At 44.6% G+C, this 72,089-nt stretch overlaps 1 protein-coding gene across 2 annotated transcripts; it reads right to left on the reverse strand.

Moving 5' to 3' along the window:
- Nucleotides 1–16,249: 16,249 nt before the first annotated feature.
- LOC309546202 (nicotinamide N-methyltransferase-like) lies at nucleotides 16,250–48,641 on the reverse strand. Of its 2 annotated transcripts, none has more exons than XM_082245757.1 (3): nucleotides 48,462–48,641; nucleotides 29,430–29,637; nucleotides 16,250–16,720 (listed from the first exon to the last, which is right to left on the reverse strand). In XM_082245757.1, the coding sequence occupies exons 1-3, from the start codon at nucleotides 48,598–48,600 to the stop codon at nucleotides 16,273–16,275; spliced, it is 795 nt and encodes a 264-aa protein (XP_082101883.1). In that variant the 5' UTR covers nucleotides 48,601–48,641; the 3' UTR covers nucleotides 16,250–16,272. The 2 variants fall into 2 exon arrangements, with proteins under 2 accessions (XP_082101883.1, XP_082101882.1); XM_082245756.1 differs by having other exon boundaries at nucleotides 16,250–16,723.
- Nucleotides 48,642–72,089: the final 23,448 nt, after the last annotated feature.

The following is a 72,089-nucleotide window of genomic DNA, read 5'->3' on the forward strand; positions in this document are numbered from 1 at the left end:
AGGGGAGTCTGCATTTATGCTTCATCTCTAATGTACATGTCAACTTGTGTAAAGCAACTGTTTAATCGTCCTTTATCATCTATTGCCTGCTTTATTGTCTATAATGTTTATCAGTTATTGAGATATCATAATTATAATAAGGAAATACCCAGACACAATGCTCCTTATTTTGTGTAAGTAACCTTTAGAATCTTTGTGTGCCCTTAAAGAGACAGCTCATTCTAATTATAGAGTAAGTCAATAAATAAATTAAAACAATAACTAGCTACACTATCAGTATGCATATATACTGTTTAGATTCACACTGCCAGCTGTTTCCCTGTTATTTAGTGAGTGAATACTGTCACAAAAATCAGATTGCGAGCAATTCAATAAAGCTGCTGCGCCACATTTATGGCACTAATCTTTCTTGTTAATATATTGTGCTAAATCCATTAAGCATTTGTGACACTTTTGGTTCTGACAGTGACTCGTTCACCAAATTCAGGTAGTTTTAAAATGCACCACTTTTACATTGTGCCAAATTCAAAACAAAATACCAACACTTTGTATCTTACAAAAATGAAGTTAAATAAAGCATATGTAAACCCAACATTTCATATTCCTGATATGTGTGCTGTACCATGTACTTGTTTGACAAAGTATTCTGTTCTCTTTGTATTGCTTCCTTTATGTGAAATCCCTGTTGTTCCTGCCAGTCACTTCTGCTTTCCTATTAAAAACTGACCACACTAATCAGGTGAACACAGGGTGGTCAGTTCCCCAACTAGGCCTGATCTCCTCTAATGATCAGATTTGTACTGAGTGCCCCCCTCCCCCCTGAAAGCCAATCACTGGGAAGTTCAGTGTCCTGTTTTTCCTCCCCTAGCTCTTATGTTTTTCCTCCCCTTAGCTCTTATAAGGGAAAGAGAGAAAATGTGATCACTTATTAAAAAAGGGAAAAAGGTATTTTTAATGTTTTTTTTCTTTAACTAATACACAAATGTTTTGCCTTTCATTTCTGTTTTAAACTGAATGGGTTGTTTTACAAGGTGAGGGCTGTAAAACAGAACCCACCAGTCAGTACTCCCAACCATTGAGAGCACTGATCAGATGGTGATTAGCAGACCATTTTCAGTTATGCCCCTTCGACCGGCTGCTGTACACATGACGGCCGGTTTCTTTTGAATGGGCTGAAGCCGTCCGATATTTGGCTCATTTGTACGACCCTTAAAGCGGAATTCCACCCAAAAGTGGAACTTCCGCTCTTTGCTTCTTCCCCCCCTCCGATGCCACATTTGGCACCTTTCAGGGGGGAGGGGGGAATGAGTACCTGTTTTTGACAGGTACCCTTCCCCACTTCCGGGACATGGCGCAGCGGCCGTCCGTCCCGGAAGTTCGTCCCCCTTCTCCTTACCCACCGCCGACCCCATGCTTCACGCATGCGCAGTAGAGACCTGGCCGTGAAGCCGGCAATGGCGGCGGCAGCACCCGACAGCCGATGGAAACGTTGGCTGCTGTGCCGACATTGCTGGACTCCAGGACAGGTAAGTGTCCCAATATTAAAAGTCAGCAGCTACAGTATGTGTAGCTGCTGACTTTTAATTTTTGGAGCGGAAGGCGGAACTCCGCTTTAAGACCAACTCTCCTTTGGTGTACAGAATACGGAAAATTGTTATCAAATACTTACCGTCATTTTCCTTTCCTCTATCCCCACGTCAGCACACAATGGGTTAACGCCTCCTCTGGAGTCCACAAGACCACTTCTTCCTAGCTAAATAACAGAAAGCCCCTCCCCTACTGAAATGTTCGATAACCCAGCCTGCGACAGGCCACAAGGGAGGGAGTCCTGTGCTGACTTGATGATAGGCCAGCAAAGGAAAATTACGGTAAGTATTTGATAAACATTTTCCATATTCCTGGCCCTACCTCATGTTAGCACACAATGGGATATAACTAGCTGAATAAATGGTCGGGAGAGAACACACTAAAAGAAACACTGACAACCAAAGAAAAGCTGCCAAACAGGGGCGTAACTACAGGGGTTGCAGGGGTTGCGATTGCTACCGGGCCCCATGGTCAAGGGGGCCTGTGTGGCTCCCCTGCACACCTGGATAGGAGGGGCGGCGGGGGCAGCATGTAGAGTAATCACTGTCCTCCTTTTTCCTCATGTAGCTGCAGGAGAAAATGGAGGAGATTGATTCCTCTGTATGCTGCCCCCGCCACTCCTCCTATCCAGTTCACTTGTGTTCTGCTGTCTCTGGGCCCCTGTGTGCTCCCCTGGCCCCCCCCCCACTGTGCTCCCCCCAGGCTTGAAGGGAAGGGCCCCGGCCAGGGGTCCGGGGGGCCCTTCATGGTTTCTTGCACCGGGGCCCTGAAGCTTCTAGTTACGCCTCTGCTGCCAAAGACAAAAAATAATTTATATGTCTCGTCCCAAACTTTGCAGAACTTGCTGACTGCACGCCTAGCTTGTAAAGTCAAATGAAGGGCTAGCCATCTCTCATATCTTTCACTGAAATCCTGGCATAACTTCTGGTCGAAGGTCTGTTCCTAGGCACAAAGGCCTACTTCCTGCATGCCAATTTAACCACTTAAGGACCGCCCCACCGCAGTTATACTGCGGCAGGCAGCCCCTCCTGCGCAAACCGATGTAGATATAAGTCGGTCGCGCACCTACAGTTGGGGGTGTGCGTGCGCTGAGAGAGAAGGACGGTCAGCTATTGTAAACACAGCTGACCATTTTTCTATCTGGAATGATCACAGAGTGCCTGTTATCCTTCTATATAGGATTACAGGTCTCTGTGATCATTTCACAAGCCCCGCCCCCCCACAGTTAGAATCACTCCCCTAGGCTCACATTTAACCCCTTGATCACCCACAGTATTAACCCCTTCCCTGCCAGTGTAATTATTACAGTAACGGTGCATATTTTTAGCACTGCTTACTGTAGTAATGTCACTGGTCCCCCCCCCCCAAAAGTGTCAAAAATGTCAGTTAGGGGTTCGATCTGTCCGCCACAATGTCACGGTCCCGCTAAAAATCGCAGATCGCCACCATTACTAGTAAAAAAAAAACTAAAAATGACATATATCTTTCCCGTAGTTAGTAGACGCAATAACTTTTGCGCAAACTAATCAAAATACGCTTATTGCAATTTTTTTTACCAAAAATATGTAGCAGATTACAAAATGGCCTAAACGGTTAAAAAAATTTGATTTTTAAATTTTTTGTTTGGGAATGTTATATAGCAGAAAGTGAAACATATTGTGTTTTTTTTTTTTTTTTCAGAATTGTCGCTCTTTTTTTGTTTATAGCGCAAAAAATAAAAATAGCAGAGGTGATCAAATACCACCAAAAGAAAGCTCTATTTTTTTTTCCATAGAAAGCTCTATTTGTGAGAAAAAAGGACATCAATTTTATTTGGGTACAGCATCGTACGACCGCGAAATTGTCCGTTAAAGTAATGCAGTGCCGAATCGCAAAAAATGGCCTGGTCATTAAGGGGGCAAATCCGTCCGGTCCAGAAGTGGTTAATCACCCTGGTAAACCAATAGAAGAGCACTCAAGAACCTGATGGCGAAATTAAACGATTGTCCACTTTCCTCACGTCTTTGACCTTTCCATGTACATGGTTAGCAACTTGTGTAAGGACCTGAAGTCTTTCTGCCATACTACTCAGTGACAGGGGCGTACCGTGGGGTTGGTGAGAACGGCACCCGCCAGGGGCGCAGGCTGAGGGGGGCACAAAAACATTGGCAGTGTAGCAGTGAATTACCGCTCCTCCGTGCACCCTGCGCCCTCGGCGGCCGGCGCCCCCCTCCTTTTCTTTACCTCGCCTTCCGCCCATCATATTTTTAGCTGTGATCCGGCCCCGCCCCCTGCTCTGTGTTTCTACTCTAAGGTGGCTGTCCCCGCCCACCCGGCTGCTTGCGGATAAGTGCTGCCCTCGGCTGCTGTGCTGATGGGAGGTGAGGGGGAGCGCGCCCGGCGACAGGTTCACGGGGGGGAATGTGTGTCTGCGGGGAGCCGAGCCGGGATGTGGTGAGGTAGGATGGAGAATGTGCCGCTGCGGACCGGTATGTGTGTTCTCTGGGGAGGAGGTCCTCTGCCCATTGTGTCTGGGAGGACTCCATCCGGTGCACTGCACACAATGTCACCCCCCCTCACTCCCTGTCACCCCCTCTCACTCCCTGACACCCCCGTTACTCCCTGTCACCCCCCCTCACTCCCTGTCACCCTCTCACTCCCTGTCACCCCCCTCACTCCCTGTTACCCCCCTCGCTCCCTGTCACCCCCTCACTCCCTGTCACCCCCGCTCACTTCCTGTCACCCCCCCTCACTTCCTGTCATCCCCCTCACTCCCTGTCACCCCCCTCACTCCCTTTCACCCCCTCACTCCCTGTCACCCCCTCTCACTCCCTATAACCTCCTCCCTGTCACCCCATCCCTGTCACCCCTCCCTCACTCTCTGTCACCCCCTCTCACTCCCTGGCACCCCCTCTCACTCCCTGGCACCCCCCTCACTCCCTGTCACCCCTTCCCTGTCACCCCCCTCTCGCTCCCTTTCACCCCCTCCCTGTCATCCCCCTCTCACTTCCTGTCACCCCCCCCACTCCCTGTCACCCCCCCTCACTCCCTGTCACCCCCTCCCTGTCACCCCCCGTCACCATCTCTCACTCCCTGTCACCCCCTCACTCCCTATCACCCCCTCCCTGTCAACCCCTCTCACTCCCTGTTACCCCTCTCTCCCTGTCACCCCCCTTTCTCTCCCTGTCACCCCCCTCTCTATCTATCCCTGTCACCTCCCTAGCACTCTCCCTGTCACCCCCTCTCCCTCTCCTTGTCACCCCCCTCTCACTCTCCCTGTCACCCTCCTCTCACTCTCCTTGTCACCCTCCTCTCACTCCCTCCCTGTCACCTGCCCTCTCACTCCCTCCCTGTCACTTGCCCACTCTCTCTCTCTCTCTCCCTCTGTGTCACCCCCCTCTCACTCTCCCCCTCTCACTCTAACCTGCCACCCCCTCTCTCTCTCTCTCTCTCTCCCTGTCACTTGCCCTCTCTCACTCTCCCTGTCACCCCCTCTCACTCCCTGTCACTCCCCTCTCACTCCCTGCCACCCCCTCTCTCTCCCTGTCACCTGCCCTCTCTCCCTCTCTCTCCCTGTCACCTGCCCTCTCTCTCTCCCTCTCTGTCACCCCCTCTCTCTCTCCCTGTCACCCCCTCTCTCTCTCCCTGTCACCCCGCTCTCACTCAGTCACCCCCCTCACTGCCTGTCACCCCCTCCCTGTCACTCCCCTCTCACTCCCTGTCACTCCCCCCTCACTCCCTGTCACCCCCCTCTCACTCCCTGTCACCCCTTCTCTCTCCCTCTCACCCCCTCTCTCTCCCTTTCACCCCTCTCTCTCTCTCCCTGTCACCCCCCCTGTCACTCTCCCTGTCACCCCCTCTCACTCTCTCTCCCTGTCACCCCCCTCTCACTGCCTGTCACCCTCCTCTCACTCCTTCCCTGTCACCCCCCTCTCACTGCCTGTCACCCCCCCTCTCTCTCTCCCTGTCACCTGTCCTCTCTCTCTCTCCCTGTCGCCTGTCCTCTCTCTCTCTCTCTCCCTTTCTGTCACCCCCTCTTACTCTCCCCCCCTCACTCTCCCTGTCACCCCCTCTCACTCTCCCTGTCACCCCCTCTCACTCCCTGTCACCCCCTCTCTCTCTCTCCCCGTCACCTGCCCCCTCTCTCTCCCTGTCACCTGCCCTCTCTCGCTCTCTCTCTCTCCCTCTCTGTCACCCCCTCTCACTCTCACTCCCTGTCACCTGCCCTCTCTCTCCCTGTCACCTGCACTCTCTCTCTCTCCCCCTGTCACCCCCTCTCTCTCACCCTGTCACTCCCCTCTCTCTCTCCCCCCTCTCTCTCCCTGTCACCCCCTCTCACTCTCCCTGTCACCTCTCTCTCTCCCTGTCACCTGCCCTCTCTCTCTCTCCCTGTCACCTGCCCTCTCTCTCTCTCCCTCTCTGTCACCCCCTCTCTCTCTACCTGTCACCCCCTCTCTCTCTCCCTGTCACCCCCTCTCACTCTGTCACCCCCCTCACTCCCTGTCACCCCCTCCCTGTCACTCCCCTCTCACTCCCTGTCACCCCCCTCTCACTCCCTGTCACCCCCTCTCTCTCCCCCTCTCACCCCCTCTCTCTCTCTCCCTGTCACCCCCCGTCACTCTCCCTGTCACCCCCTCTCACTCTCTCTCACTGTCACCCCCCTCTAACTGCCTGACACCCTCTTCTCACTCCTTCCCTGTCACCCCCTCTCACTGCCTGTCATCCCCCTCTCTCTCTCTCCCTGTCACCTGTCCTCTCTCTCCCTGTCACCTGTCCTCTCTCTCTCCCTCTCTGTCACCCCCTCTTACTTTTCCCCCTCTCACTCTCCCTGTCACCCCCTCTCACTCTCCCTGTCACCCCCTCTCACTCCCTGTCACCCCCCCTCTCTCTCTCTCCCCATCACCTGCCCTCTCTCTCCCTGTCACCTGCCCTCTCTCGCTCTCTCTCTCTCTCCCTCTCTGTCACCCCCTCTCACTCTCACCCCCCTCTCACTCCCTGTCACCTGCCCTCTCTCTCTCTCCCTGTCACCCCCTCTCTCTCTCTCTCTCCCTGTCACTCCCCTCTCTCTCTCCCTGTCACCCCCTCTCTCTCTCTCCCCTCTCTCCCTGTCACCTCTCTCTCTCCCTGTCACCTGCCCTCTCTCTCCCTGTCACCTGTCCCCCTCTCTCTCTGCCTGTCACCCCCCTCTCTCTCCCTGTCACCCCCCATCTCTCTCTCTCTCTCTCTCTCCCTGTCACCTGCCCTCCTCTCTCTCCCTGTCACCTTTCCCCTCTCCCTCTCTGTCACCCCCTCTCTCCCTGTCACCTCCTCTCTGTCCCTGTCACCCCCCTCTCTTGCTCCCTTAACCCCCTCTCTCTCTCCCTGTCACCCCCCTCTCTCTCTCTCTGTCACCTCTCTCTATCTCACTCTCCCTGTCACCTGCCCTCTCTCTCTCTCTCTCTCTGTCACCTGCCCCCCTCTCTCTCTGTCACCTGCCCTCTCTCTCTCTCGCTCTCTCTCTCTCCCTGTCACCTGCCCCCCCTCTCTCTCTCCCTGTCACCTGCCCCCTCTCTCTCTCTGTTACCTGCCCTCTCTCTCTCCCTGTCACCTGCCCCCTCTCTCTCTGTCACCTGCCCTCTCTCTCTCTCCCTGTCACCTGCCCTCTCTCTCTCGCTCTCTCTCTCTGTCACCTGCCCTCTCTCTCTCTCTCTCTCCCTGTCACCTGCCCTCTCTCTCTCTGTCACCTGCCTCTCTCTCTCTGTCACCTGCCCCCCCTCTCTCTCTGTCACCCCTTCTCTCTGTAAACCCCCGTCCCTCTCTCTTTCAAACTCTGCTCAGTGACTCCATGTGAATGCTAGGATGGACTGCCCCCAGGTTTTCCTGGAAACTAGATACCACTTGGAGATGGATGTAGTATCACTATTTCTGGTAAAAAGACACAAAAGGGATCTCTGCAGGAAAGTGCTGCAATCTCCAACATCCTTCTGTCTGAATCAACTGCTGTTAGAGGAACTAGTTTTACCACTAGGAAATTAAGCTATTAAAGCAAAGGGTGCCTGTATTAGTGCTTTCAGAGCCAAGCCTAAGTCCCATGAAGGGAACAAGGACTTTCTTGGTGGTCATATATGGGGTACGGCCTGCATGAAGCATTTGTTCAATGGCTCTTCCACCCATCTGCAGCTCGAAAAAGGTAAAGGCAGAGACCTGTACTTTAATGGAATTGTATGCCAGACCAGCCTCAAGCACCGATTGTAAAAATTGCCAGGATTTCGGCTAGAGCTTGGGACACAGGAGGGAAAACTTTGCAGAGCAAACAGAACAAACTTACTTCATATCAGCTTATATGTAGCGTTCATGTTCTTGTGGTCTTCTCCAAGCTCTGAACCACCTCGGATGAGAACCCTCCCTGCACCTCTAGTCTGGCCGATTCAATAGCCAAGAGTCTAACTGGATTGGTATGCTGCCATTGACGATTGCATAAAAGATTTTGTTTGACCAGAAACAGGATTGGTGGTGTAGATGACACCTGGGGGAGCAATGAAAACTAAGGCCTCCTCAGCAGGTGGAAAGCACCTGTATGGCATAAACGTGTTCTGCCCAAATCTTCAGAACAATCTTCATAATCAAGGACACTGGAGGAAGACAAACACCAGTGGAAAAAAACCCATGGCACTGTAAATTCATCTTCTATCACTTCACATTTGTACCTTGTTACAAATACCGGAAGCTGTGTGTTCAGTGGACTCTCTATGAGAACTACCACTGGAATGCCCCATAGAGCCAATACTAGTTGAGGTACGTATTGTTGGAAAATAATTTGCCTAACTGATCCCTTAGTGGATCCTACTTTCCCAGTAAGTAGACTGCCGTAAACTGCCTCTAAGTGGCTCTCTGGAAAGGAAAAGGAATTGGCAGCACAATCGTGACAAGGTAGACACGTTTCACACACTGATGATTAAGCACACAGTCAGTGTGTGAAATGCGTCTACCTTGTCACGATTGTCATAACTTGGATGTCCAGTAAATAAATCTGGATTTTGACTCAACCTGGAGTGCTGCCAATTCCTTTTCCTTTATCAAGTTTCCACGGAGGCGAGCCGGGGCATGCACCGGTGTGAGTCATCAGGCAATTACACCACCTTGAGCAATGAGTCCTTGTCTGTTCAAGTGGCTCTCTGCCCAGCAAAAAGTTTATGTTACAAAAAAGAACAGGAAAATACAGACAAGGTGAAAGACAGACAGGAAAAAAGACAGACAGGAAAAGACAGACAAAAGACAGACAAAACTGAAAAAAACAGAAAAGACAGACAAAAGAAAAAAAAGACAGACAGGAAAAGACAGACAAAAGACCAAGGTGTTCCCTTGGTGGGCAATATAGGCTTCTGCTGTCTTGTTGTCAATCATCAACTTCACTCGGACCCCTTGGAGGAAGATCCTGAAAGGCTTGCAATGCTAGAAAAAACTGCTTTACATTTAAGACAGTCAGAGCATCTGCATTCCATTAGACTCTAATTTCCTTGCACTTGTCTCCTCAGACTGGCATCCGATGTCAGAATTATTCCATCTCCTGGGCTGAGAGGCATGCCACTAAAGAGGCACACTGGTGTCCAAAACTCCAGTTCTTGCTAATTTGTGCACACACAAAGAACTTCTAAACTATCCCATTGACTGAGGAAGGCAAATTGAAAAGCCCCCCATGTGCCACCTGGCCTAGGGCAGCTCTAGAATGGCAGCTGTGAAATGTCCCAGTGGGGACAATGCATTCCCCTGCTGACATAAATGCTGTCTCCATAACTCTTGGTACGTACGCAGATTTTGGAAAACCAATGTACTTATTTGGGCATGAAAAACTTACTCCAAGACCCTTCACAGATTAAGAAGGGGTTCACTGCTATTCCAGGTTGGTTAACTAGTCGACTGAACTTGGAAATTGATTTCTAGGACAAGGTTGTGATGCTTTGCCAGCTCCTAAATTATACCTGCAACAATCAAAACATTGTCCAAGTAGTGGTAGAGCCTTATCCCCAAAGACGAATTACTGCCACCAAAATGTTCAAAAAGTTTCTTGGTGCTGTACCAAATCTAAAAATGGCAAACACCTGAATTGAAAATCACAGCCGGTCACTGCAAACCTCAGATGTCTCTGGTGTTATGGTACATGGAAGTATACGTCAGCCAATAGACTCTAACCGGTCCTCACGCTGAACTATCACCATGACTTTTTGCACAGACTCCATCTTAAACCTTTTTTTGTGTATGTACCCATTCGATTGCTTCAAGTCCAGACAGTCGGGAGAGCTCCTGATGCCTTGGGTATTAGAAAGAATGGGGAGAAACCCCCAGATTTTTTCCTTTGGTGGCAGCAGCACAATGGACTTGTTGCAGTATAATTCTTATACGTAATATAATAAACATGCATCAGCCACCTTCATTGGATAAAGCTTGGAGACATTTACTGTAAATTGGTCTTCTAATCGGATTTCCCCCATTCTTCATCAATGAGCTTTTAACTCTCTGTCATTATGGGAAAAGAAAGCCCTTCCTTTTTCACATTTGGAAATATTTGCGTGCTTTTTATGATGGTTGGGCCTGCGTCTTGCCTATGGCATGGATATTTGCTGCATAGTTTCCGCTACAGCATCCGCTTCCTTATCCATTGTCATTTGAGGCAATCCATGCAAATTAATTTCCCGTCACTGCAGACTGCATGCAGGTGCAACAGGGCTGGGCAGGGCATTTTCTATTGCGCTGATTTAAACACATCTGAGCCATTGCCACCTGAGCTGCTTGAGGGAATCCGAGGAATGCAGATTGTCCTAGTCAGGAGATGACCAGTGGCGGGTCTTTTGTTTTCTGGAATGTTTGTGTTTAGGGCTTCTACTCCTAACATAATGCAAAACACCATACTTTGCATTCCTTGAGCACTCTTTTAAAAATATGTCCCAGGCTTCCCCCTCCTACCTTTTGCTAGTCCTCTGTGCCACTGACAGGTGTGGTAAGCTCATGCAAAAAAATATGGAAAAAAAATTATAAATCTTTCACCAATAAAAAACAGGTACCCTGTCCCTTTAAGACCCATCTGCTTTCATCTACTTACTTCAGAAGCAGCAGCAGGTAAGGTCAGGCAGCCCTTCCAGAGGAAGAAAGGAGACACAGAATCTGAGGCAAAAACCAGTCAGACTGTCTAACCCCTGGTAACACAGCACAGCAGGGGAGCAAACAGCAACAAATCTTTACTCCACAAGAGAAAACTGACAGGAATGCAGAGGGAGGGAGAGAAACCAGTTCCTCTGCTGACTCTAAGACTGTTTAAGCTGGTGCTTGCTGATTGGCGTCACTACCCGGCTCCGCCCCATCTCCCTGCCCTCTGTGACTTAATCCACCACCGCTCTCACATCGAAGAGAAAACCAGGAGAGCAGTGCAACATGCTGCCTATGCAAGACAGGTAAACCCTTAATGGTGACATTGCAGAGCTTAGTAACACCACACCGGCAGAATATTCCTGCTATCTAAGCATCATTTGCCCACTGCCCGGCACAAAGGGCACCCAGTTTTTAGGAGGGTTTACCAGCCAAGATTCAGGGTCTTCCAATTCCATGAGAGGCTGAACATGGAGGGGTAGGTTCAGCAAGGGGGGATAAACTTGCAGCAACCAATGTACTTACCAACTGCAATCCACAGGTGGCTGGGAGCATGACCAAAAAAGAACACTTCAGTGGGGGAGGGGCTTTCTTTTATTTAGCTAAGAAGAAGTGGTTCAATGGGCTCCAGAGGAGGCTTTAACCCATTGTGTGCTAACATGAGGTAGGGCCAGGAAAGAGAAACTGACGCAGACAGATTTTGAAAAAGCGTATCACAGGCATTATGAAAAGTGGCGCAGCATGAGCAAAATTCAAGTACAAGTTCTAAATGGGTACATGAATTTGGCGCATTCTGCACCACTTTTAGATTGAATGAGAGACACTTTCGCAAGATCAGTCTACGCCAGTCTTTATGATTTCCAGGGATTGTGCCATTTATGGTTATAAAGGCAGGCCAAATGTTCAATGCCAACCTAACCTATTTTACTCTTCAGCTGGCTCTTAGTCTAAACTGTTTAATACTTATGTTTAAAATGCTTCACAACCCCTAAAGTGACCAGTACCTAATAATTGTCATGAACAGTGACACTGAACTAGAACTCTTGCAGAACACTGATTCTCCCCTACTGGCAGAGGCCCTGTTATCTGGTGCCACATAAAAAGTATAATCAAGCAACAGCCTCCAAAGGAGGTCAGTCCTGGAAATCCTGTAATATATACCTAATTCCAGAAAAATAAATTGTGTTTTAAATTTGGATAGAGCTACAATTTCTGTCAGGTTTTTATTTTGGTACAAGATCCCATTGAGGAGATTTTCTCTCTTCTTCTGTAAATAGAAATCTATCCAGGAAGTGATGTGAAATCTCCCTATAGGGAGACGGGCAACAGAAAAAATTTTGAGGCTCCACACTTTCCCACTATATCAAAAACAAAATTAAAGTAAAGCAAATCAGTTACATCTTTTTGCAATTATACTGTATATGTGGGAATTGATTTACCAGATTTGGAATATGACTCAGATGAGACCAATTTGCTGAAGACAAAGTTTGCTAAATTGTAATACTTTGTTTTAAAAGATATAATGGTGAAATTGGATGGTCTCTCCCATAGTGCCTTGCATTTCCTCCAAACTTTTCATTTTCGTACTGCTCTCTTTACACACTAACTGCTATACAAAAGCAAAGCAAAAGTAGAGCAATCATCGTTCCCAGGGTGCCCTGGAGCTAGACAGATGTCAGAGGCTGGTCAGAGAGACAAACTGCTGCACAATTTATCATTATATTATTATCAAGCAACCAAACTTTCTAATTGCATTGGAGTTGACATTGTTTCAAATTACTAATTATTCCCATGTGTTAGTAATATGTACTTGCACAAGGTTTTCTGGGCTACAGAGAACAGAAAGCAACAGATAGGGACTATGTTAGAATTGACAAAAAACTACTGATGGATCTGTCCCTAACCCCAAGGCATCCTCACCCCCCCCCCCCCCCAAAGTCACAGTTGTCCCCCATTATTGCCCTTCAGTTTGGCCTCCGCATTGACCTTGTCCATGAGCATTGGGCCCCCCAGCAGTTGGTATCAGATTAGGGGACCGTTACCAGGATTAGGGGACCATTACCTCTTTTGATGTCATCATCATCTGACAGTGCAACAAGGGTGTGGTAGCTGATTTTGTGAGATATTAATAATAATAATAATAATAATAATAATAATAAGCTATTTGGTATTATTTTACTTCAGTGATTGACAAGCTTATCTTACTTGATTTGGAACAAATACATGACATGAATAGAAAAATAGATCTAGTTTACACAAGATATCCCAATTCCTAGAAGGTGAAAGGTCAATTATCTATGGCTTTTTCCACTGAGATACCTGAAAGCCTTATGTTCATAACCCAATTGAATGATGTCTGCTATTCAAAGGATAATTTTAAAAATATGGAGAATCCTGCCGAATGACCCAAAATTAAAACTGCAACTCCCAAAATATCCGAGGGTTGTTTTCAGAAAACAAAGAGTTTAAAAAGTCATATTGCCCTGACAATATCATAAAGCAGAGTGTCTCATTGTCTTATAACATTCCTTCCTTTTATCTATGACTGGCCTTTTACAATGCAAGAAACATAAATATTTAGCATGTAGTCATATCAAGTATGGTTTGAAATCCTTTTGGTCCTATAACAGTCTGAAAAATAACTGTAATGGACTATCGGTTGCTGAACACTTTTTGTTTCCTATTGTCTTGCTTGCCCGTGTTGGCTTTTTTATGTTGGTAGAACTATTTGTCTATTTCACTGAACATAGGAGAAGTGTTTTTTTTTTTTCTGCTGCCCCTTATTTAATGAATAAAATCCATCGACAGTGATTATTGCACATTTTATTCTTTTTTATCATCATTATCTCTTTATTAATCTCTCTCTACAGTCAACCAAAGTGGCCAAAAAATGTATGTAAACTAGGCTGAAAACTTGCATTTTTTGATGTTAAGCCAACAATCCCACAAGACTCTGCTGCCCTTCTACTAAATAAACCTAAAGTGGTTGTAAACGATCACCTTGTAAAACAATCCATTCATTTTGAAATAGAAATGAAAGGCAAAACATTTGTGTATAAATTTTTTTTTAAAAAAAGTATAAAATACCTTTTTTCCCTTTTTTAAGTGACCCCATACCCTATGTTCCCTCTGTTCTCAGCTGCATAAGAGCTGGGGGGAGGAGAAGCAACAGTACACTGAGCTTGCCAGTGAAAGGCTATGCAGGGGAGGCGGGTCAGGACAAGTCTGATCATTGGAGGAGAGCACACTGAGTTCCCAGCACAGCTAGAGAACTGACCACGGTTTGTTCTCCTGCTTAGTGTGGTCAGTTTTTAATAGGAAAGCAGAGGGACTAACGGGAACACCAGGGATTTCACATAAAGGAAGCAATACAAAGAGAACAGGATACTTTCTCATACAAGTATTTGGCACAGCAGGCACAAATCAGGAATATAAAGTGTTGGGGTAACAAACGCTTTAAGATGCATGTAAACAAATTACCTAAAATGTGTAAATATAATTATTTATGTCTTTTGAATGCACTGTAGTTGCACACATTTTTTTTTTTTTTTATACTGTATGGGTTGAGGTTTACTAGGATTGTAAAAGACAGAGGGACCATGGGACACAATAAAAAAAAGCAAAAAGCAATTCTGCATTGTTTACAGCAAGCGGTGGGCATGGCCAGATGGCACTTGGGAGTGGGTTAAAGTGGAATGATTAAAATCCATTACATATGTTTCTGCAGGCACAAATAACTTCTAATTTTCTGACTATAGAATATAAAAGAAATAAAATGTGTTTATTACAGGACCATACTAGAATAAAAACAAACAATATTCTGTGGATATATTAGCTTTATGAAAATTTGTTGATAATATTGAGATTTGTGACATCATGAGACTGGATTCTAGGAGACAAAGATAGATAGATAGATAGATAGATAGATAGATAGATAGATAGATAGATAGATAGATAGATAGATAGATAGATAGATAGATAGATAGATAGATAGATAGATAGATAGATAGATAGATAGATTTCATATTTTTGATTACAGGTAACATGGTGAATATTTTAGCATTTGTCATTTTTATTTAATAATGTAAAACAAATTATATATTATATCCTTAGTATATGGCCAGCATACAGGAATCAAATACAAGGACAGTGCTGAAAGTAATGCAAAACCGAGCATAAGAGTTTTGTTAGAGTATAACTAAAGGCAAAACTTTTTTTATAGTTTTGGATAGAGTGGAGAGGAATTAGAACACCTGCCAGTTTTTATTGCTGTCTGTGCCCCCATTAGGGAGATTCACCCTCTCCATTTCTTCCGGTATACCATTTTTATTGAAAGTAAAAGTAAAGGAAAATCCCAAATTTTGGGTTGTCCCCAGAAAAGTAATTCTTTTAAGAGGGGAAATATGCCAATGAGGACACTAGTTCTTGTGACCTGTGGGTCCCCAGGGAATTCCGTTAATTTGGAGGGATTTCCCTTTACTTACTGTTTGGCTTTGGGACAGGAAATGAAGGGAAATCTCCACAACAGGACACAGATGGCAAAAAAAAAACTGACAGGGGTTAGAAGAACCCTCCCTTGCTCTATCCAAAATTTAAAAAAAAAAGTTTTGCTTATAGTTCTACTTTAACTTACATAGGTCATTCAAATTTCACATGTTGAGTGAATCTTCCTCTATGCAAAGCTGCTCAACGTAGTCTCCATCACAAGCATTGCATTTGCGTTATCATTTAAAACCAACTCTTGAATTCTCTTTGAAAATATCCAGGTGTCTGTCATCAAAATCAATGTTCACAAAGACTGTCCTTCATTGGATTGAGAAAATGGAAGTCGGATAGTGCTAAATCTGGCCTGTACAATGGATGGGGGACCACTAGCCAGCTGAATGTACTGATGGCAGGACTTATTGCCAGAGATGTGTGCGGTTTGTGCTTTGTCATGGTGAATGTAGATCATTTTCAGATTCAGTCTCTTCCTCCTAATGGGCACTCTACACTTGTTAAGTGTCCTAATGTGCCACTCACTGACCACAGAACAGCCACGTTCCAGAAAATAACGAGAAAGTGATGACCTTTTCATCTCTAAAAACAGGGAGGAGGTGTGGACTGATTCTTCGGGGCTGATTTACTAAAACCAAATATACAGTGCACTTTGCAAATTGCAGTTGCACACAGAGCTTAGTAAATGCGGTGAAGCTTCACTTTGCAAAGAATACCCAAACAGGTTAGAGGAAAACAAAAAAAAAAAACATGCACATGATTAGATGATGGAAGTCAGCAGAGCTTCTGCTCATTTACTGAGCTCTGGAGCAACTGCTCTTGCAGAGTGCAACTGCAATTTACAAAGTGCACTGTCTTTTTGCCTTTATTAAATCCACCCCTTTGTTTCATCCCCTGTCACCAGACTGTCTTTTAGTTGGCTTCCAACACTTCCAGCCTATTACACCTGAATTTGAGAGTTTAACAATGGCACAAATGGTTTGCTTGTGATAGAGACTACGTTGAGTAGTACATTTGTATAGAGGAAGAGTTAGTCTACCAACATGTGAAATTTGAATAACCTTTGTAAGTTTGTTACATTTCATATATTCAGTGGGTTGAAGTCTCTGTCTCCTTTTTTGCCACCAGGAAAAAGTTGGCCAAGCTGTCAGCAGTGTGGACATGAGCCATTCTCTCTTGGATTGGGAAAATGTCCATGCTTTGAATTGTGTATCCAGCCTGGGTGATCGCACCCCTCACAGCATCTTCATCAAGAGAAAGACAGAAGAAGGCCTTCTGCTGTACCATGTAGTAAGTGTTCCCCAGGGCTCCGATGAGCACCAGGTGTCCTCCTGGTCTGAGCAGTCTTGTGATATTCTGAATAGAGCAGTGATATGCTTCTAGGTCTTTACAGGCCGTCTCCAGACAGAGGCAGGTGATCAGGCAGTCTGCAGGGGGAACCTCTATGGGATCCAGTGGATTACTCATGGTCACATCACACTTTAGCACCTTCTGTATCCTGGACCTCAGTTTGATCTGCTTCTGTTCCCACGTGTCTCTGCTTTAAACATGAAATTGTAAATTAGATGAATCCTTTAAATACTTACATTTTTTATGTTGAACTTGGATTACAGCATACTAAATAATGTGTTAGTATAACACCTCCAGGTAGTTATCACCTCTCACAGAGATCCCAGTACTCCCCTTTACAATTACTTTATCTGCATTGGTCACCAGAAGGATGGAATCTTCTTTGTTCAGCTATCATCTAGAGTCACTGTCTACTTCCTTTACAGAAATGTTGGCTCAGAGACAACACAATCACCTAAACCTTGGTGACAGGTCAGTTCTTGACTGTGTTCACAAAGTGTGTCACAAAAGAACAACCTTATGGTTTTTAGGACTGTTAAAGTGTGAAAAGAGTGATTTCATAAATTGCAGGTGTTTATTGCTGCCCGTTTCTCTGTTAGGGCAGATATCACTGAACTGGAGCTGTAAGACACTAGTGACTAGGCTATGTACAGCCATGCAAAAATGTAAGCACACCCCATGGAAATGTACTTCTACTTTCTACATATTTGAACCAGCAAACATTAGATATTAATTCAAATAATGCCTACAGATAAATGCATTATGAGATCCACAATTTATATGGAGTATTTATTTTCATGATCTTGTAGCACTACCCCCACAGGAGCTGCTGTTGAATGAAAGAATCTACCGCCCTGAACAGCCAGGAATACTAATTTTCCCACAGAACACTATTAAAAAAAACAGTCATTGCAGCTTTGTTTTGTATATTGTTTTAGGGGTACTGAACTTGGATAAGGATTAGGGTCTTATGGGATGCCCTCTTGATCAACATAGCAGAACTTTTCAGGGACACAACTATATACAGTCCCTATATACACTTTCCTTCTACCTCCAGCACAAATCTTGCTTGTAGAACAACAAATCCCAGGACCAGCTGGCACTGTATGGGTGGTCTGAAAAGAGCAATCTGACCAAAAGCAAATGCCCTTTGCAGGCGGGGACCACGGGCCCATTTGGTAGTGTAGCAAAAAGTCCTAGTGCCCAGCTGTCCTTCTCCTGCGGCTACTGATCCCAGAACCACCTCTTTAGGCACTGCCAGCCCACTTGGCTGCAGCTGCCCCTCTCTCTAGCCCTCCTATCAAAGACTCCACAGTCCTCCCAGACTGACTCTGCATCCATCCTAGACTGCTTGCACCCAGTCCTCTAAGGCATACCTCTTAGTCCTCTCGACTGCAACACTCACCAGGCTGCCTGGCTGTCTTCTTCCCTGGAGATTTGCCCAGCAGTGTTTTCCTGCTGTCCTCCACTTGCTCCTCTGCCTCTGGTCAGGACACCTCTGTGTGTCGTCAAGAGGGTCCCTTCCACACCTGAGCCTAGGCCGATGTCACACCCCCAAGACTAGGGGGCTACCCTCAAGGGCCACTGACAGCCTAACACTCCATCTCCATCTTCCACCTGAACTTCACTGCCCCCAGCTGGGCTGACCCAGAGTATTTGAGGGGGCCTGCCCCCTGCAAACCCATCTTTTGGGGATTGGTCAGGGCCCTCATAATTCCTCCAGGCAGCTACTCCTCACCTCCACTCCCATTCTTCTAGAATCTTTTGCAAATTTCTAGGAGTAGGGGGAGGTCTCAGAGATTCTGCCTGCCAAGCCTGAACAATTTACCTAATCAAAAATACTAGTACTCTAGCAACACAGCTAGGGGGTGCTACAATATAAATTAACAAAATGATTTATAAAACGGAAAAGTTAAGTACACCCTATTTTACATTTACCACCACTTTAAAGCCATAAAATTAAAATCCAGGGTTCCAGCTTAGGTGCCAATAACTAGAACCTCATGAGGAAGTATACAAGTGGAACCTGCCTAATCCTATTAATGCCTATGAACCTGATAATGGATTTAAAAAGAATTCCAAATCCTAAAGCCTCCTCTTCCCCATACAGCTACGCACCCAACCCCACCCCACCCTCCCTTGTCCCTCCCTTTCTCCCTGTCAAGGCCCGGACTTGAACCTGGGACCCCTGCAATGACTCTTCTTGCTGAGCTACTCAAGTTGCTCGACAGCACCATGTCTAATCCATTGGACAACCCTGCCTTCTGTTCCTCAACTTCTGCTGAACCTTGAACTCTTTGCTCCTCCCGTAAGTGTTCTGATTCAAGCCACGTCTTTGCACTTCCTGTTTGTCAGATTATTGTGCTCTCTCCAGCCAACATCTTGCTCTTGTTGGTCACGCTTATTTTCTAGGCTTTATTTTATTATCTCCTATTGACCTGGGTCAAGGAATGGTAAGGTTGATACCTTATTGAGAATGTTAACTGAACCTCTTCAGGAAGGAAACGCTAAAATGTACAATCCTGCCTCAAAAAAACTTCCTAGGGGCCACAAATTTCAAGACATTCTTGCGTCTTCTCAATCATCCTTCTACGGATATAAACCTTGAGTACAAGAATGGCTTTTGGACTCATGCACTTTGTCTCAATGTACCTGAATCTGCTCGGGTTAAAGCCCTCAGGTTGGTTCATGACTCAAAATTTGTGGGGCATTTTGGGGTTTCTAAGACTGAAGAACTGTTGTCACATTCCTTTTGGTGGCCTGGGTATGAGAAAGAAGTCAAAATTACCACTATCTTGGTCATCTTCAATCTTCTAACTAAGAAGGCTAATTGTATACCTGTTAAGGGGGTACCCTCTGCTGAACAGACTGCAGAGTTAACGGTTTGAGAAATGTTTAAATCTATGAGAAATTCCTGACGATGTGGTGTCTGACAGAGTAGTGCAGTTCCAAGATATAAATAAAACTGTGCCACAGGTTACAAAGAACACTAAAAATCTATAACAGTTAAAATAACGGACAGCTGCTTCCCTAATTTTGATGAAACATCAAATCTCAATATTATCAGTAGATGAGCAGCGCTGGTCTGTATACATCTTCTGTGCTATCCTAGCAACTCATACAATTATGCAAATATCTGATTAAATATACTGTGCAAAAGATTAATAAAAAACAAGTTCATATATGAACAAGTGCTAGTGCAATAACTTATACAATCAAATGTTTAATTAAAAATATTGTGCAAAAATAATTCATATACAAAGTGTTAATACACTGAACTGAACAATCAACTAAGGATGAGGATCGAGTTCGAGTCAAAGGTAAGTTCGACTCGAACATCACTCGTTCGATCGTTCGTCTAATGACGAATAAATGTGCTTCTTCGCGGGAAACTCAAGTTTCCCATAATGCACTGCACGCGTGCCACGTGTGCAGCGCGTTATGTGATTGGTCAAAGCATGCACCCTGACCTCATGCTTTGGCCAATCAAATGATCTCTGCCATGATTGGACTAAAGGCAGGCTGCCTTTAGCCAATCATGGCTCAGGTGCCAAGTACACGCCCCACACTACATAAAGGCTGCTCGCGCAGCTGCAGGCAGGGAGAGAGTAGTTTTTTTGGAGTTTGTCAGACAGTGCAGAGACATTGCTAGCAGTGTAGGGAGGGCCAGGTACGTGTGTGAGGTAGGGAGAGATTTCTTTATTTACATCATATCAGACAGTGCAGTGCCAGTGAGTGAGTAGCAGTGTAGGGAGGGCCAGGTACGTGTGTGAGGTAGAGAGAGATTTCTTTCTTTACATCAGATACCAGTCAGAGTATTGTTCATCGGTCAGCTGTGGAACATTCTATAATCATCACAGACCTATAGAATTATAGATCACTTCAGATATTAGCTAGAGTATTCATTGGTCAGTTGTGGAACATTCTATAATCATCACAGACCTATAGGATTATAGATCACTTCAGATATCAGTCAGAGTATTCATTGGTCAGTTGTGGAACATTCTATAAGCATCACAGATCATCCATCTATAGGATTATAGAGGCCGACGCTCACAGGCCACGAAAAGAGGGCAAGCAGCCCCTGTGTCCATTGTGAAAAGTCGACATATACATCACCTCGATCCTCATCTGCGATTTCTAACCTTACTATACCTCATGCCTTCTCAAATACCAGCATTGAGAGGGATGATGGTATAGCAATGAGTGGCACAGAGACTTGCACCCAATCTGCTAGCAGTACACCACCGCTTGATTTGAGCAGCAGGCAAATTTCACTACCCCAGTATTTGAACTGTAGAAAAAAATACTGTTCCAGCCATCCACATGCTCAACGTCTTAATGCTAGCTTGGCCAAATTGCTAGCATTACAGTTGGTGCCTTTTCATCTGGTAGACTCGGCTCCCTTTCGCAAATTTGTGGAATGTGCTGCACCACAGTGGCAGGTCCCAAAAAGGCATTTCTTTTCGCGTAAGGCCATTCCGGCTCTCTACCATCATGTGGAAGGTAGTGTTTTGGCCTCGTTGGACAAAGCCGTCAGCAGGAAGGTGCACATTACTGCTGACTCTTGGTCCAGCAGGCATGGACAGGGACATTACATTTCTTTCACGGCGCACTGGGTAACTATGCTGGACGCTGGGAAGGATGCAGGACAGAGTTCGGTGTTGCAGCTTGTTTTGCCACCACGCCTCCAAAAAGCTGGTGCTGGTTCTGCCACATCTGGCTACTCCACCACCTCCTCCTCCTCCATGTCCTCTTCTGCTCAATTCTCCTCTACAGCAGCACTGCTCCCTAAGCAGTCAAGGGGCTACGCAAGCAGTCAGGCTAAAAGATGCCATGCTGTGCTTCATTTGGTCTGTCTAGGGGATAGGAGTCACACCGGTGCAGAGATTCTGTCAGCTCTGCAGGGGCAGGCTCAGAGATGGTTGACGCCACGACAGCTTGAGCAAGGAATGGTTGTATGCGATAATGGCATCAACCTTCTCTCCGCCCTCCGACAGGGACACTTGACACATGTTCCATTCTTGGCACATGTTATGAATCTGGTGGTGCAGTGTTTCTTGAGCAGATACCTGGGCTTCCAAGATCTCCTGAGGCAGGCCAGGAAAGTCTGTGGCCATTTCCGACGTTCGTTCAATGCCAGTGCTGGCTTATCTGGCATTCAAGGGGAATTCAACCTGCCCACCAACCGCCTCATTTGTGACATGCCCACCAGGTGGAACTCAATGTTGGCAATGCTGCAGTGGATGCACATGCAGCAGAGGGCCATCAATGAGTACCTGTGTGAGTATGGCACAAGGACAGGGTCAGGGGAGTTTGGCTTCTTTTCACCAAGCCAGTGGCTTTTGATTAAGGATGCATGTATTGTCCTGTCACCATTTGAGGAGGCCACAAGGATGGTGAGCCGAGATGATGCATGCATCAGTGATACTTTCCCACTAGTCTATCTGCTGGAGCACATGCTGCGTGGAATCATGGACAGGGCACTTGAGGCAGAACAATGGCAGGAAGAGGAGGACTTCCTTTTCTCACATGTCCCCCTTTATGCAGATATCATTCCTGCAGGGCCACAAAACACACAGGAGGAAGAGGAGGATCTTCAAGGGATAGTTTTGATTCCCTTGAAACCACAGGAGTTGTACGTGGTTGGGGAGAGGTTTCTCCTGCTGACGATGTCATCCTTAGTGACCCAGAGGATTCAGAAGCTCATGCCTCCTCCAACTTACGTTGCATGGGCTCCCTGATTATGCAAAGTCTGCGAAAGACTTTCTTCAAAATTTGTGTACTGCCTTCCCAGACACTGGGAGGTCAACATTCTCTGGACGTGTTTCTGAGGCATCGTTCAGCCAAAGGAGGAGCGGTGGAGAAGGCGGCCGGCTGACCGATGCATTTAAACAGTTATTTTGTCCTCAGCAGCATCCAGGGATGTTAGGTTTAAGCATCCATCGGCAGCGTCTTCATCATACCGTGTATGATTATCTAGGCGTAAGAGCAGACTTGGAGACCTTTCCAGCTGTGCATCCACTGGCTTACTAGGTCTTGAGGATGGGCCACTGGCAAGAACTTGCTCAATATGCAATGGAGCTACTGGCCTGTCCTGCTTCCAGCGTGCTTTCCGAACAGACGTTCAGTGCTGCTGGAGGTTTTGTGACGGACAAAAGAGTGAGTCGGTCTACAGATTCTGTTGACCAGCTGACTTTTATCAAAATGAACCAGTCCTGGATCAACAAGAGCTATCAGGCCCCTGATGCTGATTTAACTGATTGAATTTGCTAGAGGTCTGCCATCCCTTGAAGACTGCATATGCTGCCTATCCTAATTCTCTACCTTTATTCTGTTAGCTTCCAACAATGTTTTTGGTTTAGGTCACTATCAACCCCCAAGGCCTAATTTTCTGCACTTGTATGACAGGTTCATACAATTTGTCATTTTTAACAGCAGGCCCTGTCCCTGTGCCCTGCTAACTGTGGGAGGTTACGGTGTTCAGGCACCCCCAACACCAAAGGCCCAATTTGTGGTACCTGTGTAGTACATGCAATTTCAAATTTGCATGGAATTCTTACCAGCAGGTCCCATTTCTGCACCCAGCAAGAGTAACTGCAAGGCCTTGGTTACGGTGCTCAGGCACTACCTACAGCAAAGGCCTAATTTTTGGCACTTGTATAGCGCATGCAATTTCAAATTTACATGGAATTCTTACCAGCAGGTCCCATTCCTGCACCCAGCAAGAGTAACTGCGAGGGCTTGGTTACGGTGTTCAGGCACCACCAACCGCAAAGGCCCAATTTTTGGCACTTGTATAGCACATGCAATTTCAAATTTGTATGGAATTCTTACCAGCAGGTCCTGTTCCTGCACCCAGCAAGAGTAACTTCGAGGCCTTGGTTATGGTGTTCAGGCACCACCAACGGCAAAGGCACAATTTTTGGCACCTGTATGACAAGTATATGCGATTTCATATTTGTATGGATTTTTTAGCAGCAGGGCCCATTCCTGAGCCCAGCAAGAGTAACTGTGAGGCCTGGGTTACAGTGTTCAGGCACCACCAACAGCAAAGACCCAATTTTTGGCACCTGTATGACCAGTATATGCGATTTCAAATTTGTATGGATTTTTTAGCAGCAGGGCCCGTTCCTGTGCCCAGCAAGAGTAACTGTGAGGGGTTACGGTGTTCAGGCACCACCATTTTTCTGTACCCGTATGACAAGTACATGTGATTTTAAATTTGTATGTATATTTGTATATGACATTTTTTTCTTTAGAAATGTCAGTATTGCTGCAGCAGGCTACATACATCGTAGATATGCACTACTTTACAGGCACACTCAGGGGACCCCCCCAGGCATGATATTTGAAGGAATTTTTCATTTTTATAGTTTCACTTTAAGCCTTATTAAAATGAGTAAATCAGTGCTCCTTTAAAAACGATCGTTTTTAAAAACTTTTTTTCATTGCTACGTTTCCCAGGTCAGGACCCGGACCCCCATACACTTTTTTGGGGCAATAACTGACATTTAAGCCTTCAAAATGAGGCCGTTTGATTTTCGAGGTTTGAGTCCCATAGACTTCAATGGGGTTCGTTTGTTCGAACCAACTTTTCCAACTGTTAGCGGTGTTCTGGTGCGAACCGGGGGGTGTTTGGCTCATCACTAAAATCAACAATGTTCATATAAAGGTGCCAAAACATGCGTGCAAAAATAACAAAGAAAAAAAGCAAGCAAGGGCTTGTATATTTCATAAAAGAGAAAAGTAAACTCCTCAAAAGAAATTTCTTTACCAATCTGCATCACACACCCAGTGCAATCCTCCACCCATATCACTGGATCCACTCACCAGACATAAATGCTGGTTAAATTATAAACCAGCTACTGCGCATTCCACCATCAAAAGGTCCACTTTACAGTTGGTAATTCCACTTTAGAAAACTACTCTTATCAAGTCTTATCAGTAATCACTCTCAAAGACCACCATTATACATAATTGGAGGATAGAAAAAAAGGAAGCCTCCATAGTAAAAGATCATTTAAAAACAAGCTTTTATTTATAAAGTATGTATCCACTCACATTTTACAGTGTCTGCCTGACACTAGTGTAAATAGCTTGATCGTATAGCCCTATCAACTCCGGCTGGATCACCTAGCTGCGAGTACGATGTCAGCGTGCGTGGTGACGTCAGCGTCCTGGATGACTGGGTGGGTTGTCTTTCTACAGCAGAGTTTGCTTATAACAATTCTCAACTCCAATTCCTTCTGTTACCAATAAACCACACTGCAGGAGATTCAGGAGAAATTGATCAAGACTTTGAGGTAGGCTCAGGAATGTTACAAGAAGCCTACTGGTAGACATCGCAGATCACTTCCTACCTTTCATGTGGGTGACAATGTTTGGTTATCAACCAAAAATTTGAAGGTCAATGTTCCACCTGCAAAGTTGGACCATTAGTTTCTGGGACCTTTTTTTAGATTTCTGCTCAAATCAGCTTGGGTACCTTTTGCTTAAAGCTTTTCTACAGTATGAAGATTCACCCTGTTTTTCACATATTACTATTTAAACAGTTTCATGAAAATCTTTTTTTCTGGAAGATTTCTTCCATCTCCTTCCCCTGATGAGGTACAGTTATTTGTGGTGGAAAAAATTCTTGATTCTGGGATCTTTACGAACAAATTACAATATCGGGTTCAATGGGAATGATATGGACCAGAGGAGAATGTTTATGCCCCTAGATTAACAAGAGAATTCCTCCAGAAGTTTCCTCACAAACCTGGCCCTAAGACCACATGTTAAGATCATTGAGCTCTCTTAGACTGACAATGGATTTTAAAAGATTGCCAAAGCCTCCTCTTTCCTATGCAGCTACGCAACCCTCCGCCTTGCTCCTCCCTTTACCCCTGTCAGGGCCTGGACTTGAACCTGGGACCTCCGCTGTGTCTGGCTTTGACTCTTCTCACTACGCTACCTGAGATGCTGGGCAGAACATTTTCTGATCCATTGGACAACCCTGCCTTGAGCCATGTATTCTGCTAAACCTTGAACTCTTTACTCCTCTCATGAACTTCCTGATTTAAGCCATGTCTCTGCACTTCCTGTTTGCCAGAATATTGTGCTCTCTCCAGACAGTATCTCGCTTTTTTCTTGCCTGCTGTTGTCCATATTTTTGCTACCACTTGTTACCGACCTTGGTTTGTTCCTTGACTAGGCTCCTACTTGATCCCAACCTGCAATCACATGTTACCAACCCTTGGCTTGTTTACTGACTACACTTTGTTTGATCCTTACCTGCTATATCCGCTTCTGGACCCCGACTTGTGGGGTGATCCTGAGGACTGCATCCTGTTATTAATATGCAGAAAAACCCGCATCCACCATGAGGAGCTATGGTAAACACGTGTTAGTACTTTGACTCTGCACCCTAGATGAGCCCACGTCATCTGCCAGGGTGACCTGCTTTTATACCTACCTTGCTAGTCGGTTGGAGTCAACCTACGGCTATAGCTACTGGTCCCCAAGCCTATCGCCTGATCTTGACACCCTCATCCACTTCTCCATTCTTCTTTTCTTATTGTGTTCCTCTCTTCCCTTCTCATGTGTGCTTCTTACCTCTATTTTAAAGCTAATGATTCAAATCTGACCTCCAATCCATGGACAAGCACATGTGTGCGTCTTATAGATACTCATTATTCAAATATCTACTAGACTGTCAATCTAATTTGAACCTTAGGTTTCTCAATATATTAATTTTCACTTTAGAGGCAGCGCAAATTTAGCAAACTCAGACTTTGGGGAATAACTAACACAATTTTGATATGACTCCTGAATATTATTTTCAATTCACAGTTAAAATGTACATTTGATATGTCTTAAAACTTCTGAAATGTATTGAAAGTAGCTAGTGGATTTGGTTCCCAAAATCCTATTAGTAAGTTTTAGCCTTCATCCCTGAAAAATTGGTATAGGTTGTTTTGGTACCTCAGGCCAGTAGTTTGGGACTTTAAGGGTTAGTATAGAGTCGGGTTTTTTCAAAAATAAATTTTATTCAAAAAGAGTATCCAAAGAAATGAAAAGGTACAATACATATGTTAAATATCACATCAAGTGAGGGTTAAAGACCCATTGGTGTTTGGTGAAAAGTAGGAAAGAGAGAGGGTGACATGTGTGATGGGTGACAATTGGTATTCCCCCTATTGTCTTCACGCTTGCATGGCGTGTGGTCTGTAGGGAGAGATATCCTTTGTTCATACGCGTTTCGGCTTACGCCTTTTTCAAGGAATTTTTGTCACCGTAGGGAATGAGAGGACGCCTGGACGCTGCCGCTCTGCCGCACTACAACCTTACAAGGACACTGCCTACTAACCAACTGTACATACTTAGGTGAACACCACCCGGTGGCCAAAAGGAATACTACACCCAGATTGTTTCTATATAAAAAATATTAGGATCAAGACGGAGGACCATCTCACTGTTGGTACTTTTGAGAACTATATCAGTTAGCCCAGTGCCCACCCTTAATTTCAGTGTGGAGAAACAAGGACCAAGGATAAAGTCTTCCATGGCAGCAACCCTCCCCCTCAAAATACGGTGACAAAAATTCCTTGAAAAAGGCGTAAGCCGAAACGCGTAGGAACAAAGGATATCTCTCCCTACAGACCACATGCCATGCAAGCGTGAAGACAATAGGGGGAATACCAATTGTCACCCATCACACATGTCACCCTCTCTCTTTCCTACTTTTCGCCAAACACCAATGGGTCTTTAACCCTCACTTGATGTGATATTTAACATATGTATTGTACCTTTTCATTTCTTTGGATACTCTTTTTGAATAAAATTTATTTTTGAAAAAACCCGACTCTATACTAGCCCTTAAAGTCCCAAACTACTGGCCTGAGGTACCAAAACAACCTATATCAATGTATTGAAAGTAAAAAGTGCCATAAATTTAATAAAATTGCTAATTTATCAAAAGCCATCTGACCCAAATTGAGACCAAGAGCTAATCGTCTAATGTATTCAGAAATCTCCAACGAACTTCAAAATTTATTTTCAGGTTGTTTGGAAGCTCTTGCAACAGTTGGGTCAAACTGCATGCAGGAAGAGATTGCACCAGTTTATTCTGCAGGAAAGGGAAATTATTAAAAGCCTTTGCTGTCCAAAATAAACATTAAAGCAAAATGATGGTTTGCCATTAAACAAATGGGCAACGAACAGACCAATTGGAACAATGTGCTGAAGACGGATCAATCAAACATAGGCTTGTTTTGTCACAGATAGCTAGTAAGAACTGTGAATGTGAAGCATGATAGTGTAAATATGATTTGTTATTGCTTTTCTGCTGGCAGCATGCAGTCATTGAGTGTGTAAGGGAGACTACAATTAGACAGGTTTTGGCACCATATTGTGCAAATTTCTACCCTGCTTACTCTTGGATAGGACAGCTGCTTATTGTAGTTGGATTACCTTCCATCCTATTGTGTCATACCTCTGTCATACCTCTGGCCGAAGGCCTGCTCACAACATCCCTGGCCTGAGGCCTTAGTATTTGAGAATAAAGGAATGTCCACACATAAAATGCACTTTTCACACTTTACTGTAACTTCACAAAGGTTTCTGTAACATCTTAGATCAAATTTAACACGCTAACGGAATTCTTTAGTGTGGAACGCCACACATACAGTGGGTGTAGACATTCTGAAGCTGTCATATATCTTTTAGGCCATCTTCCCTCTACACCTCCATTTCTCTTCTTGGTAGTATCTGAGATTTGGGACCACTTCCCCATGTATATTTAGTCCACAGCATTAGCTTTTATCAACTTGTCAAAGGACCCATAGTGGAGGGTCAGGGGGATTAAGGTGCATCCTTTAGTATACCAGTCTCTCTCTACTTGTCCCACCTACAGCATTGTGACAAGTGCAGTGTGATTAGCTCAGTGAAAAGGGCAAAAGGGGAGGATGCCATGGGATGTGTGAGCATGAGCCAGGGAAAAGTACACAAGCGGCTGAATGATCAGTGAGCGGGATCAGTAGAAACAGACACCGGGGGTCAAGTGATCAGTGAGTGGGATCAGGAGGAGAGGACACTAGGGGTCAAATGATCAGTGAGTGGGATCAGAAGGAGAGGACACAGAGGCCCATATGACCAGCAGGCAGGAGCAGGAGAGAGAATTCCAAGGGCCCTGTGAGGGGGAACAGGAGAAGGGAACGTTCAGAGGGCCATGTAACTTGTGAGCAGGAGGAAAGGACACAGAAGGCTATGTGATCAGTGAGCAGGATCAGGAGATGAAGACATTGTGTGCTGTGTGATCAGTGAGCAGGAGAAGTGGATGCTAAGGTTTGTGAGCAGTGAATGGGAGAAGGAGGAAGAGGACACCGGAAGGCTTTGTGACCAGTGATCAGGAGCAAGAGGAGATGAAGTTCGAGAGCCATGGTACCAGTGGGAGAGAACAGGAGCAGACACCTAGGGCTTTGTGAGCAGAAGCTGGAGGAGACGATGCCAAAGGCTAAGTGATCAGTGAGTGGGAGTAGAAGGAGAGGACACCAAGGGCTGTGTGATTAGCGAGTGGGAACTGGAGAAGAAAACCTTAGAATAGAGTTTTTTACCGCTAGACTAGGATTAAATCAAGAATCAGCAAGCTCAAGAATGAGCAGTGCATATCAACATTAACTGCAATGTTAATAATAATAATCCTATAACTAATTTAGAAAGCATTCTAGGAGAATGGCTAGGATTTGGTGCAATGTCCCCTAAGAGGTACCTCTTAGCGTAAGCAAGAGGTGATGGTCTCTGTTTAGTAGCTGTGAAGGGAAAGCCTTTATTTCTAACTCTTTAGCAAGTTCAGTGGGGTATACTTATTTTTCACATTATTGTGCATAAGCTCTTGTTAGGGTAACATTACATACCTCTTTCCCTCAATCTCACAGACAATCTTCACAATTTCCGACCAATCAAAAGCCTCTGGGTCATTTTTCAGCCACTTCTCAAGCTCGTTTCGGTTCTGATCTGTAAAATCTGAGGCTATAATGTAAGGAAAAGATTCACAGGCAGATAGCAGTTGGTAGATGGCGGGTCCGGTGCCAAGGTCAATTAGAACATCTCCTCTGATCCCTCCTGCAATGGAAGATAATGTCTGAATTTCAAACTACACAAACTGTGGAAAAATAAATAAGTTTCTTTAAATAACGCATTTATCACAACACTAAATTGGAATAGCAATGCTAGCAACTAGTGTTGAGCGAACACGGACTGTATTATTCGTGTTCGTACCGAATAATTGGATTTTTTGTACCCGAACACGGACACGGACACTTTACTGTATGTTCGGGTAAAAATCCGTGTTCGGTCGTTTTATTTCCTGGTTTTGCATGCTTTGGCGCTCTTTTCATGGCGGGCTTTCAACAGCCAATCAACAATCGTTTAACTGGTGTGCCTTAAGCCATCCCAGCCATGCCTGCAAATGTCTCAGTAGCTGTGATTGGCCGTCTGAAGCATGTGACCAAGTCTTTATAAGTTCGAGGCAGCCGCAGCGGCGTCATTATGCTGCTTAGATTCAGGGACAGAGCACACATCAACGTGCTGGCTGCTGATTAGGGAAAGATAGGCAGGAAAAAACCATTTGTGTCCGGATAGAATTGAGGGACAGGTCGGAGTGTTTAGGCAGGGCGAGTTGTAGGCATTTTAGGGATAGAGTCTGCTGAATTATATAGGGTCAGTGTCTTCTACAAACTACAATCGATATTGCTGTGTGGGGGGTGGGGTCTGCACTCAATCCTGATCTACGATCTCTTCTCAATCCTGTTAGGGACAGAGTCTGCTGAATTTTAGGGAAACTGTGTTCTACAAACTACAATCGATATTGCTGTGTGGTGTGGGATTGGAGATAGGCAGGTGTCAGTGATCCACATCCATTTTTCTGTGTGTGAGCTGCAGTGAACACAATCTTTTTGGGCTGCAGTGAACACAATCTTTTTGGGCTGCAGTGAACACAATCTTTTTGGGCTGCAGTGAACACAATCTTTTTGGGGTGCAGTGAACAAAATCTTTTTGGGGTGCAGTGAACACAATCCTTTTTGGTGTGCAGTGAACACAATCTTTGTGGGGTGCAGTGAACAAAATCCTTTGTGGGGTGCAGTGAACACAATCTTTTTGGGGTGCAGTGAACAAAATCCTTTTTGGGGTGCAGTGAACAACATCCTTTTTGGGGTGCAGTGAACACAATCTTTTTGGGGTGCAGTGAACAAAACCCTTTGTGGGGTGCAGTGAACACAATCTTTTTGGGGTGCAGTGAACACAATCTTTTTGGGGTGGAGTGAACAACATCCTTTTTGGGGTGCAGTGAACAAAATCCTTTTTGGGGTGCAGTGAACAAAATCATTTTTGGGGTGCAGTGAACACAATCTTTTTGGGGTGCAGTGAACACAATCTTTGTGGGGTGCAGTGAACACAATCTTTTTGGGGTGGAGTGAACAACATCCTTTTTGGGGTGCAGTGAACAACATCCTTTTTGGGGTGCAGTGAACACAATCTTTTTGGGGTGCAGTGAACACAATCTTTGTGGGGTACAGTGAACAGAATCTTTGTGGGGTGCAGTGAACACAATCTTTGGGGGGTACAGTGAACACAATCTTTGTGAGGTGCAGTGAACACAATCTTTGTGGGGTGCAGTGAACACAATCATTGTGGGGTGCAGTGAACTCAATCTTTGTGGGGTACAGTGAACACAATCTCATACTGAAGGTTTGAGGGTGCTGCCTGTTCCATACTCCCCCTACTCCTCATCTAGCCTTTTAGGGGTACAAACAATAGTAATTGGGGCCTAGTGTGGTTGTGTACGTGTGATATACATACACTTTTTTGGGATCATATTTTCTATTCCGCTATTTAATCAAAAACCTTTGGGGATCAGTTAAATTGGGGGATAGTCTGTGTTGGTACGTGTGAGAGAGATCCACCTTTCCAAGTTGTTGGGGTTCATCTCATACTTCTGAAGGTTTGAGGGTGCTGCCTGTTCCATACTCCCCCTACTCCTAGCCTTTTAGGGGTACAAACAATAGTAATTGGGGCCTAGTGTGGTTGTGTACGTGTGATATACATACACTTTTTTGGGATCATATTTTCTATTCCGCTATTTAATCAAAAACCTTTGGGGATCAGTTAAATTGGGGGATAGTCTGTGTTGGTACGTGTGAGAGAGATCCACCTTTCCAAGTTGTTGGGGTTCATCTCATACTTCTGAAGGTTTGAGGGTGCTGCCTGTTCCATACTCCCCCTACTCCTAGCCTTTTAGGGGTACAAACAATAGTAATTGGGGCCTAGTGTGGTTGTGTACGTGTGATATACATACACTTTTTTGGGATCATATTTTCTATTCCGCTATTTAATCAAAAACCTTTGGGGATCAGTTAAATTGGGGGATAGTCTGTGTTGGTACGTGTGAGAGAGATCCACCTTTCCAAGTTGTTGGGGTTCATCTCATACTTCTGAAGGTTTGAGGGTGCTGCCTGTTCCATACTCCCCCTACTCCTAGCCTTTTAGGGGTACAAACAATAGTAATTGGGGCCTAGTGTGGTTGTGTACGTGTGATATACATACACTTTTTTGGGATCATATTTTCTATTCCGCTATTTAATCAAAAACCTTTGGGGATCAGTTAAATTGGGGGATAGTCTGTGTTGGTACGTGTGAGAGAGATCCACCTTTCCAAGTTGTTGGGGTTCATCTCATACTTCTGAAGGTTTGAGGGTGCTGCCTGTTCCATACTCCCCCTACTCCTAGCCTTTTAGGGGTACAAACAATAGTAATTGGGGCCTAGTGTGGTTGTGTACGTGTGATATACATACACTTTTTTGGGATCATATTTTCTATTCCGCTATTTAATCAAAAACCTTTGGGGATCAGTTAAATTGGGGGATAGTCTGTGTTGGTACGTGTGAGAGAGATCCACCTTTCCAAGTTGTTGGGGTTCATCTCATACTTCTGAAGGTTTGAGGGTGCTGCCTGTTCCATACTCCCCCTACTCCTAGCCTTTTAGGGGTACAAACAATAGTAATTGGGGCCTAGTGTGGTTGTGTACGTGTGATATACATACACTTTTTTGGGATCATATTTTCTATTCCGCTATTTAATCAAAAACCTTTGGGGATCAGTTAAATTGGGGGATAGTCTGTGTTGGTACGTGTGAGAGAGATCCACCTTTCCAAGTTGTTGGGGTTCATCTCATACTTCTGAAGGTTTGAGGGTGCTGCCTGTTCCATACTCCCCCTACTCCTAGCCTTTTAGGGGTACAAACAATAGTAATTGGGGCCTAGTGTGGTTGTGTACGTGTGATATACATACACTTTTTTGGGATCATATTTTCTATTCCGCTATTTAATCAAAAACCTTTGGGGATCAGTTAAATTGGGGGATAGTCTGTGTTGGTACGTGTGAGAGAGATCCACCTTTCCAAGTTGTTGGGGTTCATCTCATACTTCTGAAGGTTTGAGGGTGCTGCCTGTTCCATACTCCCCCTACTCCTAGCCTTTTAGGGGTACAAACAATAGTAATTGGGGCCTAGTGTGGTTGTGTACGTGTGATATACATACACTTTTTTGGGATCATATTTTCTATTCCGCTATTTAATCAAAAACCTTTGGGGATCAGTTAAATTGGGGGATAGTCTGTGTTGGTACGTGTGAGAGAGATCCACCTTTCCAAGTTGTTGGGGTTCATCTCATACTTCTGAAGGTTTGAGGGTGCTGCCTGTTCCATACTCCCCCTACTCCTAGCCTTTTAGGGGTACAAACAATAGTAATTGGGGCCTAGTGTGGTTGTGTACGTGTGATATACATACACTTTTTTGGGATCATATTTTCTATTCCGCTATTTAATCAAAAACCTTTGGGGATCAGTTAAATTGGGGGATAGTCTGTGTTGGTACGTGTGAGAGAGATCCACCTTTCCAAGTTGTTGGGGTTCATCTCATACTTCTGAAGGTTTGAGGGTGCTGCCTGTTCCATACTCCCCCTACTCCTAGCCTTTTAGGGGTACAAACAATAGTAATTGGGGCCTAGTGTGGTTGTGTACGTGTGATATACATACACTTTTTTGGGATCATATTTTCTATTCCGCTATTTAATCAAAAACCTTTGGGGATCAGTTAAATTGGGGGATAGTCTGTGTTGGTACGTGTGAGAGAGATCCACCTTTCCAAGTTGTTGGGGTTCATCTCATACTTCTGAAGGTTTGAGGGTGCTGCCTGTTCCATACTCCCCCTACTCCTAGCCTTTTAGGGGTACAAACAATAGTAATTGGGGCCTAGTGTGGTTGTGTACGTGTGATATACATACACTTTTTTGGGATCATATTTTCTATTCCGCTATTTAATCAAAAACCTTTGGGGATCAGTTAAATTGGGGGATAGTCTGTGTTGGTACGTGTGAGAGAGATCCACCTTTCCAAGTTGTTGAGGTTCATCTCATACTTCTGAAGGTTTGAGGGTGCTGCCTGTTCCATACTCCCCCTACTCCTAGCCTTTTAGGGGTACAAACAATAGTAATTGGGGCCTAGTGTGGTTGTGTACGTGTGATATACATACACTTTTTTGGGATCATATTTTCTATTCCGCTATTTAATCAAAAACCTTTGGGGATCAGTTAAATTGGGGGATAGTCTGTGTTGGTACGTGTGAGAGAGATCCACCTTTCCAAGTTGTTGGGGTTCATCTCATACTTCTGAAGGTTTGAGGGTGCTGCCTGTTCCATACTCCCCCTACTCCTAGCCTTTTAGGGGTACAAACAATAGTAATTGGGGCCTAGTGTGGTTGTGTACGTGTGATATACATACACTTTTTTGGGATCATATTTTCTATTCCGCTATTTAATCAAAAACCTTTGGGGATCAGTTAAATTGGGGGATAGTCTGTGTTGGTACGTGTGAGAGAGATCCACCTTTCCAAGTTGTTGGGGTTCATCTCATACTTCTGAAGGTTTGAGGGTGCTGCCTGTTCCATACTCCCCCTACTCCTAGCCTTTTAGGGGTACAAACAATAGTAATTGGGGCCTAGTGTGGTTGTGTACGTGTGATATACATACACTTTTTTGGGATCATATTTTCTATTCCGCTATTTAATCAAAAACCTTTGGGGATCAGTTAAATTGGGGGATAGTCTGTGTTGGTACGTGTGAGAGAGATCCACCTTTCCAAGTTGTTGGGGTTCATCTCATACTTCTGAAGGTTTGAGGGTGCTGCCTGTTCCATACTCCCCCTACTCCTAGCCTTTTAGGGGTACAAACAATAGTAATTGGGGCCTAGTGTGGTTGTGTACGTGTGATATACATACACTTTTTTGGGATCATATTTTCTATTCCGCTATTTAATCAAAAACCTTTGGGGATCAGTTAAATTGGGGGATAGTCTGTGTTGGTACGTGTGAGAGAGATCCACCTTTCCAAGTTGTTGAGGTTCATCTCATACTTCTGAAGGTTTGAGGGTGCTGCCTGTTCCATACTCCCCCTACTCCTAGCCTTTTAGGGGTACAAACAATAGTAATTGGGGCCTAGTGTGGTTGTGTACGTGTGATATACATACACTTTTTTGGGATCATATTTTCTATTCCGCTATTTAATCAAAAACCTTTGGGGATCAGTTAAATTGGGGGATAGTCTGTGTTGGTACGTGTGAGAGAGATCCACCTTTCCAAGTTGTTGGGGTTCATCTCATACTTCTGAAGGTTTGAGGGTGCTGCCTGTTCCATACTCCCCCTACTCCTAGCCTTTTAGGGGTACAAACAATAGTAATTGGGGCCTAGTGTGGTTGTGTACGTGTGATATACATACACTTTTTTGGGATCATATTTTCTATTCCGCTATTTAATCAAAAACCTTTGGGGATCAGTTAAATTGGGGGATAGTCTGTGTTGGTACGTGTGAGAGAGATCCACCTTTCCAAGTTGTTGGGGTTCATCTCATACTTCTGAAGGTTTGAGGGTGCTGCCTGTTCCATACTCCCCCTACTCCTAGCCTTTTAGGGGTACAAACAATAGTAATTGGGGCCTAGTGTGGTTGTGTACGTGTGATATACATACACTTTTTTGGGATCATATTTTCTATTCCGCTATTTAATCAAAAACCTTTGGGGATCAGTTAAATTGGGGGATAGTCTGTGTTGGTACGTGTGAGAGAGATCCACCTTTCCAAGTTGTTGGGGTTCATCTCATACTTCTGAAGGTTTGAGGGTGCTGCCTGTTCCATACTCCCCCTACTCCTAGCCTTTTAGGGGTACAAACAATAGTAATTGGGGCCTAGTGTGGTTGTGTACGTGTGATATACATACACTTTTTTGGGATCATATTTTCTATTCCGCTATTTAATCAAAAACCTTTGGGGATCAGTTAAATTGGGGGATAGTCTGTGTTGGTACGTGTGAGAGAGATCCACCTTTCCAAGTTGTTGGGGTTCATCTCATACTTCTGAAGGTTTGAGGGTGCTGCCTGTTCCATACCCCCCCTACTCCTCATCTAGCCTTTTAGGGGTACAAACAATAGTAATTGGGGCCTAGTGTGGTTGTGTACGTGCGAGATACATACACTTTTTTTGATCATATTTCCTATTCCGCTATTCAATAAAAACCTTTGAGGATCAATTGAATTGCGGGATAGTCTGTGTCGGTACGTGTGAGAGAGATCCACCTTTCCAAGTTGTTGGGGTTCATCTCATACTTCTGAAGGTTTGAGGGTGCTGCCTGTTCCATACCCCCCCTACTCCTCATCTAGCCTTTTAGGGGTACAAACAATAGTAATTGGGGCCTAGTGTGGTTGTGTACGTGCGAGATACATACACTTTTTTTGATCATATTTCCTATTCCGCTATTCAATAAAAACCTTTGAGGATCAATTGAATTGCGGGATAGTCTGTGTCGGTACGTGTGAGAGAGATCCACCTTTCCAAGTTGTTGGGGTTCATCTCATACTTCTGAAGGTTTGAGGGTGCTGCCTGTTCCATACCCCCCCTACTCCTCATCTAGCCTTTTAGGGGTACAAACAATAGTAATTGGGGCCTAGTGTGGTTGTGTACGTGCGAGATACATACACTTTTTTTGATCATATTTCCTATTCCGCTATTCAATAAAAACCTTTGAGGATCAATTGAATTGCGGGATAGTCTGTGTCGGTACGTGTGAGAGAGATCCACCTTTCCAAGTTGTTGGGGTTCATCTCATACTTCTGAAGGTTTGAGGGTGCTGCCTGTTCCATACCCCCCCTACTCCTCATCTAGCCTTTTAGGGGTACAAACAATAGTAATTGGGGCCTAGTGTGGTTGTGTACGTGCGAGATACATACACTTTTTTTGATCATATTTCCTATTCCGCTATTCAATAAAAACCTTTGAGGATCAATTGAATTGCGGGATAGTCTGTGTCGGTACGTGTGAGAGAGATCCACCTTTCCAAGTTGTTGGGGTTCATCTCATACTTCTGAAGGTTTGAGGGTGCTGCCTGTTCCATACCCCCCCTACTCCTCATCTAGCCTTTTAGGGGTACAAACAATAGTAATTGGGGCCTAGTGTGGTTGTGTACGTGCGAGATACATACACTTTTTTTGATCATATTTCCTATTCCGCTATTCAATAAAAACCTTTGAGGATCAATTGAATTGCGGGATAGTCTGTGTCGGTACGTGTGAGAGAGATCCACCTTTCCAAGTTGTTGGGGTTCATCTCATACTTCTGAAGGTTTGAGGGTGCTGCCTGTTCCATACCCCCCCTACTCTTCATCTAGCCTTTTAGGGGTACAAACAATAGTAATTGGGGCCTAGTGTGGTTGTGTACGTGCGAGATACATACACTTTTTTTGATCATATTTCCTATTCCGCTATTCAATAAAAACCTTTGAGGATCAATTGAATTGCGGGATAGTCTGTGTCGGTACGTGTGAGAGAGATCCACCTTTCCAAGTTGTTGGGGTTCATCTCATACTTCTGAAGGTTTGAGGGTGCTGCCTGTTCCATACCCCCCCTACTCCTCATCTAGCCTTTTAGGGGTACAAACAATAGTAATTGGGGCCTAGTGTGGTTGTGTACGTGCGAGATACATACACTTTTTTTGATCATATTTCCTATTCCGCTATTCAATAAAAACCTTTGAGGATCAATTGAATTGCGGGATAGTCTGTGTCGGTACGTGTGAGAGAGATCCACCTTTCCAAGTTGTTGGGGTTCATCTCATACTTCTGAAGGTTTGAGGGTGCTGCCTGTTCCATACCCCCCCTACTCCTCATCTAGCCTTTTAGGGGTACAAACAATAGTAATTGGGGCCTAGTGTGGTTGTGTACGTGCGAGATACATACACTTTTTTTGATCATATTTCCTATTCCGCTATTCAATAAAAACCTTTGAGGATCAATTGAATTGCGGGATAGTCTGTGTCGGTACGTGTGAGAGAGATCCACCTTTCCAAGTTGTTGGGGTTCATCTCATACTTCTGAAGGTTTGAGGGTGCTGCCTGTTCCATACCCCCCCTACTCCTCATCTAGCCTTTTAGGGGTACAAACAATAGTAATTGGGGCCTAGTGTGGTTGTGTACGTGCGAGATACATACACTTTTTTTGATCATATTTCCTATTCCGCTATTCAATAAAAACCTTTGAGGATCAATTGAATTGCGGGATAGTCTGTGTCGGTACGTGTGAGAGAGATCCACCTTTCCAAGTTGTTGGGGTTCATCTCATACTTCTGAAGGTTTGAGGGTGCTGCCTGTTCCATACCCCCCCTACTCCTCATCTAGCCTTTTAGGGGTACAAACAATAGTAATTGGGGCCTAGTGTGGTTGTGTACGTGCGAGATACATACACTTTTTTTGATCATATTTCCTATTCCGCTATTCAATAAAAACCTTTGAGGATCAATTGAATTGCGGGATAGTCTGTGTCGGTACGTGTGAGAGAGATCCACCTTTCCAAGTTGTTGGGGTTCATCTCATACTTCTGAAGGTTTGAGGGTGCTGCCTGTTCCATACCCCCCCTACTCCTCATCTAGCCTTTTAGGGGTACAAACAATAGTAATTGGGGCCTAGTGTGGTTGTGTACGTGCGAGATACATACACTTTTTTTGATCATATTTCCTATTCCGCTATTCAATAAAAACCTTTGAGGATCAATTGAATTGCGGGATAGTCTGTGTCGGTACGTGTGAGAGAGATCCACCTTTCCAAGTTGTTGGGGTTCATCTCATACTTCTGAAGGTTTGAGGGTGCTGCCTGTTCCATACCCCCCCTACTCCTCATCTAGCCTTTTAGGGGTACAAACAATAGTAATTGGGGCCTAGTGTGGTTGTGTACGTGCGAGATACATACACTTTTTTTGATCATATTTCCTATTCCGCTATTCAATAAAAACCTTTGAGGATCAATTGAATTGCGGGATAGTCTGTGTCGGTACGTGTGAGAGAGATCCACCTTTCCAAGTTGTTGGGGTTCATCTCATACTTCTGAAGGTTTGAGGGTGCTGCCTGTTCCATACTCCCCCTACTCCTCATCTAGCCTTTTAGGGGTACAAACAATAGTAATTGGGGCCCAGTGTGGTTGTGTACGTGTGATATACATACACTTTTTTTGGATCATATTTTCTATTCCGCTATTTAATTTAACTGGGCCTCCATGCGAGACCTGTGTGCCTTGTTGCGCTGTTTTGAGTACTCCACCAACATGGCCAGTGGCAATGACGCCGTTCTCAGCTTAACTATCCCACTTCTATGCCTCCTTGAAAAAACAATTCGGGCGATGATGGAAGAGGATGTGGCACAGGATGAGGAGGAGGAGGAGGATGAAGAGGTAACATTTCCAAGGCTTTCAGGGCAGTCATTCGCAAGGGGCTCCGAGGGTGGGTTCCTGCACACGCAAACGCCAGGGACGCAATTGTCCAGCAGGGGCACAGTTCTGGAGGATGAGGAGGATGAGGAGGAGGAGGAGCTGGAGGAGGAGATGGAACCATGTTCACAGCAGGGTGGCACCCAGGCCAGCTCATGGCCATCACTGGTGCGTGGCTGGGGGGATACAGAGGACACGGACGATACACCTCCCACAGAGGACAGCCTTTCGTTGCCTCTGGGCAGCCTGGCACACATGAGCGATTACATGCTGCAGTGTCTCCACAACGACCGCCGAGTTGCCCACATTCTAACTTGTGCTGATTACTGGGTGGCCACGCTGCTGGATCCCCGTTACAAGGACAACGTACCGTCCTTAATTCACTCACTGGAGCGCGATCGCAAGATGCGCGAGTACAAGCGCACGCTGGTAGACGCCATGCTGCTGGCATTCCCATCTGACAGCGGGGCCACAGTGGAAGCACAAGGCAGAGGAGGAGGAGGAGGAGGTCGCCAACGCAACCAGGGCACCGCCAGCACCTCAGAAGGCAGGGTTAGCATGGCCGAAATGTGGAAAAGCTTTGTCAGCACGCCACAACAAACAGCAGCACCAGCAGCTCAGATGGAACGTCTTAGCAGGAGGCAGCATTTTACCAACATGGTGGAGCAGTATGTGTGCACACGCCTACATGTAGTGAATGACGGGTCTGCCCCCTTCAACTTCTGGGTCTCCAAATTGGGCACATGGCTTGAGCTTGCCCTTTACGCCTTGGAGGTGCTGGCGTGCCCTGCAGCCAGTGTATTATCTGAACGGGTATTTAGCACGGCTGGGGGCGTTATAACAGACAAGCGCAGCCGCCTGTCCAGAGACAATGTGGACAAGCTCACGTTCATTAAAATGAACCAGGCATGGATCCCACGGGACTTTTCCGTACCTTGTGCAGAATAGCAATGGATACCGACCTTACCCACCCATTGTTCCATTTTTGCTCTTTCTCACTCTTTTGGGGTGTACCCTCATTTAAAATTTGTGAAAAGAAGCAGTGTTGGCTACCTCGTCCTCCTCCTCAGGGCCAGATTAATGTAGGGGCTATTGGAGCTGCAGCTCCAGGCCCCTACCTTTTATATAGGCCCCGGGTTGGCCATATTCACTGTTACCGCTCTTCTGTCACTTGTAAACACAGAAGTCTGGCTTCTATGCTCGCTTCCCCAGGCAGCACCCTCAGAACCTCCCCACACAGCGTGAAGGCCGGACAAGGAGGGACAGTTGGCGATGCATGGATGTGTTTATGGGCTTCAGAGACAGCATCCCATGTTGAATTAGGCATGCATGGCTGCACCCTTCCTCCTCTGGGTGCATGGCAAGGCACGGCCCTAAGGCCCTTCAAAATCCTCAGCACCAAGCCCATGATGCTGTTAATCCGGCCCTGGTCCTCCTCCACCGCCGCTTCCACCTACACCGCCCATAGGTGTGCGCAGCCTATTGCATTAAGGTGTGCACCCCAAAGTTGAAATACACATGCATGTGTTTGCCAGCAGGGAGAGTAATGTATCGGGGCCATGTACCTGTAGGCAAGGAGAAATAGAGCAGAGCAGGTCCCAGGGAGATCTTTCCCATCTCCTCACTGGCAATGCTATGTGCCCTAGGTGATTAGGGTGTGCCCAGGCACACCCAGCACACCCTGTGCGCACGCCTATGTCACCGCCACATCCACCACCACCTCAACCTCCCTCCTACTCCATATGGGCCTCGTCCTTCAGAGATGAAGAAGAACATTGTTTTATTTTTCTGTTTTTTTTTGTTGTTTTAAGTTATTTCCCTATCCACATTTGTTTGCAGAGCACTTGCCATGCTCTTAATTACGTTTTGCTGCCATTTGCAGCACTCTAGCCCTTTCCTTTGGTGTTTTAGAGCCATTTTAGTGCCTTAAAGTTCGGGTCCCCATTGACTTCAATGGGGTTCGGTGTCCGGGAAAAGTTCGGTAAAAGTCCGGGACACGGACCCGGACTTTTTTTTAAAGTTCGGCCGAACCCGTCGAACACGGACATCTAGGTGTCCGCTCAACCCTACTAGCAACATAAGAACCCCTGGATGAATCAGTTTTAGGAAAACATAAATTATTTTGCCAATATTGAAATGTATAACATTAGCTGGGATCATAGGACTGAAATCTAAAAGACAAAGATATACAGATGCAAGAAAAAGTATGTGAACCCTTTGGAATGATATGGATTTCTGCAAAAACTGGTCATAAAATGTGATCTGATCATCATCTAAGTCACAACAATAGACAATCACAGTCTGCTTAAAATAATAACACACAAAGAATGAAATGTTGCCATGTTTTTATTGAACACACCATGTAAACATTCACAGTGCAGGTGGAAAAAGTATGTGAACCCTTGGATTTAATAACTGGTTGAACCTCCTTTGGCAGCAATAACTTCAACCAAACATTTCCTGTAGTTGCAGATCAGACATGCACAACGGTCAGGAGTAATTCTTGACCATTCCTCTTTACAGAACTGTTTCAGTTCAGCAATATTCTTGGGATGTCTGGTGTGAATCGCTTTCTTGAGGTCATGCCACAGCATCTCAATCGGGTTGAGGTCAGGACTCTGACTGGTCCACTTCAGAAGGCGTATTTTCTTCTGTTTAGGCCATTCTGTTGTTGATTTACTTCTATGCTTTGGGTCATTGTCCTGTTGCAACACCCATCTTCTGTTGAGCTTCAGCTGGTAGACAGATGGCCTTAAGTTCTCCTGCAAAATGTCTTGATAAACTTGGGAATTCATTTTTCCTTCGATGATAGCAATCCGTCTAGGCCATGACGCAGCAAAGCAGCTCCAAACCATGATGCCCTCACCACCATACTTCACAGTTGGGATGAGGTTTTGATGTTGGCGTGTTGTGCCTCTTTTTTGCCACACATAGTGTTGGGTGTTTCTACCAAACAACTCAACATTGGTTTCATCTGTCCACAGAATATTTTGCCAGTACTGCTGTGGAACATCCAGGTGCTCTTGTAAAAACTGTAAACGGGCAGCAATGTTTTGTTTGGACAGCAGTGGATCCTCTGTGGTATCCTCCCACGAAACCCATTATTGTTTAGTGTTTTACGTATTGTAGATTCGCTAACAGGGATGTTAGCATTTGCCAGTGACTTTTGTAAGTCTTTAGCTGACACTCTAGGATTCTTCTTCACCTCATTGAGCAGTCTGCGCTGTGCTCTTGCAGTCATCTTTACAGGACGGCCACTCCTAGGGAGAGTAGCAGCAGTGCTGAACTTTCTACATTTATAGACAATTTGTCTTACCGTGGACTGATGAACAACAAGGCTTTTGGAGATACTTTTATAACCCTTTCCAGATTTATGCAAGTCAACAAGTCTTAATCGTAGGTCTTGTGAGAGCTGTTTTGTGCGACGCATCATTCACATCAGGCAATGCTTCTTGTGAAAAGCAAACCCAGAACTGGTGTGTGTCTTTTATAGGGCAGGGCAACTGTAACCAACACCTCCAATCTCATCTCATTGATTTGACTCCAGTTGGCTGACATCTCACTCCAATTAGCTCTTGGAGATGTCATTAGTCTAGGGTTTCACATACTTTTTCCACCTGCATTGTGAATGTTTACATGGTGTGTTAAAAAAAAAACATGGCAACATTTCATTCTTTGCGTGTTATTAGTTTAAGCAGACTGTGATTGTCTTTTGTTGTGACTTAGATGATGATCAGATCACATTTTATGACCAATTTGTGCAGAAATCCTTATCATTCCAAAGGGTTCACATACTTTTTCTTGCAGCTGTATAGATAGATATGTAAATCTACCCCTGAAGGAGCCACTTGGTAATATAAGTTCTCTGTTCTGCACCTCGACTTAAAAAAAAAACCTCAGCCCAGCAGGCACACCTGGTTGGGTGAAAGTTACTGCACACCCTTATAGGAACACAAGTGTGGATACCTTTGACTCGACTATAAATTAGTATCAGGAAATAGACACAAAACTGTTTAGTGGTAAATTAGCTCAATATATCGCTATGGGTTAGACTAAATGGTTGAAGAGGCATAAATGAGCATAGTGTAGGTAGATATAGGCACATTCTGCTAGACAATGTAATTACTATACCAAAGTAACTTAAAATAGAGTTTTGTACCACTAGATTAGGATTAACTCATAAATCAGCAAGATCAGCAATGAGCAGTGCATATAAACATTAACTACAATGTGAATAATAATCCTATAACTAATCTAGGATGCATTCTAGGAGAATAGCTAGGATTTGGTTTAATGTCCCCTGAGAGGTACCTCTTAGCATAAGCAATAGGTGATGCTCTCTGTGTAGCAGCTGTAAAGGGACAGTCTTTATTCCTAACTCTTCAGCTGGCTAGCGTTAGATCCCAGTTGCACCATTGGTGCACATGAGAATCCTCCCAGTCAAGCTTGCAGGCAGCAATAAGGCTACAATATGGTTGTGTGGTCAGTTCCTAAAGGGCTCAGTCTCTCTCTCTTGGAGCAGTAAATTCCCAAAGCAGCAGCTCAGCAGTCCCAGCGATATTGCAGCTCACCTTCCAGTCAAAGCACAGTGATTAGTCCACTCTCTTCTCTGCACTTAGGTGACTCTGGCTATCGGCACACCCAAACTCGACTCTCTGGATCCCGCTCTGGCCGCCGACATGCAGCAGTGGTGGTTCACCCATGTGAATGTGCCCTAGGGCTTCAGGACCCGATACACTGAATATTTATTTTTTCCCTGTGACAGTTTACAGTTAAAACTGTAGAAATAGAGGTATTTGGTAAAAAAAACTCCCATGTCTTCAAAACAAATGGTACAAAGATTCCCTTCAAAAAGGCTCATCGAGTTTTACCACTGAAATTCAAAGGTGTCGTTTAAACTAGTGTTGCCCTCCAAAAAGGGAGGAGGCATTATATCACCTCCTTAACAGATGTTTTATTCCCATTATCCCGCACTGTCACGCCACAACTGCATGCTTTTCATGCAGTTGCAGTGCGGCTGTGGCACTGCCCCATTCACTTTAATAGATCATGTTCAGCAGGCTATACTGCAAAGCATCATGGCTGAGGCATGTATATACCCCTGTACAGCTGCCTTTACTGTAATATAAGGCACAAACTAAGCCTTATCATATAAAAAGCTAAACTTTATTACAGCATTTTTTAAAATATCATCTTGTATCATTAAACCAACACGCATAACCAAACACCTTACATAAGTGCATGTACAAAAAATATTAGTACCAACCTGCCTTCCAAGTCAAACATTTGCTGACCAACCGTATATGATTTATAAAAGTATCCAACTTTAATAGCTGTGGCTGTTTGCATCATATCATATCATAGAGCTAATACTAACAATATCAGATATACTAATGACGGCGATCAACGACTTATAATGGGACTGCCATAGTGTGACGGGCAATCTGACACTACTGACATGGGGGGAAACTGACTAACTGCTACTGACATCACCAGTGACATTAATATAGTGATCAGTGATAATACTATACACTGTCACAGTACTAATGACACTGGCTGGGAAGGGGTTAACATCTAGGTTAATCAAGGGGTTAAATATGTGCCTAACTATGTATAATGTGTGTAAAGTGTGCTGCTTTTACTAATTTATCTCCAATTTTTTTATGCCTGAAAAACACAGATATCATTCCCTGTGTTCAGAGCCCTCTATTGATTGTCAACACAGAGCTTTGGGTTGTGAATGTACACAGCTGATCAACAGGTCCTGGCTGTGAATTATTGGCCGGGCTCCCTATTGGATAGGCTCCCACTGTGCACAATCACAATGGGTGTCGGCAGGGGGCGTGTGCTCTAAAGCCGGAAGTAGGCAGCGACGTGCGGGCATATATGGGCAATCATTCAGAATGATTGCAGAGGAAACAGGAATTACCAAGTCAATTGTTCATGAACTCGTGACTCAGGATATGAGCATACCATTTTGGTAGTGTGGATAACGTCCAAAGAGCCACTACAAAGGCTCTGAACGCCATTCCACTTCATGACTTCCAGGGATAGTAAGAAGAATAGAAAAAGGTGTACAAGGTGCATACATTGAAGGAGACAATGTTCAATTGTAAAATGTTTCAATAATAGAATTATTAAAATATCATTCGCATTACTTTTTGGACACACCTCAATTACCGATTAGCCATAACATTAAGATCACTGACAGGTAAAGTGAATAACATTGATTATCTTATTACAATGGCATCTGAAAGTCATTGGGATATATTGGGGAACAAGTGAACATGTTTTCCATGAAACATGAAATATGTCCGTCCATCAGAAAAAAATGGGCATCTCAGTTTGTTTTGTACGGGGCTGCGTAGCCGCAGACTGGTCAAGGTGCCGATGCTGACTTGTGTGCACAGCCTAAAGCACCTACAATGAACACATGAGCATCAGAATTGGACCACAGAGCAATGGAAGAAGGTGGCCTGGTCTGATAAATCACTTTTCTTTTATATCAGGTGGATGACTGGGTGCCGTATTTTACCTGGGGAAAAAGATGGCACCAGGATGCAATTTGGTAGGAAGGCACACTGGCGGAAGCAGGGTGATGCTTTGGGAAATGTTCTGCTGGAAAACCTTGGTCCTGCCATTCATGTAGATGTTACTTTGATATACCACCTACCTAAACACTGTTGCTGACCAAGTGCACCCCTTCATTGAAACGGTATTCCCCGAATTCCTCTTTCAGCAGAATAACGTGCCATTCTATACTGCAAAAATGGTTCATGAACAATGGGTTTAAGGTGTTGAGCTGGCCTCCAAATTCTCCAGGTCTCAATCCACTGAGCATCTGTGGGATGTGCTGGAAACATAAGTCCAGTTCATAGAGCCCTCCCCTTCTCACAACTTACAGGACCTAAATAATCTGCTACTGAAGGCTTGGTGCCAGATACCACAGCATACCTTCAGAGGTCTAGTTGCATCCATGCCATGACAGGTCAGGGCTATTTTGAAAGCAAAAGGGGATACCGACTTAGGTGGATCATCATAATGTCATGGCTGATTGATGAAAGTAGAGATCGACCGATTATCGGCAACACCCATATATCGGGGGCCGATATGCACTTTCCCCAATACATCGGAATCGGCCTTTGGATTTACCGATATTTACGTGACGTCATTGCGTATGTTGCTCCACGCGCCTCCACGCACTGGACAGCTCTTAGGCCGCGCCTCCCTCTGCCTCATTACAGTGTCTTTTACCCGCCGCGGCCACACTGGAGTCTGCATGTGGCAGAGGCGGTCGGTCGGGAGAGTGAGTTCTCCCGAACTGAGCTGCTCTGCGCTGCAGTCAGTGAAAAAGTGCTAGAAAAAAATAGACATAGTAGACAGTGGATTGAAGTCAGTGCCAGTGGACTACTGCAGAACGCCACTCACTGCTGCAATAGATTTTAAATTACTACTGCAGTAGTGATTTTAAATTATTGCAGTGAGTGAGTGTCCTACTGCAGCGGTAGTCACTGGCTACATTCCAATCCACTGTGACATGTGTAGCTGCTGCCTTGCTTTTTTTCTAGCAGTATCGCACTCACTGCAGTAGTTGCAATGAGTGCCATACTGCGGAGAGGTAGTTCTCCAGTGACTCCAGTCCACTGTGACATTGTGTAGCTGTTGCTTTGCTTTTTTTTCTAGCAGTATTGCACTGACTGCAGTAGCAGTATTGCACTGACTGCAGTAGTTACAGTGAATGCCATACTGCAGAGGACTCCAGTCCAATCCACTGTGACATGTGTAGCTGTTGCCTTGCTTTTTTTCTAGCAGTATCGCACTCACTGCAATAGTTGCAGTGAGTGCCATACTGTAGATAGTCCTCCACTGACTCCAGTCCAATCCACTGTGATATGTGTAGCTGTTGCCTTGCTTTTTTTCTAGCAGTATTGCACTGACTACAGTAGTTGCAGTGAGTGCCATACTGCAGATAGTCCTCCAGTGACTCCAGTCCAATCCACTGTGACATGTGTAGCTGTTGCCTCACTTTTTTTCTAGCAGTATTGCACTGACTGCAGTAGTTGCAGTGAGTGCCATACTGCACACAGAGGTAGTCCTCCACTGACTCAGAGTCCAGTCCAATCCACTGTGACATGTGTAGCTGTTGCCTTGCTCTTTTTATAGCAGTTGTGCCCTGACTGCACAATGCAGTAGTTCAGTGAGTGCCATACTGCAGAGGTAGTCCTCCACTGACTCCAGTCCAATCCACTGTTGTGTAGCTGTTGTTGTTGCTTAGCTTTTTTTTCTAGCAGTTTTGCATGGAGTGCACTGCAGTAGGGAATTAAAACATATTGCAGTGAGTGAGTGCACTACTGCAGCACTTTATTATGCATTAATGCACAGTCAGATGATGTGAAATGCAAATGTCCTTGCAATTGAAGTTTTCCTATCAGTTTTTAGGCATTTAAGGTGTAAAGAACAAGCACTTAATGTTAAAAATGTTAATAAATAAAGAGTAACATGTTTGTTAAGAGATTTGTGTCGAAATTTGTGTTTTTGTTGGCAAAAATTTACATGTGTGAAAATGTTGGCCAAAATTGGCCGATACCGATATGCGATTGGCAAAATAACTGTATCGGTCGATCACTAATGCAAAGTATACAACATGTGAATAACCACCTTCAAAGGTATAAATGTCTAAGCTAAGTACATTTTTTTTGGTTTACAAAATCTAAAGAAAACCACAAGAAAGACCTGAGTAGAATATTGGTGATGATAGAAATGTAATACCGTGAGAAAAAAAAAATAGGTGTAATTCCTAATGTCACTATAATTTTATTAGCAAGGAACAATCAACCATTTTCAAAATATGGAAATGAACAGCCCAACAAATGAAACCCAAAGCCTAGTGGCAGTAAAAAAAATGCATTAATAAATTACAGATAAAAAATTAAACAAAGAAATGTTAGCATTGCTAAACCTTAACCACTGAGATGTATAAAAATGAATACTCATATTTTAAGATATAATAATAAATATTGTTCATAGAAGAATAGAACCATAATAATATTGGAACTGTAATAAATAATGGATCTCAATTGTAGAGTGTCTACATACCTGGCCCAAAAGTTTCATAAAGTTTTTGTAGTCTAAATTTCAGTATGCCATCTCTTTTGGACCCAAGGGTACAGAAGGAAGTCAAATATGCTTTAGGGTCAAAGCTGGACAGATATGTTTCCCTACTGGTAAAATCCATCTCATTAGATGTGCAGACTGCAAGACTGCAAATGAAATATAAAGACAAGAATTATTGTTTTAGCCCTAGCACTAAATTATATGGGGAAAGATTAACTTATAATAAATGATTTTTAGAACTGTTTACTTGCACATTCCTTATTAACTTATGACGTGCGAAAAGTCATGGTGTGTTATTCGCATCTCCTGATCTATGATTTCCTCTCCTCATGGAGCACTCTCAAAGTGGCTATGCATATATTAGTGTAGCGCTATCCATGTAGGGGTTGCTAGTTTTAACTGGATCTACCCCAAAGAGCACAGATACAGTAAGGGAAAAATGTATTTGATCCCCTGCTGATTTTGTACATTTCTCCAATGACAAAGAAATGATCAGTCTATAATTTTATTGGTAGGTTTATTTTAACAGTGAGAGACAGAACAACAACAAAAATATCCAGAAAAATGAATTTCAAAAACATTCAGACTTGCTGATTGGTAGGGGATCAAATACTTATTTCACTCATTAAAATGCAAATCAATTTAGAACTTTTTTGAAATGCATTTTTCTGGATATTTTTGTGGTTATTCTGTCTCTCACTGTTAAAATAAACCTACCAAAAAAATTATAGATCGATCATTTCTTTGTCAGTTGGCAAATATACAAAATCAGCAGGGGATCAAACACTTTTTTCCTTCACTGTACCACAAGCCACCCAAGTAACAGTCCATACACTCCAGTTCCAATAAACAGTCTAGGGGTTATCTTTTGTACTTTATTGTTGGAATAACAACAGGGGATGGGGCATGAGATACTCCAAAAAATGCTCAGCAGTAGCCAGTAATCAGAAGAAAGTCTTTTAGCAGTAGTCGTAATGGATAGTAGTAGGGATAGACCCATATGGTTTTTCCACGGCCGATACCGATATTTTGGTCACAATGTATCGGTATAGGCCGATATTCTGCACATTCAATTACACATCTAATGCAGAGTGACCAGTGCCCCCATCAATGCAGAGTGACCAGTGCCCCCATCAAAGAAGAGTGACCAGTGCCCCCAACAAAGCAGAGTGACCAGTGCCCCCCAACAATGCAGAGTGACCAGTGCCCCCATCAATGCAGAGTGACCAGTGCCCCCAACAATGCAGAGCGACCAGTGCCCCCAACAATGCAGAGTGACCAGTGCCCCCAACAATGCAGGGTGACCAGTGCCCCCATAGAATGCAGAGTGACCAGTGCCCCATCAATGCAGAGTGACCAGTGCCCCCATCAATGCAGAGTGACCAGTGCCCCCAACAATTCAGAGTGACCAGTGCCCCCTTCCAATGCAGAGTGACCAGTGCCCCCATCAAGGCAGAGTGACCAGTGCCCCCATCAAGGCAGAGTGACCAGTGCCCCCATCAATGCAGAGTGACCAGTGCCCCCATCCAATGCAGAGTGACCAGTGCCCCCAACCAATGCAAAGTGACCAGTGCATGGGGATTAGAGCGCCGCCTGATTACACAAAGAGCAGGGTTCTTATGCTTACCCGGCGCGGGCGCTCTCATACGAAGTCCTGCCTCCTGGACCGGCTCCTATGATAGACGTCACCAGTGTGCTGTCTATCAAAGGTAGGAGCCGGTCCAGGAGGCAGGACTTCGTATGACAGTGCCCGCGCCGGGTAAGCAGGAGAACCCTGCTCTTTGTGTAATCAGGCGGCGCTCTAATCCCCATCTCCCTTCCCCTTCGGAGGCAGCCCTACCGTAAGAAAATATCAGTCATATCGGCCATGTTTGTGGCCGATACCGATACTTTCAAAAAGTGAATAAACTGATAATCGGTCGATCCCTAGTTAGTAGTGAACAGTCTAAGGTAAAAGTCGAAGTCTTTTGTGTTGTGGTTCTGCAGTCAGCTCTGAGCAAAGTTTTTTTGGGCCTTTGATCCTATTGCCTCTGAAGCCTCCTTAGAAAGCTGTGGAGTCCATGGGCTGCATGGCAGCAGCAGCCCCTGCACCTCTGGGACCCTGCAGGGGAAAAAGAACCCTGCTCTCCAGTGTCTCAGACTCTTTATCCACACTCCAGCCCCCTTCTGGAAACTTCTCCCTCCCCTCCGATAAATATTCAGGCTGGTTGATTTGAATCTCCCACCCTATGCTCTGGAAGCTTCTTCCAGAGGCAGGGGGAACCAATCTCTAGCCTATGAGACCCAGAACAGGCCAGATCAAACAATTACTGCACCTACGCTAAGAGTGTGCTACATGAGCTTTATTAACCACTTGCCATCTGCTCACATTGAGCCTATGCGGCAAAGTGGCTCTCCTGGGTCCAGCGACGTAGACCTACGTCGCTGGATCCTGCCCCCTCTCGGCGGAGCGCACGTGCCGCCAGAGGGTCGCACGCGCTGCCAGAGGCTCGCTCCCGCTGTATTCAGACACAACAGGAGTCGGGCCAGGGGAGGAGAGGCGGTGATCATCGCAGCTCTTCCCCGATCGTCGGGGGACAGAGTGAGGAAATCCGCCCGCTTGTGTAAACAAAGCGGGCGGATCTCCTATGTGACAGACAGTGACTGATTACAGGATTCAGCATAGCTGAACCTGCGATCTGTGTCTGTGTCACACAATCCCCTCCCTCCACACACGTCAGTAAGTATGAGGCATACATTTAACCCCTTGATCACCAACAGTGTTAACCCCTTCCCTGCCAGTGTCATTATTACAGTAACAGTGCATATTTATAGCACTGATTACTGTAGTAATGTCACTGGTACCCCCAAAAGTGTCAAAAATGTCAGTTAGGGGTCCGATCTGTCCGCCGCAATGTCGCAGTCCCGCAAAGAAAAAAAAAAAAGCAGATCGCCGCCATTACTAGTAAAAAAAAAAATTAACAATAAAAATGACAAATCTTTCCCGTAGTTAGTAAACGCAATAACTTTTGTGCAAACCAATCAAAATACGCTTATTGTGATTTTTTTTTACCAAAAATATGTAGCAGAAAACAAATTGGCCTGAAATGTTAAAAAAATGTGATTTTTTAAATTTTTTTTGGGGGAATGTTATACAGTGCTTTGAGAAAGTATTCGGCCCCCTTGAACTTTTCGACCTATTGTCACATTTTAGGCTTCAAACATAAAGATATAAAACTAATTTTTTGTGAAGAATCAACAACAAGTGGGACACAATCATGAAGTTGAACGAAATTCATTGGATATTTCAAACTTTTATAACAAATAAAAAACTGAAAAATTGGGCGTGTAAAATTATTTTTTGGAGAGCGTTTGTGAACAGCAGTTTTCAGCTCTTTCCACAGATTCTCAATTGGATTCAGGTCTGGACTTTGACTTGGACATTCTAACACCTGGATATGTTTATTTGTGAACCATTCCATTGTAGATTTTGCTTTATGTCTTGGATCATTGTCTTGTTGGAAGACAAATCTCTGTCCCAGTCTCAGGTCTTTTGCAGACTCCATCAGGTTTTCTTCCAGAATGGTCCTGTATTTGGCTCCATCCACCTTCCCCTCAATTTTAACCATCTTCCCTGTCCCTGCTGAAGAAAAGCAGGCCCAAACCATGATGCTGCCACCACCATGTTTGACAGTGGGGATGATGTGTTCAGGGTGATGAGCTGTGTTGCTTTTACGCCAAACATAACGTTTTGCATTGTTGCCAAAAAGTTCAGTTTTGGTTTCATCTGACCAGAGCACCTTCTTCCACATGTTTGGTGTGTCTCCCAGGTGGCTTGTGGCAAACTTTAAACGACACTTTTTATGGATATCTTTAAGAAATGGCTTTCTTCTTGCCACTCTTCCATAAAAGCCAGATTTGTGCAGTATACGACTGATTGTTGTCCTATGGACAGAGTCTCCCACCTCAGCTGTAGATCTCTGCAGTTCATCCAGAGTGATCATGGGCCTCTTGGCTGCATCTCTGATCAGTCTTCTCCTTGTATCAGCTGAAAGTTTAGAGGGACGGCCAGGTCTTCGTAGATTTGCAGTGGTCTGATACTCCTATTTCAATATTAATCGCTTGCACAGTGCTCCTTGGGATGCTTAAGGCTTGGGAAATCTTTTTGTATCCAAATCCGGCTTTAAACTTCTCCAAAACAGTATCTCGGACCTGCCTGGTGTGTTCCTTGTTCTTCATGATGCTCTCTGCGCTTTAAACGGACCTCTGAGACTATCACAGTGCAGGTGCATTTATACGGAGACTTGATTACACACAGGTGGATTCTATTTATCATCATTAGTCATTTAGGTCAACATTGGATCATTCAGAGATCCTCACTGAACTTCTGGAGAGAGTTTGCTGCACTGAAAGTAAAGGGGCTGAATAATTTTGCACGCCCAATTTTTCAGTTTTTTATTTGTTTACAAAGTTTGAAATATCCAATAAATTTCGTTCCACTTCATGATTGTGTCTCACTTGTTGTTGATTCTTCACAAAAAAATTACAGTTTTATATCTTAATGTTTGAAGCCTGAAATGTGGCAAAAGGTCGCAAAGTTCAAGGGGGCTGAATACTTTCGCAAGGCACTGTATATCAGAATGTAAAAAATATTGTTTTTTTTTTCAAAATTTACGCTCTTTTTTCAAAAATTAAAAATCGCACAGGTGATCAAATACCACCAAAAGAAAGCTCTATTTGTGGGGAAAAAAGCACATAAATTTCATTTGGGTACAGCAATTGTCCGTTAAAATAACGCAGTGTCGAATCGCAAAATATAGCCTGGTCAGGAATGGGGAAAAAAAGTGGTTAAAAATATGCTCATTTAGAATTTTTTTGTCAAAAGACATGTAGCTAAATACATTTTGGCCTAAATATAAGACAAAAATTGAATATATCGGATATTTTTTAACTGTCAAAGTAGAAAATGTCAATTTTTTCGCAAACTTTTCGCACTTTTTTATTAATATCGCAAAAAATGAAAAGTGCAGAGGTGATCAAATACCACCAAAAGAAAGCTCTGTTTGTGGGAAAAAAAGAACGTAAATTTCATTTGGGTACGGCGTTGCATGACCACGCAATTGTTAGTTAAAGTCGCGCAGTGCCAAGTTGCAAAAATTGGCCTGGACGTTAAGCAGGAAAATCCTCCGGTCCTAAAGTGTGTAAAGTTTGGGGGTTCTAGCTCCACCGGATTGAGTGCACAACCATTTAAAATATAAACAAAAAGGCTTTATTTCAGCAAAACGCAAACAAGGCTTCCAGCAGCGCACAAAATAAAGTCCGTAAAATAAAGTCCGTAAATCAAACACAAAATAAAAGTCCGCTCATCTTCAGCACAATGGAACAAAGTAAGGAAAAAGGCACATACAGTTTTTGTAGATGGGTCTGTCACTTTGTAACAGTCCTTAATAGACCTCTCAGCAGCTTTTGGCAGACTCCAGCAGACTTACAGCTCTCCCAGACAGGTGCAACCACCAACTCCTCCTCTCCACACACCTATTTCTGCTTCCTGTCTCTTAAGGTCTCCTTCTCATGGGTCTTAACCCTGTGTGCGCTGGAATCCCTTATAGTCAGGGTTGGGGGCTCTTTCCCACCCGAATATCACTATAGAGCCCCCCAAATATCTTTCTATTCAATACAGAGAGAACTGCGAGTCAGTCCTCCCGATTTTAGCTATTCCCAGGAATTTCTCACCCGTCTTGGGTGACCCCCTGAACATTTCCCAACTTCCCTTAAAGAGACCACAAATACCGGAGATATATAGTAACTGTCCAGGACCCAACCTTGGCGTCCTGTACATATCCCCCCCCACTCTGCCTCAATGCGGAGGTGTTGGGAGGCACCACTCGACAGCATACAGTGGACTTAGGAGAGGGCATCGGCATTCTGATGCTGTCTCCCGGGTCTGTGTTCTACCACAAAATTAAACTCCTGAAGAGAAATGAACCACATTGTCACCCTGGCATTGGTGTACTTGTTCTGTCTCATCCATGTCAATGGGGCATGGTCTGACACCAGGCGAAACCTCCTACCTAAGAGAAAATACCGTAGGGAGCCCAAAGCCCACTTGATGGCAAGACACTCCCGCTCCACCACCGCATAGTTTCTCTCTGCTTTTGTTAGCTTCCTACTCAGAAAAACCACGGGTGCTCTTCCCCATTGACCTCTTGAGAGACGACCGCTCCTAATCCTTCACTTGAAGCATCTGTCTGCACTACGAAATCCTTGGAAAAATCTGGAGCTACGAGCACCGGATGCTGGAACAATGCTGCCTTAAGCTTCTGAAAAGCTCCTTCGGCATTGGCACTCCACTTTGTCATCACTGACTTTCTACCTTTGGTCAAGTCAGTCAATGGTGCAGCAATGGTGGCAAAGTTGGGGACAAACCTCCGGTAGTAGCCAACTATGCCCAAAAAATGCTCTGACCTGCTTTTTGGTTAGAGGACGGGGCCAGTCCTGTATGGCTTCTATCTTACTCATTTGGGGTTTAACCAGCCCTCTACCCACAATGTACCCTAGGTACTTGGCTTCCTCCATCTCAATTGCGCACTGCTCCGGATTGATGGTGAACCCTGCTCTTCTCAAGGAGTCTACGACTGCCTGAACCCGGGGAAGATGGGACTCCCAATCAGTGCTGAAGACGACTATGTCATCCAGGTAGACGGAAGCATATTGTTGATGTGGACGTAAAGTTTTATCCATGGCCCGTTGGAATGTGGCAGGGGCAGAGTGTAGACCAAATGGCATACTTTTGTACTGGAAGTGGCCTTTCCGGGGTGGAGAAGGCTGTTTTCTCCCTGGCCTCCTTGGTTAGGGGAATCTTCCAGTACCCTTTTGTGAGGTCAAGCGTGGTGATATACCTGGCTGGACCCAACCTCTCAATTAGCTCGTCTACCCGGGGCATAGGATATGCATCGAACTTGGAGACTTCATTCAGCTTTCTGAAGTCATTGCAGAAGCGAAGAGTGCCGTTGGGTTTAGGCACCAACACGATTGGACTCGACCACTCGCTCTGCGACTCTTCAATGACATCAAGCTCAAGCATTCTTTTTACCTCTTCAGACGCTGCCACCCTATGAGCTTCTGGGATACGATACGGCTTTACCTGGATTTTTTCATTGGGCTCGGTTACAATGTCATGCTCAATGACGTTGGTGAGACCAGGTAACCCTGAAAACATGTCCCTATTTCTTTGCAGAAATTCTTTTACCTGTTGGGTTTGGAGCCTAGACAGGGTAGCAGCAACCTGCACCAGGTCAATCCCTGCAGGGTCCCCTGACTGGACACCTACCATTGCAGACACCTGTTCTCTGTCTCTCCAGGGTTTCAACAAATTTATGTGGTAGATCTGGTATGGCTTTCTTTTCCCAGGCTGGTGTATCTTGTAGTTAATTTCCCCCACTTTCTCCACTATCTCAAACGGACCTTGCCACTTGGCCAAGAACTTGCTCTCCACCGTTGGTATTAGGATGGCCACCCGGTCTCCTATTTGAAATTGTCTGACCTTAGCCGACCGGTTGTGCACCCTTCTTTGGGCATCCTGAGCCTTCTGCAGATGCTCCCTCACCAACGGCATTACCTTAGCTACTCTCTCTCGCATTTGGGAGATATGCTCTACCACAGTTTTGTGTGGGGAAGCCTCACTTACCCATGTTTCTTTTACTAGGTCTAGCAGCCCCCAGGGCCTTTGCCCATACACTAACTCAAACGGTGAGAAACCCGTTGATGCTTGTGGAACCTCCCGGATGGCAAACAACTGGGCAGGGAGTAATATATTCCAATCCTTCCCGTCTTTCTGGACCTCTCTTTTTAACATGGACTTTAAAGTTTTATTAAACCTCTCAACTAGGCCATCGGTCAGCGGGTGATAGATGGACGTCCGCAACTGCTTAATCTGGAACAGTTTGCACAAGTCCGCCATCACTTTTGACATGAAAGGGGTGCCCTGGTCCGTCAGTATTTCTTTGGAGAACCCAGTTCGTGAAAACATTTGAAATAGTTCCCTGGCAATGGCCTTAGAGGAAGTTTTGCTTAAAGGGACTGCTTCCGGATATCTAGTTGCATAGTCTAGGATGACTAGTATATATTGATACCCCCTTGCTTACTTCACCAGGGGTCCTACGAGATCCATCGCAATTCGCTCAAATGGTACCTCAATAATTGGCAGGGGTACCAGGGGGTTTCTGTAATGGGACACCAGGGCAGTTAATTGGCAAGTCGGACAAGACGCACAATACCTTTTAACCTCGGCCTTTACCCCTGGCCAGTAAAACCGGTCAGTTATCCTGGCCTCTGTTTTTTCCATCCCCAGGTGTCCTCCTAGTGCATCGTTGTGGGCAAGATCGAGGAGCATCGGCCTATAAGGCTGGTGAACCAGCAACTGCTCTACAGTTTCCCCTCGGCTTTCAGCCACTCGATAAACCAAGTTCCCTTTTAATGCAAAATGAGGAAACCTCTGGTCTGCACCTGGTATTTGTGGGACCCCATTAATAACAGAAACCTGCTCTCTAGCATTGATCAAGGTAGGATCCTGCAATTGAGCGGTGCCAAACGCACCCCTGGATATGTCCAGTTCTGGATGCACTGGCCTTGAGGAGGTTTCCCCTTCACTCTCCTCAACCTGGGACTGCAACGGGGAGAGTTCCTCATCATCCTCTCCCAGCATAAACTGTAATGGGGAGACTCCCCCCCCCCAGAGGTCACCTCGGTTTTGAGACCTGAAACAGAAACAATATCGTCCACATTAACACTTTCTGTAATGTCATTATTAGTGACAGGTATCTCCCCATTAGGGGGGTGTTGTGGGGATTTCACGCCCGGACCACTCAGACTCAGTCCCTTCGAGGCCGAGTGTCCCCAGTCCCCTTGGCTGTCCAGGCAGTTCACACTGTACCTGGTTCCATAGTTTCGAAAAACAGCGGGCAGTCCTGCCCCACTATGACATCATGTATCAAATTTCTTACCACCCCAACTTCTTGTGCCACGGAGGTACCACCATAGGCAACAGTCACTGGCACCAGGGGGTACGCCCTGGTGTCCCCATGGATACATACTAACCGTAGAGTCTTACTTACTGGGCCAAGTCTTCCGATCACCCTGGTATGTACCAGCGTTACCATGCTACCAGAGTCCAGCAGAGCCTTGGCAGGAAGGTGGTTCACCCATAGTTCACATTCAAACTGTCTGGCAGCTAGATCAAGATGGGTGGCACATGCTCTTTGTACATAAAAAGAGCTTCTCCGAACATTCCCGCACTCCATAGGCTCCTCCTGAAGTGGGCTTTGTGCCCGGGTATGCCCCCAGGACTGACATCGCCAGCACTGTATGTCTCCCATCCTTGGGACAGGAACCAACCTTCGTGGTTCTGCTGAAGAGGATACCGGTTTGTGGGTGACAACGTCTGGCGGAGCTTCTCCCCTAGGTGCTGTGGTTGGCCTGGTTGCCCTAGGTGTGGGTTCCCGATGCTTGGCAGGCCCAAGCAGGTCTTCCACCACGGTGTATCTTTCGACCAACTCTACCAGCTGATCAGCGGTTGCAGGGTCTCAATGGCTTACCCAGCGCTGTCGGTCATCTGGTAGGGACCGCAGGTACCAGTCCATCACCACCCGTTCCACCATTTGCGGGCCTGTCAGCTTTTCTGTTGTAGCCATTTTTTGACCAGCTGTACCAGTTCGTGCATTTGGGACCTGGGTGGTCGGTTAGGTTTGTACCTCCAGCGGTGCACCCTCTGAGCCCGGACAGCTGTGGTCACCCCCAGGCGAGCCAAGATCTCTGCCTTCAGACGCTCATAGTCGCTGATGTGCTCAGATGGAAGGTCAAAGTAGGCTTTTTGTGGGTCACCGGTAAGGAAAGGGGAGATAATGCCAGCCCATTGGTCACGGGGCCACCCCTCTCAAAAGTTGTGAGAAAAGCCTCCACATTATTACTGGGGGTCCGTTTTTGCAAGTAATGGCTGGCTCTCACAGATACCGGGTTGCTAGCGGCGATGACTGTTTGCTCTCATCCCTGAGCCAAACGCTGTACTGCCTCCTGCAAGGCAGCCACCTGTGCTTGAGTGGACTCCTGCTGGGCAGTAACTGAGCAGCTAGCAACAATGTGCTTTCCTTTAGTGCAGCTACAGCCTGTGGCAGGGCTTGCTGCTGCTGAGCCATTGCTTCCTCATGGCGACGGTTTGACTCTACTGAGGCTTGCTGCTGGATCACGGTGGCTTGCACCAGTGCTTTAACGACCTCCTCCATGCCTGCTGTTTGCAGTGTCTGAGCTGTTTTCACCAAAGACATGCCATAGGTATACTGTCTCTTTAAATGTCAGTTTCCAGTTTTAAACGGCTTTTGCGGCTGCAAAATGCACTCTGCCCGCATCTGAGACACCAGTTGTAAAGTTTGGGGGTTCTAGCTCCACCAGATTGAGTGCACAACCATTTAAAATATAAACAAAAAGGCTTTATTTCAGCAAAACTCAAACAAGGCTTCCAGCAGCGCACAAATCAAAAACAAAATAAAGTCCGCTTATCTTCAGCACAATGGAACAAAGTAAGGAAAAAGGCACATACAGTTTTTGTAGATGGGTCTTCACCCCAAGGTTTGTAACAGTCCTTAATAGACCTCTCAGCAGCTTTTGGCAGACTCCAGCAGACTTATGCCCCATACACACGTGCAGATTATCTGCAGACTTTTGTCTGCAGACTTACCAAAACCATATAATATGAGGTCAAACCTAAACACTTTCAATTTGTATGCAATCCGGCAGGCCCTTGCACTACATAGAAAAGGTAAGTCTGCAGACAAAAGTCTGCAGATAATCTGCATGTGTGTATGGGGCATTACAGCTCTCCCAGACAGGTGCAACCACCAACTCCTCCTCTCCACACACCTACTGCTGCTTCCTGTCTCTTAAGGTCTGTTTCTCATGGGTCTTAACCTTGTGAACGCTGGAATCCCTTATAGTCAGGGATAGGGGCTCTTTCCCACCTGAATATCACTACAGAGCCCCCCAAATTAACCACTTGAGCTCCAAAAGGTTTTAATGTCCAGGCCATTTTTTGCTATTCGGCAGTGTGCTACTTTAACTGGCAATTGTACGGTCACTGTACCCAAATTAAATATATGTACTTTTTTTCCACAAAAAATACAGCTTTCTATTGGTATTGAATCAGTACTGGGTTTACTTGTATTTTTTGCTATATAAATGAAAAAGAATGAAAATTTTGAAAAAAAAAAAACCCCAAAATGCTCTACTTTCTGTTAGAATATATATATAAATTCTTGAGGCCCTAAAACATCAGGACAGCACAACTACCATCCAAATGACCCATTTTTGGAAAGTAGACGGTCTGAGGATTAAGTAAGAGGCATGGTGAGTTTTTTTTAAAGTTTTGTTAAAACATGGGGGAAAATGAAGTAAGGAAATAAAGTGTGTTTTTTATTCACATTTTTTTTTTTTACATACGGTCACTAGTGCAGTACAGCGTCATCATATGACTGGTGTGGCAACGATCAGGGATACGGACTGATGACAGCATGAAAAAAAAAAAATAAACAAATAAATAAATAAGTTCAAATATTTTTTTTATTACATTTTTAAACATTTTTTTACACCATGCATCAGAGTAGTTCACTATAGTGACACTGTACTACTCTGGGGGGGGGGGTGGGGTGTGATTAGGGATTTTACACACTTGTACACTGGCGAACATGTTCTTTTCATACACAGGCACACCCGAAAAGTGCATTTCCAGTTGTATGTGAATGTATATGGGGGCAAGTGACTTTAACATTTTCTGGTGGTTATTTTTTTTTTACTTTATGAATTATTTTTTCTTTTTAACTTAGCTTTATTTCCATTACAAGGGGGCGGATAAGCCAAATGAAAGATACTGCACTCTGTTCACGCTAGCCAAACACAGACTAAATTCCAGGGAAAATGCTCTTTTATAGTAGGGCTGCCCCCACACTGCAGAGGTTAAATGTTCTTTTAGGTCTATGGGGTTGCAAACAGCAGATTTACTTACACAATCCTCCTCTCCCACAGGTTCCCTCCAGGCTGGAAGACCACACCCCGCAGCTTTTTTCCCCCTATGATCCAGCAATTGCAGGTCTTCTAATGTTATCAAGCCCATAGCCCTGCAGTGGAAGCAAGGATGCCAATAAACAGTCTGCTGCCAGAGCATAGGGAAGTAGATAAGAGTGCTGGCTGCTGAGGTGCAGAGCATCGGGTAAGTAAAACTTCATAGTTGGTAAGGTTGAACAGAGACACAGTTCAACCCATGTACTTGGGTTATGTGTGTTCATGTTGATAATCATTTTCCAGTATACTGTGTTCACTAAAATGCCCGTCCAAGAGTCTTTTAAAATGATCAATACTTTCTGCTGACACCACCGAATGTGGAAGAGAGTTCCACATTCTTACCGCCCTGACAGTGAGAAATACCCCTGTGCAGCTTAAGGTTAAACCGCTTCTCCTCCAATCTCATTGTGTGGCCCTGAGTCCGCTTACACTCCCTGAGACTGAAAAGTTTTCTTCCTATACCATTAAGGTAAATCACAGTATTGCTGCGCTAAAAACTCAAAATAAATGACATAAATAATTTAAAAATGAAGAAGCAGCCACACAAATCCTGAATAGCACAGATTCAAAGCAAATATTATAATAACTGTGGCGCTAGATCCAAAAAATGTCCCAAATAAAGTGGACAAAAGCAGTCCTTATAGTGTCCACTCCAAACTGAAGGAAATGTGAGAGACCACAGACCCGGAGAACCGCCACCAAGCATTCTGATAACACCGCTTCTTACCAGATATCAATGATCCCCTTTACAGAGATTAAATACAGCCAGATGCATAAAGGTGAAAAACGATCCTCCTCCCACAGGTTCAGGGCTGACAGATTCAACCGTTTATGTGATATAAAACAAAAAGCAGGGACGCTCTCATAGCGCAGACTGCATGCACTGTTTATTGCCACACAAGATTAAGAACACTTACAATATCGTAGTAAAACAGGCATCAAATGTTAGTGATGGAAGTTCCTCTCCGCGTGTCATGCTGGATAACCAAAAAGATGTCCGCCACGTCTCCTCCCCGTAACGACGTGTGTCACCATGAGCGCCACTGACGCGTTTCGTCATCAAAAGACGTTGTCAAGGGGTGTGGTCTCGAGGTACGCTACGCTATATGTAGCAGCGGAGGAGAGCGGAAATGATAGAGCAAACCGGAACACGGAACTAAGATATGCGTTCCACAGGCCGGAAATGCCCTAAACAGAATAAAAATGGCTACATCCGGAATACCAAGGTTATTGATATCCCACGGATGGCCAAATAACCTGTTCATGGCAAATGGGAGGAGGATGTCGTCTTGAGTGTGCCTAGGCCCGGAGCTTGTGCTCTGGCGTAGGTACATAGATGACATCCTCTTCCTGTGGGATGGCAGTCCTGGCTCTCTTCAGGAGTTCATGGTAACCCTCAATAATAACCAGAGGGGTATCAGCTTACAATACGAATCTAGCAATACGGAGATTCATTTCCTAGATTTAAATATACGTGTAGAAGAAGGTCAGATTGTGACCTCTACCTTCTTTAAGGCTACTGACAGGAATGGATTCATTGACACCACTAGTTGCCATCATAAGGCGTGGTTGGAATCCGTTCCGGTCAGTCAGTTTTTGCGCCTGAAGCGCAATTGCTCACGCAGAGAGGATTTTCTGCGTGAGGCTTCTATTCTGAAAGAAAAGTTCTTGGAGAAGGGCTATAGAGAAGTATTGCTTAATGAAGCAATAGCACGTGCTGATTTGCATGCCAGGGAAGATCTTCTACAGCCCAAAGTGAAGGGGACTCAGGAATCCTTTGGTTATGCCTTTTTTTCCTCTTTTTCTACACAGTATTTTTCTGTTAAGAAGATACTGCGCCGTCATTGGCATATTTTGCTAAATGATGGGGTATTGGGCCCTCTCCTTCCACAGCAACCTCAGGTTGTATATAGGGGAGTTCCCTCCCTTAGGTTGCAAGTGGCTCCCTACATTAGGGATCCTCCTAAGAAAGTCTCCTTTTTCCAGCAGAAGGGAGGCTTTTATAAATGTAGGAGATGTGCAATTTGTAAGCTGAATGTGGAAAAAGGGAGATGTGTGGAAACTTTCAAATCAGGTTCCACAGGACAGGAATTTGCAATTAAGCCCTTAATTTCCTGTTCTACCAAATATGTAGTGTACCTGATCAGATGTCCATGTGGCCTTGACTATGTTGGCCGCACTATCCGAGAGCTTCATGTGAGGCTCAAGGAGCATGTGGCCAACATAGTCAAGGGATATCCGAAACATAGTGTCTCACGTCACTACGATCAGTGCCACCAAAGAGATCCCAAAGGCACACTGTTTCTGGGTATTGATAGGTTAATTTTACCAGAGGAGTGTCGAGACTTGAAACTAGCTGGATATATAGATTGAAGTCTTACACCCCGTTGGGGTTGAATATTGAATGGGACCTGAATGCCTTTATCAGCAACTCTTAGGCTCAGTTATAGCTGAACCATTCATATTTGCTCTTATGCACGGTGATGTTACTTTTGTAGTGATTTTATGTCTTTGCCTCTTGTATATTTTTATATTTTTAATTGTCTCCTCTATATGTGTTTTCATGTGTTTTTAAAATAGTGTAAATTAGTGTCATTTTAAATTAATGATGTTTCTCCAGTGCGATTCTTGCTGGGACCTTTAGATGGCGCCGTCTCTTCCGGGTTTCGGCAGTATTTATACTACATAACTTTTATTCTTTGGGATATTTTTAATGTCTCTTGTAATCATGGCTGAGGGATCTCACCACGATATCACAGATGCTTTTAATAGTTTTTGTGATAGCAAACTTATTTGGCCGTCCGTTGGATATCAATAACCTTGGTATTCCGGATGTAGCCATTCTTATTCTGTTTAGGGCAATTCTGGCCCGTGGAACGCATATCTTAGTTCTGGGTTCCGGTTTGCTCTATCATTTCCGCTCTCCTCCGCCGCTATATATAGCGTAGCGTACCTCGAGACCACACCCCTTGACGACGTCTTGTGATGACGAAACGCGTCGGGTGACGCTCATGGTGACGCACGCCGTTACGGGTAGGAGACGTGGCGGCCATCTTTTTGGTTATCCAGCACAACACGCGGAGAGGAACTTCCATCACTAACAATTGATGCCTGCTTTTACTACGATATTGTAAGTGTTCTTAATCTTGTGTGGCAATAAACAGTGTATGCAGTCTGTGCTATGAGAATGTCCCTGCTTTTTGTTTTATATCACATAAATGGTTGAATCTGTCAGCCCTGGACCTGTGGGAGGAGGATTGTTTTTCACCTTTATGCATCTGGCTGTATTTGATCTCTGTAAAGGGGATCATTGATATCTGGTAAGAAGAGGTGTTATCAGAGTGCTTGGTGGCGGTTCTCCGGGTCTGTGGTCTCTCACATTTCCTTCAGTTTGGAGTGGACACTATAAGGACTGCTTTAGTCCAATTTATTTGGGACATTTTTTGGATCTAGCGTCGCAGTTATTATAATATACCATTAAGGTATTTGTATATCGCTATCATATCTCCTCTTAAGCATCTCTTCTCCAGGGAGAATACGTTTATTGCTTGTAGTTAATCCTTGTATTTGAGGTCCTCCAGTTCCCTTATTAATTTTGTTGCCCTTCTCTGGTGTCTCTCCAGTTCCAACACATCCTTCCTGAGGATTGGTGACGGAATACCCCAGATTGGCCGCACCAGAGTTTTATAAAGTGTCAGGATCAGTGGCGGCCTGTCTATAGGGGACGCAGGGGTGCCGCCCCCCCCCCCCCCCAAAAAAAAAGAAGAAAAAAAAGATTTAAAAAAAATTTCCATTTTTAGCCTACTAGGGGCGCCGGACCTAGTGGTGGGTATGGGGGGGGGGGTGGGGTTTTCCACCCCACGTGCGGCGGGCAGAGGCGCAGATTGGCACTTTTGTGATGTCCTGCCTGTGATTGGTCCAGACTCCAGCCTGGACCAATCACACAGAAGGACATCCCGGGACCTGTGATGTGGCGCGTGGGGGTGGTGCGTGCGCCAGTCACTGCGTCCCGGCGTCACTCATGTGATCACCGACACCTTCCCGCCTTCAGAGAGGAGAGCCGCTCAGCCGCGCATCGGAAGTCAGAAGAACTGAAGAAGAGATCACACACAGTTGTTCGTCTCCACTCCAGTGAGTGACCACCGCCTGGTTCTCCAGTTCTTTGCACGCCGGCCATGCACGCAGAGTCCGCATCTACAACTCCGCAACTCCGCACTCCAGTCCGCAGCCAGCCAGACAGACAGTGTTGTGTGACAGTCCGACTCCCGCCACCGCCCCAGGCCTACTACTCTCAGAGCAGCAGCACGCCATGCAGGTCACCGTTCGTGAGGTAAGTGTAAAGTTCAAGACAAGTGAATGTGATGCCTCAGGGGGGCCCGGCCCACACACTGTTAGGCTTCGTTAGGGTACAGGGAAGAAAATGTAACAATGCTTTTTCCTAAACTGGCACTAAAAAAAAAATAGAATTGATCACAAAAACAGCTGCATTACCAGAACCTATCAACTGTCATTGGCACTGCATTTCCTAATCAGAGGCACAGCTCTAGCATGACCTGTATGTATGTGTGATGATTAATTGCTAATAACCCTGGCTGGATCAATAGCTGTGCTGATGGAGCACTAGGACAGAGAGTGTACTATGGGCAGCATGTGCCTAGGAGATGAGACAGGCACCTACATACATATCATCACATGCTTTGTAATCAGCAGCTTAAAGTGCTGGATTCCTGGAAGAAGATCCATGAGAGCAGCAGTGCCATGCAGGTCCCCTGTACACAACACACACAATGGACAGGATCACACACCCACCACTTCCAATAACCATGTCACTGCTATCAGACCCACAAGCAGGCACTTCTAGTCCTCCTCTGCTTCCATCCTACACATCCAGCAAGCAGATCAGCACAAAAGATGTGTCCATGTGCAGCAGACAAAAGAGGTGTAGACTACCTGACAGATGCCATTCCAGGTGCTGTAGATAATCCCAGGGTTGGTGAGCCTTTAGCAGGTTCCTTAGGCAATGGAATAGCTGTGCCTTGTATATCCCATTCACCTAATGACAAGGGATGGAGCCAGCGTGTGTGTGTGTGTGTGTGTGGGCCAGTCCCTGTTCCTATAGCTGTGTGCAACCCCCTCCAGGGGACTTCTCACCGTGCCAGAGCCTGGAAGGCGCCATCCATCCTCACACCAGGCTGGGCTCACAGCTCTGCGGAGAGTGGCGCTGTGGCTGGCTTTGCAGGCACAATAGCAGCACACACACACTCACACACCACACACATACAATGGATCATTGAGGATGTGCTCAGCCTGGCCACAGGCGACTTACACACAGGGGAGACTATTAGCATGGGGGAGTTGTACAAATCAATGGGCTTAACTCATTCAAGCCTGCCCTGCTAAAGCTTTACTATTGTCTATAGAGACTTGGCAGGGTTAGGGGTTAGAATGGTTTCTGGGTTTACTAAAACCAAAGTAGCTGCCTTTGATGCTTTGTATCATACAAATTGTATGTCTGTTTGAAACTTCCTATTGAGCCATGATGTGAATAAGGATGAGTTGCTCTGACACTTATTCAGCTTCATCTAATAAATGCAAAGTCACGCAATTTTTTACCGCGTTTTTTGCCGCAAATTTTTCTTTTTGCGTCCCCCCAAAAATTTTGAGCACCAGTCCCACTGGTCAGGATTATAGTTTTAATCTCTGGAGCAAATTCCCCTTTTAATGCATGCTATAAGTTTGCTAGTTTTGCTTGCTGCAGCTTGACATTGCATGCTATTGCATTGCTCAGTCTGTCTTTAACTAGGACCCCCACATCTTTCTCCATTCTGGATTCCCCCAGAGGTTCTCCCCGAGTGAATAACTTGTGTTTATATTTTTAAACCCAAGTGTATTACTTTACATTTTACAACATTAAACCTAATTTGCCATCTAGTTGCCCACTCCATAATGTCCTCTTGTAAAGTTTCTATTTCCTGCTGTGAAGTTACTGCCCTACCTATTTTTGTGTCGTCAGAAAAAACTGAGAGTGAGCTATTTATACCAACCTAACCCAACTTATATCGTTTATAAATAAATTTAAAAGAATTGACCCTAGGACAGAGCCTTGGGTTGCCCCACTTACCTCTCCAGACCAGTACCTACTATTTATCATCACCCTTTGGACTCGCCCCTGTAACCAGTTTTTTCTCCATGTACAAACCCTATGGTCTATACCTACAGACCTCAGTTTGTAAATTAAACGTCTATAGGAGCTGTATAAAATGTCTTCGCAAAATCTAGATACACCACATCCTCCATCCATCTAGATGGCAACTCACTTCTTCGTAGAATATTAACAGATTGGTTTGGCAAGAATGACCTTTTTTAACCCCATGTGGATGACTACTAATGATACTGTTTTCATCAGCAAATTCTTGGATAGAGTCCCTTATCATCCCCTCCAATAGTGTACATACTATCTATGTTAGACTGGCAGACCTGTAGTTTCCAGGAATATATCTCTGCCTTTTTTGAATATTGGTACCACATGGATTTTTCGCCAATCAGCTGGTACCATTCCTGTCAGAATACTGTCCATAAAGATTAGGAATAACGGTCTGGCTATAATGTGACAGGTATAAGCCATCTGGTCCAGATGATTTATTTGTGTTAAGCTTTTCTAGTCTTTTCTGGTCTTTGTTAGCAACAAGAGTACATCCTGTGACGTGTTGCACTCTTGCACTTCTTATTGCATTCCTTGTCTGGTTGGAATGCTGACAATGACCCCTCCACTTTATATTTTTTAAAGGCCATTTTTACATTATGGTTTAGCCACCCAGGCTTAACCTCTGTTCTTCTATATTTATTTATCTTCTATATTTATTGCCCATTGGAATGCACTGTGCGATACCTTTAATATGTTCTTAAAGCACTTCCATTTTTCCTCAGTGTTCAATGTTTCTAAGATTTGCTCCCATTTAATATCTTGTAGTATGGAGTGCAATTTAGAAAAGTTGGCTCTTTTGAAATAGTGTTTTTGTACTACTCTCGTGTCTCCTTTTCCTATGATTTTCCTATGATTTATGCAGAATGTAATTATTTTGTGATCGCTGGTTCCCAAGTTGTCCTATATTTCCACACCTGTGACCAGAGCTGAGTCATTTGTAATTATTAGATCTAGCAATGCATTCTTTCTAGTTGGGGAATCCACCAATTGGGACATGAAGTTGTCCTGTAAGACATTTAAAAAATGTTTTAAGAAAACTGCTTTTTGCGCCCCCTAGACCTAAATGAACACTCACCCCTTGCAGTGCAGTGGGAGCTTCACTGGAGATGGGCTTTAGGCTGGCCAGCTTGAAAATGTATTTCAATATAATGTATGTAATCCAAGAATGCCTGTTTTTATGCAAACATTTTCTAGAAGCATGAAGTGTACAGAGGGTATTTGAGCAATCTGAGCAAAGACATCCCTGCATTTCTATTGCATAGTGTGAATTAGTGACCAGACCAGAGCCTGTGGCTCGCCTACAACTGTATCTGTCTATCCTATATTGGCACTATTAGTCCATAAGAGTTTTTCATATGCAAGTAAGTTGGCATTTTTCACAGCAGGGACTGGCCAGAGAGAGAGAGAGATTACTTTGATACAGTTGGCGAGCTTAAAATGTATTGGAATATACTGAAACCAAGAATCCCTGTTTTTTGTAAAAGTTTGCTAGATTGATGGGACAACACAGCAGATTAAGCTTGTTCTGAGTTTAGTTTGTCTGCCTGAAACCTTGGATGGTGCCGTCTTTCAAAGGAGGAGTCACTTCTACGACTCATTGAGTTTGAGCTATTGATTTCTAGAAGCAAAGCTGAAGTAGCTAAACATGAGAAAAGGAGACCAGACTGTAGGCAGGTTAAGGTGGGACCCATTAGGTGCCACTCTTAAGAGTGTTACCCTTTTAAATCCTTACAGAAAGGAGAGTGAGTTCACTGCCTTCCTTGCAGGGTCCCTAATATAGCATGGGAGGAGTCAACTAAAGGAGTAGGTTGCTGGCCATGGGAAGGAGAGTCATGAGGGGGAGCAGCATCTAGGAGCAGACTTAATTCTTTCCTTCTACCTGGAGGGGTTCCCCTGGAGATGGGCACAAGGGATACCTCATCAGCCAAATAAGACTAATGACTGTTTTTCGAGAATAATCATTTTGTTTGCACTGCGTTTGGCCCAAGGCCTGATTGACTGTTATATACCGTGAATCTTCAGGAAAAAAGAAGTTTATCTGCATGTGGCCTCTGTGTGAGTTCTTCAGAAAATGAAGCAGATTAAGTAAGTGCGTACATATACAGTGATGTCACCTGGCTGTTAAGTCCTGGGAGAAGTTGGTCAGCGTCCTAATACCCCTGGAAGTGAGGGGGTACAGCCGCACAACCAGGAGGGTGGGAAAAAGATCCTGTCAACAGTCCCCGCCCATGCATCGAGAGGAAGAGAATGTGAATAATACAAGGGCTGGTATGCTCAGAAGGTTACTGTCTTTTATGTTAGGGGTGCTCTGGTTGCCACTGTGGGCACAAAAAGGCAGGCCGTCACCTAAAAACCAGACCATCACCTTCTGGCTCAAAGTCAGAACACAATATTCCCTGTACCTTACCTTATAAAGTTTGTGCCAACTGATTAATTAATCGAAAGATGCTTTGTATAATAATTTGTTTTTGATGCCTTCATGAGATGATCACATTAACTCATGATTGTATTACATTGTATTTAATTAAGATAATATTCAATTACAAAGCACAGAAGAAAAAAAAAATTACCAAACATTTTAAAACATAATAATAGTAAAAAGGTAAGGACAGGGCAGATTGGCCCCATAAAAGTTATGGGGAAGTTGGTTACAAGGAGAAGGCAACAATCTTAAATGCATTCTTCTCAGTTTTTACAAAGGAAAATGGGTGGTATCATAAACAAGAATGTATTGTTACACAACGCAGATTGTACCCTTGTAGCTAACAGAAGCCAGTGATCAAAAAACACTTGAAAATCTTAATGTGAATAAATCACCAGAACTAGATGGCTTACACCCGAGAGTCCTCAAAGAACCTAGTTATGTTACAGCCAGACCATCATTCCTCATTTTTAGGATACCTTACTGACTGGAATGGTACCAGCACATTGGTGAAAAGCTAAGGTGGTACCAATAATCAAAAAAGGGCCAAGATATATACCTGGAAACTACAAACCAGTCACCTAGCATTAATAGTATTTGAACTATTGGAGGGGCTGATAAGGAACCATATCCAACACTTGGCCGATGAAAATAGTAAAATTAGTTGTAAACAGCATGGATGTATGAAAGATTGCTCTTGCCAGACTAACCTGTTAACATTCTGTGTAAAAGTGAGCTGTAATCTGGATAGAGGAAAGCCTGTGGTGTTCCTGGATTTCAACAAAGCATTTGATACAGTACACCATAAACACTTATTTTACAAACGGAGGTCTGCTGGCATTAACAATAGTATATGTACCTGGATGGAAAACTGGCCACAGGAGTGTGTGGAAAGTGTAGTGATAAATAGCTTATCTTCTGAATGTTCTGGAGTTGTAAATGGGGTACCCCAGTGCTCTGTATTGGGTCCAATGCCGTTTTAACTTGCTCATAAATGATTTAGAGGTTGGTATAAATAGTTCAATCTCAGTATTTGCTGACGATACAAAGCTAAGCAGGGTTTTAAGTTCACAACAGAATATATAGCAACTTTTTAGGAAGATATCAATTAAATAATGGGGTGGGAAACCACATGAAAAATAGAGATTTAATGTTGCAAAATGTGAAGTTAGGCACCTGGGGGCTAAACATATGAATGCAAGTTACTTGCTAGGGTAGAACATCTGCTAGACAGTATAATCACTATGTCAAACCACAGGATCTAAAATCAAAGCCCACCTATACTGTTGATCCCACTACTGCGCCAAAGTATATGTAATAAAAATAAGTATGTGCATGTAGGCAGCTGCCAAGTCAAATAGAATATATATCAACACATCTACCCCAATTTAAAAAATTTAAACACACATATATATATATACACAGGAAATAGTGGCGTTATACCAAACCAATATAGGCATGTGCCAAAGCTAATTATTAGTGATATGATATCACCCAGTGAACTAATAAGTGAATAAAGTTCAGTGAAAATAAATCTCCAAACTATCAAAACGAAAAAATGTGTGTCCGTAATGAATTGGTCTTGCCTGACATCTCTCTCCCACACTATGTGAAGATTGTGACACCACTACCCCATAGGGTATCAACTTACCAAAAACAATTGACTCACATTCTCATGTTTGGCAAAATAGGCATCAACCCCTCTAGGGTTATAGGATATCCAGCAACGATCTTCAGTCTTCAATAGTGACTCATAGACAATCCATGTATGTGAAACAGAAGGAAACTCCAATAGTGCAATAATATTTAACATGAATTTATATAAAACAAAATAAAAAGCCTACAAATATTGCACTCACATAATGCTCAGTGTAAAATCTCATGTATTCTAGCGGCAGTAAACTGCCATATCGTGGTTCGCAGCAGACCCAGAGTGTAGTAAGGATTGTCTCACCAGACCAATGGCTACTCCGCTGAAATGTTACGTCCAAGGCTGCGTATTGCGTCACTTCTGGTTGCCGTACAACCACGTCACGACAGGTTTCATCATTACGACTTAATCCTGGGAGTAGTTATTGAAGATTGGAAATCGTTGCTGGATACCATTTAACCCTAGAGGGATTGATGCCTATTTTGCTGAACATGAGAATGCAATGCAATCGTTTTTGGTCAGTTGATACTCTATGTGGTGTCACAATCTTCACGTGGTGTGGTGGAGAGATCTCAAGCAAGACCAATTCATTACGGACACATGTTTTCGTTTTGATGGTTTGAGGATTTATCTCCGCTGGACTTTATTCCCTTATTAATTCACTGGGTGATATCATATCATATCACTAATAATTTGCTTTGGCACATGCCTATATTGGTTTGGTATAGCTCCACTATTTACCGTGTATATAAGCGTGTTCATATTTTTATACTGTGGTAGATTTGTTAGTATAATCACTATGCCAAGGTAGAGTTCTGTACTACTAGACTGGAATCAACACAAAAATCAGCAAAGTCAGCAATATGCTGTGCATATGAGCATTTACTGCAATGTGTATAATAATAATGTAACTAGTCTAAAGTGCACTCTAGGGGAATAGCTAAGATACTATGCAATGTCTCCTGAGAAGTGCATCTTAGCATAAGCAATAAGTAAAGGTCTCTGCACAGCAGGTGTAAAGGGGAAATCTTTAGTCTTAACTCTTCAGCCTGCTAGCATTGGGGACTAGTTTTACCATTGGTGCACATGAGAATAGTCCCAGTCAAGCCTGCAGACAGCAATAAGGCTACTATATGGCTAGTCAGTATCTAAAGGGGTCAAGTCTCTTAAGCAGCAGATAGTAAATCCCCACGACAGCAGCTCACTAGTCCTAGTGATATTGCAGATCACCTTCTGGCCAAACACAAC

This window comes from Pelophylax lessonae (assembly GCF_965119305.1).
Source record: "Pelophylax lessonae genome assembly, chromosome: 2".
In the NCBI taxonomy this organism is placed as follows: Eukaryota; Metazoa; Chordata; class Amphibia; order Anura; family Ranidae; genus Pelophylax; species Pelophylax lessonae.

Excerpts from the sequence above, each read along its gene's own strand:
- LOC309546202 (XM_082245756.1), bottom strand. The coding sequence starts at position 48,600 with ATGGATTTTACCAGTAGGGAAACATATCTGTCCAGCTTTGACCCTAAA. Across the intron at positions 29,638-48,461 it reads TTATGAAACTTTTGGGCCAG|GAGGGATCAGAGGAGATGTT; the intron begins GTATGTAGACAC and ends CTTCCATTGCAG. Across the intron at positions 16,724-29,429 it reads TGTGAGATTGAGGGAAAGAG|CAGAGACACGTGGGAACAGA; the intron begins GTATGTAATGTT and ends TCATGTTTAAAG.